General features: G+C 36.5%; 4 protein-coding genes across 4 annotated transcripts; 1 reads left to right on the top strand and 3 right to left on the bottom strand.

The window, feature by feature from the left end:
• Positions 1–1,661: 1,661 nt before the first annotated feature.
• On the bottom strand, positions 1,662–2,128 carry LOC141665992 (uncharacterized). The gene is made up of 2 exons (XM_074471977.1): positions 2,108–2,128; positions 1,662–2,021 (listed from the first exon to the last, which is right to left on the bottom strand). Exons 1-2 carry the CDS (start codon positions 2,126–2,128, stop codon positions 1,662–1,664), a joined length of 381 nt encoding a protein of 126 aa, XP_074328078.1.
• A 46,914-nt stretch (positions 2,129–49,042) lies between these two features.
• LOC141663749 (LRR receptor-like serine/threonine-protein kinase EFR) lies at positions 49,043–52,643 on the bottom strand. Its single transcript, XM_074469559.1, has 2 exons — positions 49,846–52,643; positions 49,043–49,633 (listed from the first exon to the last, which is right to left on the bottom strand). Exons 1-2 carry the CDS (start codon positions 52,511–52,513, stop codon positions 49,254–49,256), a joined length of 3,048 nt encoding a protein of 1,015 aa, XP_074325660.1. The 5' UTR covers positions 52,514–52,643; the 3' UTR covers positions 49,043–49,253.
• A 10,051-nt stretch (positions 52,644–62,694) lies between these two features.
• Positions 62,695–65,690, top strand: LOC141665990 (uncharacterized). The gene is made up of 4 exons (XM_074471976.1): positions 62,695–64,128; positions 64,297–64,401; positions 64,693–64,865; positions 64,955–65,690. The coding sequence occupies exons 1-4, from the start codon at positions 62,695–62,697 to the stop codon at positions 65,688–65,690; spliced, it is 2,448 nt and encodes an 815-aa protein (XP_074328077.1).
• A 5,838-nt stretch (positions 65,691–71,528) lies between these two features.
• On the bottom strand, positions 71,529–71,966 carry LOC141665989 (uncharacterized). Its single transcript, XM_074471975.1, has one exon. It carries the CDS (start codon positions 71,964–71,966, stop codon positions 71,529–71,531), a length of 438 nt encoding a protein of 145 aa, XP_074328076.1.
• Between the last annotated feature and the right edge of the window lie 123 nt (positions 71,967–72,089).

Here is a 72,089-nt window from a genome sequence, read left to right as displayed (position 1 = left end):
AGACTTTTTGTCAGGATTTGATCCATCAGGATTTGTCTTGACATTTTTAACTCTATAAGATGTATGCACATTAAGTTTAGCATTTCTTTTTAAAACAAAAATTTTATTGAATTTTGGTGAAGGATTATAATTGTTGTGATACAAACTATGATAATCTTTACCATTCCACAATGAGAACAAGGATTTTGTGGTTTGTATAATACTGATCTACCACTAATATTAGACTCAGGAATCTTAGACACTTTCTTTTTAGGCTTCCTGCAATCAATAGCAATATGATTAGTATTACCACAGTTAAAATAAGCTTTCCTAGGAGCATTAGAAATGTACTTATAGTTATTTTCCTTGTTTATTCCTTGTTTCCATTTTTACCTCTCTTAGACCTAGGTTTTGGAGTCTTAAGTTACCTCACAAATTTTCTTGTTTAACTGACTCTTAGAGAGAAGTCCTATATTTTTACTTTTATTTTCTTGCATTTTAGAATATTCTTTCTTTTTAACAGGGACTCTAGGTTCAGATTTCTCTTCAGCATTATTCTTAGAAGTAGAACCAAATTCATAGACAGACTCTACTCCTCTTTCATCAGTTCCAACAAACTTATCTAGAGTGGTGTTATTGATGGATTTAATGATATTCCTATCAGTAAATTTGTTATAATGTAGACATTCTTTACAGTTTTTATCACTGATGAAATCATGAACTTTCTTTCCTAAGGTCATCCATGTTTTATACACCTCTCATTACTTTTCTAGAACTTTCTCTAGTCTGGCATACCTGATGTTTATCTGAGTTTCATTATGTTGTGCCTTCTTACATGTTTTTTCATTCTCATGCATGCAAACTAACTCAGCTTCTAAAAAATCATTTCTTTCTCTAAGCCTCTTATTATCAGCAATCAAACTATCATATTCAATAGTCTTACTTTTAAAAGTAACATGCAAAGAGTATAAGAAAGTTTTCAGTTCGGATAAATTATCAATATCAACAGGAAATATAACTGAAGTTACCTTATCACTTCCTAAGGCATTATCTCCCTGAGTTGCCATGAGTGCATATCATTCATCATCATTGTCAGTTCTTGATGAATCCATCCAGTCTCTGTTGGAGTTTGTTGTGACCAAAGCCTTTCCGGTTGTCTTGGGGCACTCAATAGCCAGATTTCCCTTTTCATTACAATTCTAACGTCACCTTGGTCTTGTCAAACTTCCTTCCCTTGGTGTACTGACCATCACTCTTTCTGAACTTGCCTTTGCCTTCACCAGAGAACCTTCTGTTGAAACCACCTTTTCTCTGTGATTTTGGAAACCTCATCCTTATGAAACCTTTCACAAGCATTGTAGCCATTTTAACCACTTGAGGATCATCCATATCAATCTCAGAATCCTCGTCAGTATCTGTGTCAGGATCTGATACATCATTAGTATCTGACTCTTCCACAATGTTCCTTCTCCTTGACCTCTCATTCATCTTTTTCTTGCTCTTATGAGTCTCAGCATTGAGAGCCACAGTCTTCATCTTCTGACCCTTTCTATTATTCCTTTGCTGGATCTCCAAGTCATGAGTTTTCAGCATCCCATACACTTCATCCAGAGTCAGAGAATCAAGATCATATTGATGCCTGATTATTAAGGCATGTGTATCCCAATCTTATGGAAAAGCTCTCAGAAGGTGTTTGAGTCTTCTCTCTCGTATTCTTTTCCAACCAATGATAGATCATTTAACAGTGTCGGAAATCTATCATATATATCAGTAATTGTCCTATCAGCCTTGGCATCAAATTGCTCATATTCTTGCACAAGAACAACTCTTCCGTTTTTCTTTATTGTCATTGTACCTTGGCACTGTGTCTCCAAGGCATCCCATATCTCCTTTACAGTCTTGCAGGCAATCACTCTGTTTGACATCACATTGTCCAAACTATTGTGTAGAATATTCCTGAATTTAGTATCCTTAAGCTTTGCAGCTTCTTCAGGATCTGACCAATTTGATCTTTCCTTCCTCACATAGTGTTCAGGAGCAATCTGCAGTCATAGCCACAGTTTCCAGAGGGTATGGGGGTCCTATTTTGATGATATAAACATATGCATCTTTAATAGCTTCAAGGAACATCAACATCTTTACTCTCCATGTAGACTAATCAGCTTACTTCAGGATGGGAATTTTCATGCTTTCCTACTTACTTTTAGACATCTTGACCTTTGCAAATTAACAATTAATTTGACCGCTCTGATACCACTTGTTGCCAGGTAAAATAATTGTTTAAGAAGGGTTGGATAAAATTACTAAACAAATCGATGTATTATGAAAGTAAAGTAAGAACAGATGAATCAAATAACAGTTTCTATTGATCTTTAATAAACTGTTACAAAACTCTCTCAAGAACAATATTCTTAAGAGCTTCTTGGTTATACGAATGCTCAAATTTGTTCACACATTTTGTGATAACCTATTCTGTGTTTATATACTACACAGCTATAATCAATCCTCTATCAATTACAAGATATGTTACAATATAATTCTAACACTTTCTATACATATCTAAATCAACTACGAACCTATAAATCAGCACCTTCTGATTTATCTCGCAGTCTTGACCTATCATCCAAGTCATTCTCAATAGATAACCTGATCAATGGATATATGATGTAGCTTCAACGGATAATCATTTGTATATATCAACGGATGACTAAAGATTGTCAACGGATGATAATGAAGCTTCCAACGGATAATCATATCATTACGCCATAAGTGCACATATACAATACCTTTTAGCTAGCGTTGCACCAAAAGCGTTTCATTATCTATAATTTTTTTGATTTTTTGCAACAGAGTAGAATAAGCGTTGTATTATAGTTAAGTTACTGTTGCTAGTTATTGATAGTGTTGTGCAACAAGCAACACTAGAGTTACTGATGTTGTATTAGACATTTTAAAAAAATAAAAAAATGCTGACATGGACAGAAAATGCTGACGGGGCATAGTGGGGCCCACATATGAGACCCACAGTGCTGACAGGGCATTATGGGGCCCATATTGCTGACGGGACACTGTGGGTCCATATGTGGGACCCATAGTGCTGACATGACACCTGCTGACGTGGCAAAGTGGGGCCCACATATGGGAGCCACAGTACGGACATGTCGTAGTGGGGCACACCACTGTTGAATGGGGTTTTAAAAATTTTTAACAAATTTTTGCTGCCCATGGGAGTTTAACCCTTGACCTCTCACTTGTGAGATCAAGCTTCCGACCACTACACCAACCTTGTACTTTTGTTTTATTTTGCACAACTAATATATAAAGGATTACAAATATTTATATTTTCTTTAAATTAGAAAAATTCTTTAGCATTTTTTGATTTTATTTTTCGAAAATTCGTAATAGATAAAAATATTTGTTCCAAATAGTAGTTTTTTTAATTATAATTATAATTTTTTTATTTAAAATTATACATGATTTATTTCATGTAATTTTTAAATAGTCATAGTTTTTCTTACATAAATCACAGTTTTTCTCTCAATTGAAGTTTTTTATTTTTTAAAACCTGTTTTGGGACCCATGCACAGGTGGACCCCACTTTATGGGACCAGAGAATCGAACTCAAGACCTTCGACTTAAACAAAAAAAATAAATTAAAATATAAAATATTTTATTTAATAAATTTATATTTTTATATTCAATTAAAATAAAAATGTAAAATATTTTTTATATTCTAATAAAATATAAAATACAAAAAAAGGGGGCGTTGGGCGGACATGCCGGAAGCACTCTCTGACGGGTCAGAGGCACTCTCTGATCGGTCAGAGGGTGCTTTCGGATAATGTGAGTTTCACATGACCTCACTTAATATTAATAATAATATTAATAATAAAAATTGAAGGTTTTCTAGCCAAGGGAATTGAACCCAAGACCTCCCACTTAAACAAACATATTCACAACCACTGCACCAACTTAGTTGGTGTGTTTTTATTTGCATAATTTATACTTAAACTATACAGTAAATAAATAAATTCAATGAAAAAGCAGTCAGACACAGATACATGTTTATAGTATCGAGGCCAAAATTTTGGGCGGCCAAAATTTCCCCCTTCTCAAAATTTCCCCCCTTCTCAAACTCTCAAACTATCTCTATTTTGCTCTGCTTGCGATTTTTGCTTGCTCAGTTAAACTCTCAAACTCTCTAATTTCTGCTAAATTTTTCAGTTTCAAACTCTCTAATTTCTCTTTGTAACTCTCTAATTTCTTCTAATTTCTACTTTGGGGCTTTTGGTTTTATTTGCATTGGGGCTTTTGCAGGTAATTTCTACCTATTTTGATTTAGGGTTTATGTTGATTTAGGGGATTTCGATTTACACATCACTGCATGTAGTTTAGAGTTTCGTTTGATATGTTTATGTTTGATGTTTGTCTTAAGGATGTTTTACATGTTTTCATCACTGCATGTCTTTATTGGGTTCGATTTAGTCTGCATTCTATTTTTTTATATTAATTTGTTATGTTTATGTGCTCTGTTTATGACAGTGTTTTTTATACATGAAAATTTTACTATTATGTTTATGTTTATGTTTATTATGACAGTGTTTATGTTTATTATTACAGTGTTTATGTTTATGTTTATGAGTTATGGCTCTACCAGGTCACCATCCTTACTAGTATGCAGGGAATATTTATTTTACTTCTGATAATCGAGAAAGAGAAGCAGAATAACTGACCTATTAATTTTAGCATATATATACAGTCTTGTTCTTTCAAGATGGTGAGGAAGTGTAATTCTTGATGGTAGAATTAATGTACTTTTGATTTGGAATTACGAATGCAGATGGTAGAATTAGCAGACTGAACCTGTTTAGATAAAATGAATTGGTAACACTGTATAAATAGTATGATAGTACTTTCCTCTAATTATAGTATGATAGGGAACATTGTATAATTAGCGTACTTTCCTCTAATTATAGTACTTTGTATGATTTAAAATAGTATTAATGATTAGGTAACACTGTATAAATAGGACCTGTTTAGATAAAATTTGTACTAAGAATTATAAAAGTGTTGAATCTCTTATCGTCTCTATTAATAGGTCACAGGGTTCATAAAAATGGACGAGTATTACATTTGGATAGGCTTTCCAAGATCCAGTCCAGAGTATATAAGAGGGATAAAAGCATTTTTGAAAAATGCATTTCCCATCTACAAAAATGGCGATCAAATGAAGTATTCGTGCAAAAAATGTACTGAACGTAACTGGTACTGTCAAGATGTCATCTACGATCATCTTGTTTGTAATGGCCCTTCTCCGTTACATGCCGATTGGATCTATGAGGTTTCACAGACAAAATTAGGATGTAATGATGACTTTGAAAATTGTGAAATGGGAATTGAATTTGAAGATAATTTAGATGCAATGTTCAATTATACGCGTAAGAATTTTGAAAATCAAGGAGGCTGTGAAGACGAACCAAATACAGACGCTGAGAAATTTTTTCGGCATGTTGAAGAAGGAAAACAACCATTATATCCCGGTCGTACTACATTTTCTCGATTAAGTTTCCTGATCAGATTTTATCATTTATAATGTGTTTACGGAATTAGTGAGTCTGCATTTGGAGAATTATTAAAGCTGATCAAAGAAGCATTTCCTGATGCCCATCTCCCTTTGTCTTTTAATGCTACAAAGAGTGTCATTAGGGATTTAGGCCTTGACTACGAGAAAATACACACGTGCCCCAACAGCTGCATGTTGTATTGGAGTAAAAATAAAGAAAAAAATGAATGTGAAACTTTTAGTGTGTCGAGGTGGGTTGTACATGAAAAAGATGGCATCACTGCAAATAATGATCCACCGAAGTTGATTCATAAAGTAGCAGCAAACGTGATGAGGTACTTCCCACTACGACCAAGATTGTAGAGGATGTTCCTATGCAAAGACTTTTCCAGACTTATGAGATGGCACGCATTAGGACGAACAAAAGATGGAAAATTAAGACATCTGGCTGATGCTTTGGCTTGGAAGGCGATGGATGCTCGTTATCCTGATTTTGCAGCGGAAAATCGAAATGTTAGATTGGGTGTAGCAGCTGATGGTTTTAACCCATATCGTTCAATGAATTTAAGTCATAGTACATGGCCAATCGTGTTGGTAAATTATGTTATGGATCAAAAACTAGGGTATATTAATTGTTGTACTTATTACTAGGGTCCGTGAGCTTCGAGGCTCGATTTGACTGCTCTTGTGTCTCATGACTCGATCTGCCTTAACAAGATGCCTATTTACCTTGTTGATTGCTAAGGATCAAGTCAAAAACATAGTTCTGATCTGTGGGGTGAGGCCCCTTATATAGATATTAAAAGTCCTTGAATTGGACTAGGGTTAGGAGACTAGGTGGGCAAGTCTCTGAATTAGAATGGACTTTGGAGTCCTAAGAGGTAGGAAACTGATTCATTATCCCCTGAAGTTCCTTGGAGGCCAATCTTCAAGGAATTATATTCTTTACTGGACTTTATTTATCATCTAATTTATCCCATATTAATTAAATATTAATTAATTACGAAATTAATTAATATTTAGGGTTCTGGGCCCTTTTTAATGGGCATAGTTGTCAGCCCAATTCTGATATAATTAATGCGATATTAATTACGCAATCAGTGTTTATTTTATTCCCTATCATTTGCCCCCCAACTTCTGGGAAACCGAAAAAAGATTTCGCAGAAGTTAAGTTCATTCGTTCCCTTACAGGGTATCGGTTTTGCGTAAAGTGTGGAGCGACCTACACATTTACAAAGATTTGCTTTTATTCCTATTATTTAGGAGTTATCTTAATTTCCAGGAATTTTCCCTTAATTTCCAGGAATTTTCCCTTAATTCTGGGATTTTTCCTTAATTTTCTAGAATTTTCCCTTAATTTCTTGGAATTTTCCTTAATTTCCAGGAATTTTCCCTTACTTCTGGGATTTTTCCAAGTAATTTACAGGATTTTCCAGAAAATATTCATAATTTCTGGAATTTTCCAAGGTATTTCCATTTTCCAGAAAATATTTATAATTTCCCTAAAAATAAAATCCCTTTAAATTTTTAGAAAACTTTTTTTAAAAAAACAATACCTTTTTCGATTAGGAATCCCATTCGACCAGGATCCTGGTCGAATTAAGCCCCAATGTGCCCTGGTCGAAGCCCTTTTCGGGCAGGACTTTTCGAGTAGGATTCCTGGCCGAATTTCGGTCAGGATTTTATAATTTTTTTTGGCGACCAGGATCCTAACCCTTTCGATCAGGATTTTTGTTTTTGACTGAATTATCCCTTCATTTCACCCTGGTAGAAGTCCACTTCGAGTAGAAGTGTTCGATCAGGAGCCTGGATTGATTTCTCGTCGACAACTTCCTTGGGGTTAGGATTTTTCGATCAGAATCCTGACCTATTTCGGTCAGGGTCTTCTCTTAATGAACCAATTTCTGACCGAATAAACAACCAATATTTTCTGGTCGAAGTTTATTTCGACCTCAAGGTTTCGATTAGAAATCTAATGGGAATCCTGATCGAACTGGGTCAGGATGTTTTATTTTTTTGGCCCATCTCTTTTCTGGGCTTTTCCTTTGGGCCTTGGTTATGGGCTTCCTTGGGCCCATGATTTTTATGTACTTTTTCATTGGTCTTCTTCTTTTGGATTTACTGGGCTTGAGTTGAGCATTTGCTTTTAAATTAGGAATATTGAACTTGGGCCCAGGACTTGGGCTTGATCACAACTGGGCCTTAATTTTGGTTTTTCCAACCATTTTCTCCCTTTTTTATTTTCTTTAAAAGACCTTGGGTTTGGGCTCTTAGCTGGGCTTGCTGCATTCTTTAGGCCCAAAGATTTTTCTGGACTTTCTAGATCCTTCCAGAATTTTCTTAATCATATATTTAAATCAAAAAATCTTTTTATATTTTCCCAAAATCCTCTAGATTATTCTAGATTCTTCTAATTTTTGGGACCAAATGGGCTTTTTCAGGCCCATTTGATGGTTTTGGAGGCTATATAGGAGTAAGGTGGGGTGTAATTTCACTCACACTTCACATTTCACTCTTCTTCATTTCTCTAAATCTCCTATCCTCTCAACCACTCTCAACACTCCTCTCCCCTTAGGAATTTTCCGGCAACCTTTCTAGCCTTTTCCGGCCTCCCTCCCCTTCCAAGGTTTCAGGCTTCCTTTTATCTCCATCAATGGCAGACAAGAGTTCTGAGACAGCGGCTAAGATTGCCTCTGCTTCGAAACGAGGCAACGATATCGAAATCCGTTCTTCTTACTTGTTATTACAAGATATGATTAATACTAGAGGGGATGAGTACCCCTCTAATGCACATCTTGATTCATTCGACTATTGTAACACATGGCACAATACAGATTTTGATAAAATGAATACACTTTATAACGTTCGTCCTCCTCTTAGGCAAGTTCCTTTCAGTGGTGGTGATCGTACCTGCCACTGAAAACCAGACACACTTTATATTTACACAGATGCCCTTAATGCTGGGCTTAGGTTTCCTTTCCATGATTTCATCCCCCACTTGCTAGCAGACTTGTAAATCAACCCCAGTCACCTTCCTCCAAATGCTTGGAGGAACCTTTTATGCTTCATGGTCTCGTATCTTAGGCGAGGGATTCCTTTGTCAGTAGCAGTTTTTAGGAAAATCTTCCAGTTTTATAATAGTTCTCAGAGTATCTATGGTTGGGTCTACATTAAACAAAGGCCCAAGTGTAAACACATATTTAATAGTGCTTCTATTCCCGAAAATAACCAACATTGGAGAAGTAGTTTTGTCGGGTTAAGGTGGGAGAATGGGGATTGGGGCACCCTCTTCAGATCTTCCTTCGGGAAGGTTAGCGATGGTAGTCTCAAATCCATTCACCTAATCATTGTGACACCAAGCTTAATTATCATCCACTCACTTAATCAAGCCATTAACCACACAAATATCAACCACACTTCATTTCTCACCACACAATCAACCAAGACAAGTCAAAATACTCTCTTCCCCCTTTTTAGCAAGCTCTCCCCCCATCTTTTTTCAAGAAACCCGAGAGGAGAAAGAAATGAAAATGGAGGAAGATAAAATGCTTGTATCTTGAGTTTCCCTTGGCCGTTTTGCGCATTCTACCTATCAAATTGAAGCCCTCAAGAAGCTCTACACAATTAGGGTAACCACTATCCTCACCTTCTTGATTTCCATACCTGTTTTTAATGCTTTACAGTTCAGGGGAATAGTGTTTCAAGAATTAACTTTGTGTTCTTGATTTTGTTTTGAGGTTTTAATCATTATGAGGCTAGTTAAGGATCATCTAAGATTTTTTAAGCATTACCCACTCTCCAAGGAACGTATAACATCTTCCCCTCTTTGTGTTTAAGCCATACCATGAGTTTTAAACTTGTTCTTTAAGTGTTCTTGGATGCTTGTATGATTTTAAAGTAGTTATGAACTTTAAATGGAAGTTATGAGTTATTATGTAAATGGATGATTGTGAGGAACTTGTTTTGGTGTATGATGAAGTTGAGGGGCTGTTTGGAATGTTATAATATAGTATGTTGATTGTTGGGTTGGTTTGGTATGGTTGTGGTCTTGTAATAAAATTTGGTAATCGCGTAAACATAGCCGTCGTAATGCCCGATTTACCTTAGACTGTTTTGTGCTTAGCTTCAGGACCCTTGAACTCACTGTAAGATTCTGAACTTTTCCATTTTTAGCTAGATCATGTTGTAAGCTTCGTTTTGGTATGTGGTTCGCTTAGATCCGATGTACGGTTTAGGAGAAAAGACCATTTTAAGTAACGGCATAGCGCGAGCGAACCATTACCCCTTGCTTTACTTTAAAACCTTGATTAAGGTCCTTAAATGACTAATTGGAGTACGAAACAATTATGTAATATTAATTGGTCAATTGGTAGAGTATTCGCGAAAGAGTCGCCTTAAAATTCGTAATGGTTAATTTATTAAAATTAGTGGAGCCGAGGGTACGCGAGCGATTAACGCAAATCGTTAAGCGTAGAAGCGACCATTAGGGTATGAGTGAGTTTTGACTAGTTTTTTAAGCGATCGTGGTTTAATTCCGGATTATGTTATTTTTCATAGGTTACCGGACCCACTCTAAGATTATGTGAAAGTCGTCAAGATTCGTCTGAAGGACAAAAATCCAGAATGACGGGATGTTTGAAATCAACGCTTATGTTGTGTTGGTTCATGAAATGGTTGTAATAGAAACGAAATTAAAAGACTGAAAGGACAAGGAGTATAAAGGGATATAAAAGAAATAGAGTTGAGAAGCAATAAGGGCGTTAGGTATGTGAAATCCTAAAGAACCCTAGCAATAAATAAAGAGAAGTGTGTCATCATCAGCGCGATGGTGACGGATCATGAGATAAATTCAAGGTTTGAAGGCGTAAGCGATACGTATAATTAATCCCCTTTAAGATGAGAGTATTCGATGAAACTTTGAGATAGACCGATGGATTAATTAGGAAAAATGGATGGACTGAGGAGACAGGATAACATGAAATTAGGAAAATGGGGTGAAGGAAGTGACCTTCAACAACAGCAACAATAACAGATATTATTTTGGTGGGCTTGTTGCTCACCCTTGCTTTCTTCTTTCATCACACAACAACAGATAGACAAGATGAACAGGACCAAGCTCCCAATTTATGAGCGGATAGGAAACATTCTGCAGTTTCCAGTAGGAGTTGATGCCGCTGTAGCTGAGGTAGGAATTACCAGTAGGCTAGGCTTTCAACTTTTGATGTACCAGACTTATGAATATTTATGAATTGTAATAATGGCAAAGAATTTGTAAATCTATTACGAAACCCTTTTGAGGTGTAATGACTTATAATTGTGGAATAAAATGACTTTCGTTATTTTTGGTATTCATCTCTGAGACTATAACTTGTGGGTGTGTGTATATTGTGGGGTCACAGTACGCAGTAGTTGGTTGTTTATTAAGATTAAGTGTTATTAAGGGAAATGGAACTCGTGACAACCCGAATCCCCGACCCCGGATTTGGGGGTGTTACATGGCCTCTTTGGGGATTTCGCCGAGGGGATACTGTGGTTGGATCCACAAAGCATGCCTGGGATTGGTCCTACCACGGTGTGACCCCCAAGGACCACATCGACATCGTGGTTGGCTCGGACTTGGAGAGGGTGAAGCTCATGGGTGCTCAGTCCTTGGCTTCGGTATGATTCTTTCTTAAAATCCTTCTTTTTTGTATACTCGTAGCATCCACTTGCCTTATATCTTTATTTTTGTTGTTTCATTTCAGTCTAACGCTTACTTCCAAGCCACTATGAGGAAAGCTCAATCGTGGAAGAGGGCCTCGGACAAGGCTAACAATGCCCTTAGGAAGCAGCAGAGGAAGTACGCTTCTTTGGAAAGGAAGTTGAAGCGCAAGGAGGAGGAGCTTAGAGAATCTAATGCTGAGTTGGTCGTGCTGAGGGCTGACAAGGATAGGGTGATAGATATTTATTTCGACTCGGAGGAGTTCACTCAGCCTATGAGAGTGAGGGACGACTAGGTGTTCCCTAGGTTTTTTAGGATCGTCTGGGACACGGCCCTTGGAACCGTGAATGAGGCTTGTCCCGACATCAACCCAGCAGACTACATCTGCCCTGATGATGAGGCTTTACTACAGAGGTTTCGCACTCGAGTGGATGTCTCGGACCATGCTCCTCAGGCCCCACTTCTTCCTCCTCCTGAGTCATCTTCTCAGCCCTCAGCCGATCATAGCTCTTCTTCCTCCGGGACCACTGAGACATCCAGCGAGAGTAGCGGAGATGATGATATGGATGCTGAGGGGACCTCCGCTCCTTAGAGGTTTTCTAGCCCTCTGTGGCTTATTTATTTTACTTTTGTCTTTGAGACTTTATTTATCAGACTTTGTATTGCTTATTTGAACCAGTCGTATCTATCAAACTTTATGCTTTTATCTCATGCACTTGGTTTACTTGCCATGCCATAGGGATTTTTTAAACTTATTCCGGAAACTTTCTAAATTTCATAAACTGTTGGGATTCATCCCTTACACAAGTCTTAATAAACCTCAAACTTTAAAGAATAAAACTAAAATATGTTATCCTAAGCAAGCAAAGCTTCAAGGTGCTTTTCAACCTACTTGTCATCTTGACAAGTGAGAATCGTGCTCAACCATTCTACAAATAGTAAATCTTCAGGTTTTGTGCATGCCCAGTTCTCGGGACTTCAAAACCATCCATAGTCTCCAACTTGTAGGTTCTTCTTCCTTGAACACTTTTGACCTTGTATGGCCCTTCCCAATTTGGGGCAAGTTTTCCTTTCTGCCCAACACCGGAAGCTTCCACCTTCCTCCGAACCAAGTCACCTTGCCTGAAGAACCTTTCCTTAATGTTATGGATAAAATACTAAGGTTATTATTCGCTGTATTTATTACTAAGATTCGGGAGCTCAAGGCCTTTAATGGCTGCTCTCGTGTTTCGTAGCTTAATTCTGCCTTTACGAGATGCCTACGTATCTCTGTGAATTAGAGAATCAAGCCAAAAAACGTAGTTCTGATATGTGGGGTGAGGCCCCTTATATAGATGTTGGGAGTCCTTGAATTGGACTTGGTATAGGAGACTTGGTGGGTAAGTCTCATAATTAGAATGGACTTTGGAGTCCTAGATAGTAGGAAACTGATTCCTTATCCTTTTAGGTCCCCTTAAGGCTAATCTATAAGGATTTATATCCTTATCGGGACTATTCTCAATAGCTGATTTTTCCCTTATTAATTAATTATGAAATTAATTAATAATCAGGGCTTTTGGGCCTTCTTTATTCCATCAGGCCTGATCTGGTCCATCAGGCTTAACCTTTCTGGTCTGAGTATCATATATCTTTTTATTGGGCCTAGCAGCCCACACCTTGCAGTATTTAATTATACTATCATAATTTATTTATCCCTATCATTTGCCCCCCAACTTTTGGGAAACATTGATTAGGTTTCGCAGAAGTTAAGTCTGTTTATTCCCTTACAGGGTTTCGTTTTCGCGTAAAGTGTGGAGCGACCTACACATTTACAATTGAATTTTCCTTTTATTCAAGAATTATCTTAATATCCAGGAATTTTTCCCTTATTTCCGGGATTTTTCCCTAATTTTCTGGGTTTTTCCCTAATTTTCTGGGATTTTTCCCTAATTTCTGGATTTTTCCCTAATTTTTGGATTTTTCCCTAATTTTCTGGATTTTCCCTAATTTTCTGGGTTTTTCCCTAATTTTCTGGGATTTTTCCTTAATTTCTGAATTTTTCAGATTTCCAGCCCTTTTTCGACTAGGATCCTAGTCGAAATTTCGACCTGGATTCTAGTCGAAAATAGGGGTCAGCCTTGCCATCCTGGTCGAAGGATTTCGACTAGGATCCACGACCTGGAATTCGACCAGGATCCTAGTCGAAATTTCGACCTGGATCTAAGTCGTAAATACCCCATTTTTTAGCTCCTGGTCTTAAGCCTTTCGACTAGGATTTCGACTAGGATTCTAGTCGATATTTCGACCTGAATCATGTTTGAAGATTCTTTGGCTCTCTTGCTTCCTGGTCGAAGAATTTCGACTAGGATCCACGACCTGGAATTCGACCAGGATCCTAGTCGAACTTTGACCTGGGTTTTTAATCCCCATTTTTGAAAGATGCTTGGTTTATTCGGCCTCATTCCTGGTCGAAGTTTCGACCTCAATTCAGTCCCTTTATTCCAGCTATTTTCGGGTGTCTGCTCAAAAGATTTCGGGCAGGATTCACGACCTAGAATTCGACCTGGATTCTGGTCTTTTTTACCCGTTATTTTCGGGTGTCTGCTCGAAAGATTTCGGGCAGGATTCACGACATGGAATTCGACCTGGATTCTGGTCTTTTTTACCCGTTATTTTCGGGTGTCTGCTCGAAAGATTTCGGGCAGGATTCACGACCTGGATTTTGACCTGGTTTCTGGTCTTCCACTAGCCTTCTTCATTTAGCTTTAATTTAGGTTATTGTATTTTCCAAATCCTAATTGGATTTGGGCCTGGCCTTTTTTATTGGGCCTTATTAAATTTTACTGAGCCTCTATTATTGGGCTTTTCCAAATCTTACTGGGCCTTTTCAAATCTTATTGGGCCTCTTTTATTGGGCTTTTTCAAATCTTACTGGGCCTCTTTATTGATCTGGGCTTAATACACCCTGTTTAGATTCTCTAGAATTCCTAGGAATATTCTGGAATATTCCTTTTTTTGGGCTTTTTCCTATGGGCCATTGTCCTTAATGGGCTTTCGTCCCTTCAACTTCCTTTTCCTCTTATATAAAGGAATGAGGAAAGGCTACTACTCCTCACCTTCTCATTTCTAAGTTTTCTTCTTTCTCCTCCTGCTAAGATTCTCAGAGCAATAACAGCAAGTCGGAGCTCAAAGCCTTTTTCAGGAGTGCTTCTTCAGGTAAAATTCCTCCCTTTGCTTTTCGTGTCTATTTTTCCATTGTGTGCCATTTTAAGATTGCCTGTTTATGTGCCCCTTTCTTTTTTCAGATGGCTGACAAAAAAATGACCCGCTTGGCCAAGATGAATGTGGCTAGAAAGTCCAACGAATTTCCCATTCGATCGAGGTATACTTCCTTAATCGACATGATCAACACTCGAGGGGACGAGTACCCGTCTGATGCGCATCTGGACGCGCACAATCATATTAGTGCTTTACGGGATCCCAAGGAGCTGGAAAAGTTGAGCAGCTGCTTGAAAATCAAGGAGCCTTTTAAGCTGGTTCTTGCGGGTCCGGCCGACAGGGCCTGCCAGTGGAAAAAGGATGCACTATGTGTCTATAGGGATACTCTAAGGGCAGGTATCAGACTCCCTTTTCATCCGTGCATTCCCTTGTTACTGGCTGATGTGGGCATCAGCCCTTGCCAACTCCCCCCAACTCTTGGAGGCTTATTCTGTGCTACCTGTCACAATGTGCCAAGCACAAGGTCCCTACTTCTGTTGCTGTTTTCAGGAAAATTTTCCAGTTCAAAAACAGCCCTGATAAAAGTCCGGGTTGGGTTTCTCTAAACCAGCGCCCCACTATTCCCCACATTGTGAATGGGAAGTCCATCCCTGACAATAACTTGGGGTGGAAGAAAGATTTTTGTTCGTTGTTTGGGAGGGTGGAGATTGGGGCACCCTGTTTCGATCGTCCTTCGGGCTTGCCGTCGATGGGAGCCCAAATGATATAACTTTGTCTGAGGAGGAGGCTAGAGCTTTCAACCTCCTTACACAAGATAATGGGACTTCCCATTCTTGGGATCTTATCCGGGAGTCCGTTCTTGTAGAACGCGGCCTCTCTCCCGTCCCTAAGAAAAGTAAGTTTCCTCCCTTATATCTCGCTCTCTTTTTTTTTATTTCATTTTCTATTCTGCTGAGTTTTCAACTTTTCTTGTTGCAGTGGCTGAGAAGATTGAGGAGGCTACCAAGCCTAAAGACCTGGAGACAACCAGGATGAAGAGGGCTGGAAAGGTCTTTAAAGACCCTCGACTTGGTGACCGCTTCCCTGAGTTCCTCCTTCAGGCAACGGAGCCAAGCGAGGAAGGCCCCAGCCAAGTTTTGCGCACCAAGCAGAGGCCAGGGGCCTATTTTCAACCTGCTTGGGGGATCCGGGGCAAGGACTCAATTGTGGGCAACACGGCGCTGTCCAAGGAATGGTCTAAGCATTCCATCTCCCCGGTGGACTATCAAGATTTTGTCCTTCAACAGGACTTAGAAGGGAATGAGCTATTTGGAGCCCAGGCTCTGGCGACGGTACGTCCTTTACCTATGCCCTTCATACTTATCTTTCCATGTTTCTTTTCTAAACCTTTGCTGTTTCTCTTGCAGGCTAAGCCCATTTCCAAGGGGCAATTCACCAAGCTAAGGCTTGGAAGGTTGGCCTGGAAGATGCCAACAAGAAGTTGGAGGAGGCCAACCAAAAAATAGAGGCCCTTGAAGCTCAACTGGCCTCTTCCACTTCTGACCTGGAAACGGCCCGGGCCGAAAATGTCATTCTGAAGGCGCAGAAGGACAAAGCTTTTGATGGCTGGATGGACACCCAAGAATTCAAAGACTTGATGGTGGAGCATGATGCCCTTCTTCACCCAGTTAGCTACAAAGAGGGCTGGGATGCTGCTGTGGAGGCCATCCAGGATGATTTTCCAGAGGTCCTCGAGCAGTCCTCCTTTCCTTGCCCTGTGCGAGTTCCAGAGCTTGGAGGTGTTACTGAGAAGCTTGCTGATATGATCAAGGACGGAGAGGAGGAAGATTCTTCCGAAGAGGAGTTTGAGCCTGTCACTAAGAAGGCCAGGGTGGAAGAGCCTCCAAGAGCAGCGCCTCAACAGCCAGCATCTCCCGCAGAGGGAACCTCTACAGGGACTTCGGAGGGGACGACCGAGACATCCGAAGGAACGACTGAGACATCCGAGGAGACTTCGGACAGTGGTTCTGAGGAATCTCAGTCTTTCAAGGCTTAAGTTTTTTTTATATATCTTCTTTTTGAACTTCATTCATATCAGAACTTGTTACCCTTCGGGGTTATATTTCATATGTTGCTTTTCTTGCCTCTTTCTATTTTAACTTTACAATCTTAATATGCATTTGAACTTTAAACATCCTTAAATTGAAATAACTTCAAATTCTTTAATATGAAGTCTGGTTTTCCAAAACCTTACACAGCATGGGTTCGACCCTAATCAACAATAACTAGACAATACAAATTCTACTGAAATATAAAATCCTACGCAAGCAAAGCTTCAAGGTGCTTTTAAACCTACTTGTGACAATGACAAGTGAGAATCGTACTTCGCCTATCTTACACGTAGTAAACCATCAGGTTTTGTGCGTGCCAGGTTCTCGGGACTTCAAAACCATCCATAGTCTCCAGCTTGTAGGTTCCTCTACCCTGAACGCTCTTGACTCTGTACGGCCCTTCCCAATTCGGGGCAAGCTTTCCTTTCTGTCCGACACCAGAAGCCTCTATTTTTCTCAAGACCAGGTCACCTTGTTTGAAAAACCTCTCTTTAACCCTTAGGTTGTAGTAGAATGAAGCCTTTTTCTGATATTCTACTATCTTTGCATGTGCTTTATCTCACAATTCATCGATTAAATCCAGGGCTAACCTCTGCCCTTCCTCATTTTCTTCTGCATTGAAAGCCTGAATCATTGGAGAGGAATGTGATATCTCTACTGGAACTACTGCTTCTGCCCCATATGCCAACATGAAGGGAGTTGCTCCTGTCGTGACTCTACAGGTAGTCCTGTAGGCCCATAATATTGGAAGTATTTCATCCACCCAATTATTTTTTGACTTCTCGATCCTCTTCTTTAGTCCATCCAGGATTATCCGATTTGCTACCTCTGCTTGCCCATTGGCTTGCGGGTGAGCCACAGAGGTGAATCGTAACTCAATTTCATTTTCTTCACAATACTTCTTGAATTCCTCATTGTTGAATTGTGTTCCATTGTCAGTGACGAGGATACGGGGAATTCCATATCGACACATAATATTTTCCCACAGGAATTGTGCAACCTGCTTAGTTGTGATTTTGGCCAAGGGTTTGGCTTCGATCCACTTGGTGAAATAATCAATGGCTACAATCAGAAACTTCCTTTATGTCGTGGTCATAGGAAAAGGCCCTAGAATATCCATTCCCCACATAGCAAAGGGAATAGGCGAGTTGATAGAGGTCAGCATCTCGGGGGGTTGTCTAACAACTGGTGCATGCTTCTGACAGCGATCACACTTCTTCACATATTCTTTGGCATCAGCCATCATTTCTAGCCAATAGAAGCCTAAACGGGTTATCTTATGAGCCAAGGCCCTGCCCCCTAAGTGTTGCCCACAAATACCTTCATGCACTTCCTCAAGAGCCAAGCGTGCCTCGTCGGGCCTGAGACACCTCAAGTAAGGAACCATGAAATATCTCTTATACAGAATTCCATCTATCAAGGAGTACCTTAGTGCTCGAATAGTTAACTTCCGTGCCTCAGTTGCATCGCTTGGCAACCAACCGGTCTGAATGTGAGCCTTGATGGGATCAATCCATGACGTCCCCAAGCCTATGGGAGCCACAAGCTTAACATCTATGCTTCGTGTCTTCAAAACATGGAAGTACACACTTCCTGAACTTTCTTCAATCTCAGATGAAGCAAACTTTGATAGCGCATCTGCCTTAGCATTTTCTTCCCTTGGAATGTGTTCAACATGGCACTCATTAAATTGGGTCATCACAGCCCTTACTAGGTGAACATACTTAGCCATCGTATCATCCCTTGCCTCAAATACTCCCTTTACCTGGGATATGATCAGCTTTGAGTCTCTGCGGACCTTTAAGTTTTTGACTCTAAGTGTCCCAGCTAGACCAAGGCCAGCTATCAGGGCTTCATATTCTGCCTCATTATTTGTTGTTGGGAAGTCTAGCTTCATAGCATACTATATTAAGAACCCATCAGGGCTTTGCAAAACCAATCCTGCTCCACTAGAGTTTGTTTTTGATGCTCCATCAAAATAGAGAACCCAATATTCTTTCTCATCCTTCTCTTTGCCCCCATTATCGACTCCCTTGTCTTGAGGTATGGCATCTTCCTGCCCCCCCCCCCCCCCCCGACTTCTTGGTTGGGTATGGTACATTCCACCATGAAGTCAGCCAGTGCCTGGGCTTTTATTGCCGTACGTGGCTTATACTTGAGATCGAACTCTCCCAGCTCTATTGCCCACTTAATCAGTCTCCCACTTGCCTTGGGACTGTGAATGATATTTCTCAGGGGCTGATTTGTTAGCACTTCAATCTGGTGAGCTTGAAAATAAGGACGCAGCTTTCTTGAAGCCATTACCAAGGCTAAAGCGAATTTCTCAATAGTTGAATAATTCAACTCAGCACCATGCAAAATTTTGCTGACATAGTATACGGGTTTCTGGACTTTCAGTTCCTCTTTAACCAACATCGCGCTCAAGGCGCTCTCTGAAACAGCCAAGTACAAGAATAAAATTTCACTCAGAACAGGCTTGGCCAACAACGGGGCCTGGGCCATATACTTTTTTAACTCTTCAAATGCCTTCTGGTTTTCCTCACTCCATACAAAGTCTTTGATGTTTTTTAGTGACTTGAAGAATGACAAGCACTTGTCTCCTGACTTGGAGATGAATCGTCCTAGCGCAGCAACCCTTCCTGTAAGCTTCTGAACATCCTAAACAGTTTTTGGTGGTTCCATGTCCAGGATCGCCTTTATTTTATCCGGGTTAGCCTCAATTCCCCTCTTTGAGACCATCAGTCCCAAGAATTTTCCAGATCCTACTCCGAAAGCACACTTCGTAGGATTCAAAATCATCTTGTGGTACCTCAGGACCTCAAAAGCTTCCCTTAAATGGGCTATATGATCAGTCTTTACTAGACTCTTGACTAACATGTCATCAACATAGACTTCCATAGTCTTACCAATAAGATCCTTAAAAATTCTATTCACCAACCTTTGATAGGTGGCTCCTGCATTCTTGAGACCAAACGCCATAACAAGATAACAATAAACACCAAAGTTAGTGATAAATGATACCTTTGGAATGTCATCCTTATGCATTTTGATCTGGTTGTATCCGCTAAATCCATCCATGAAACTCAGCATCTCATGTCCAGCAGTGGCATCAATCAAAGTATCAATTTTAGGCAGCGGAAAACAGTCTTTGGGGCATGCATCATTCAGATCAGTGAAGTCTATACACATCCTCCACTTTCCATTAGCCTTCTTCACCATTACAGGGTTCGCTAACCACTCCGGAAATTGAATCTCCTCAATGAAACCAGCCTCTAAGAGCTTTTCTACTTCCTGTTTTATAGCCTCTTGTCTTTCCGGGGCAAAATTTCTTTTCTTTTATTTCACTGTCTTCTGGCTTGGATCCACGTTTAGCTTGTGAGTAATTAACTCCGGGTCTATGCCTGGCATATCAGCTGCTGACCATGCAAACACATCACTATTTTCTTGCAAAAATTTCACTAACTTCCCTCTAAGGGGCTCCTCTAATGTGGCTCCAATGAAAGTCATCCTTTCAGGATTCTCGGGGTCTAAAGGAACCGAAACCAATTCTTCGGCTGGCCTTCCTCTATTCTCATCATTTTCTCGAACATCCATATCTTCAATAGGAAGAACCTGCCCCCCGACTCCATCTGCCCTCAAAGAGGCCACATAACAGCTTCTAGCCATTTTTTGATCTCCTCTCTCTTCTTCAATCCCGTTTCGGGTGGGAAACTTCATGACTGAATGGTAGGAAGAGGGGACTGCTTTGAAGGCATGTATCCCTGTTCTCCCCATGATAGCATTATAAGTTGAACTAGCCTTTACCACCACGAAATCCAGCATCTTCGTTGCTTGCCTTGGTTCCGTACCTATGGTGGTCGGCAATTTGATTATCCCTTCCACAGGACATTCTACTCCAGCAAATCCATATATCGGCATGTCGGTTGGTGTCAACTGGGAGTCGTTATACCCCATCCTTAGAAAGGTGTCGTGGAGCAAGATATCCACAGAGGCACCATTATCCACAAGGACCCTCTTAACCGGGCTATTTCCTATTATCGGTGTTATGACCAGCAGGTCATCATGGGGAAACTTCACACCCTCTAGGTCGGAATCATCAAAAGCCAATGTTACTTCTGTCCTGGCCCTCTTCGGGGCTTCTCCAACAATATGCATAACCTCCCTAGTATATGCCTTTCTGGAATTTTTGGACAATCCAGCAGCAGTTGGACCTCCAAAGATCGTGTTTATCACAGGTCCTCGAGGGCGTCGTGGTCCTTCAAAAATTGCATTTATAACCGGCCCTCTGGGTTGGGGATTTCGCCCCTGATCGTCTTGGTCCCTCCTACGATCTTCAAAGTTCTTCCTTCCATTATTATTTCTGTCCCCTCCATCTCCAGTATACTTGTTCAATCTTCCTTTTCGAATCAAAAACTCAATTTCATCTTTCAATTGCCTACACTCATCGGTGTCATGGCCAACATCTTTGTGAAACCTGCAATACTTGCTCTTATCTAGCTTGGCGGGATCAGCCTTCAAGGGCTTAGGCCAGCGAATATCTCTGTCTTTCTCAATCTCCATCAAAATCTGACTTCTAGGAGCATTCAGCTTAGCGTATTCAGTGAACTTTTGCCCAGGTCCTCCCTTCTTGGGGGTCGAATCAGGGTTTTGTTCGGTTCTAGGATATTTGTCCTTTGCAATATATTTTAAATCAGTTTTCCGCTTCTTGCCTCCAGTGGGCTCATTACTTACTACGGCCTTCCTCATACTTTCTTCAACCTTGATATACTTCCCTGCCCTTTCTTGGAGCTGCAACATGCTTTCAGGGGGACGTTTGGCCAAGGACATCTTAAAAAACTCGTCCCTAGTTCCTTGTTGCAGTGCTATCATGGCTACCTTATCATCAAGGTCCGGGACTTTTAAAGCCTCCTTTGTGAAACGATTCAGGTAATCTCTCAAGGATTCCTTAGCTCCCTGCACAAGACTCATAAGAGATGCTGAACTTTTCTCATGGACTCTTCCACTGATGAATTGCTTAATAAAAGCCTGACTTAATTCTCTGAACGATCCAATAGAATTTGGGGGCAGGCGACTGTACCATCTTTGAGCCATACCCGACAGGGTTTGAGGGAAGGCCCGACACTTTATAGCATCATTCATGGGTTGCAGCAGCAGTGCATTAGAGAATGTCCTAACATGATTAACGGGGTCTCCCGTGCCATCATAGGCTTTGATAGTGGGCATCTTGAATTTCCTTGAGATATGGGCATTCATTATCTCTTCTATGAAGGGTGGAGTTGGATCATCAGGATCTCCAAGGGGAAGGAGATTGCTTGGATTAGTTCTTGGGACAGCAGCCCTTCTTCGTACCGGACCATCCAGGTCTATGACAGGAGGAGGATTTCTCCCCCTAGGAGGTATCTGGGGTCTGGTGGCCTGGTGAGCCTCCAAATCACGCCTCAGCCTTTGGATTTCAGCCTCATGAGCCCTGATCCTTTCCTGCACTTCTTGGGGATTCGCCCCTGGGGTGCTTTGGGGGCGTTGCCTTCCATCGGCCATTGGCTCTTTTCCAGGACGCCTCCTTCTCGGGGCCACTTCATCATCCGAAGATTCGGAGTCTCTCTCAGTGTAAGGACCAGAAAATTCCCGATCCTCAGGGATAGGACCCAAACCTCGTATATAGGGGGCGACTGCCCTCGTGCTTCGCTTCGCCCAGCATACCCGCTTCCTCCAACCTCAGGGTGAAGGGGCATCCCATAAGGGGGGTTAGTAGCAACAATAGTTGAATATTCATACCCGACGGGTCGAGAATTCACAGGTATAAGTACTTGTTGAACTTGAGGATTCGTACCTTGAATAGTCGAGGGAGTTGTCCCTTGTGGCTGAGGTTGAGTTGCCCCTATCTGGGCTTCCCCCTGAGTAGATGCATAAGTTGAATGGGGTGGAACCTCCATGGTTGACGAAATCACCTGGGTTGTCTCTGATGGTGTTCCTTCCTCTAGAGCTCTAATTGTTCTCCGTGTTCTTGCCATGGTTGTTGTTGTGCTTTCCCACAGACGGTGCCAAATGTTATGGATAAAATACTAAGGTTATTATTCGCTGTATTTATTACTAAGATTCGGGAGCTCAAGGCCTTTAATGGCTGCTCTCGTGTTTCGTAGCTTAATTCTGCCTTTACGAGATGCCTACGTATCTCTGTGAATTAGAGAATTAAGCCAAAAAATGTAGTTCTGATATGTGGGGTGAGGCCCCTTATATAGATGTTGGGAGTCCTTGAATTGGACTTGGTATAGGAGACTTGGTGGGCAAGTCTCATAATTAGAATGGACTTTGGAGTCCTAGATAGTAGGAAACTAATTCCTTATCCTTTTAGGTCCCCTTGAGGCTAATCTATAAGGATTTATATCCTTATCGGGACTATTCTCAATAGCTGATTTTTCCCTTATTAATTAATTACGAAATTAATTAATAATCAGGGCTTTTGGGCCTTCTTTATTCCATCAGGCCTGATCTGGTCCATCAGGCTTAACCTTTCTGGTCTGAGTATCATATATCTTTTTATTGGGCCTAGCAGCCCACACCTTGCAGTATTTAATTATACTATCATAATTTATTTATCCCTATCACTTAACCCTTAGGTTGTAGTAGAACGAAGCCTTTTCTAATATTCCACTATCTTCGCATGTGCCTCATCTCGTACTTCATCAATTAGATCCCGTGCTAATCTTTGCCCCTCCTCATTTTCCTCGGCATTAAAAGCTTGAATCCTGGGAGACGAATGTGATATCTCTACAGGAACAACCGCTTCTGCCCCATATGCTAACATGAAGGGAGTTGCTCCAGTCGTGACTCTACAGGTAGTCCTATAGGCCCATAGTATTGGGAGTATTTCATCCACCCAGTTATTCCTCGACTTCTCGATCCTCTTCTTTAGTCCATCCAGGATTATTCAATTTACCATTTCCGCTTGCCTATTGGCTTGCGGGTGAGCCACGGAGGTAAACCGCAACTCAATTTCATTCTCCTCACAATACTTCTTGAATTTCTCATTGTTGAACTATGTTCCATTATCGATAACTAGGATACGGGGAATTTCATATCGGCACATGATGTTTTACCACAGGAATTGTGCAACCTGCTTATTTGTGATCTTGGCCAAAGGCTTGGCTTCAATCTATTTAGTAAAATAATCAGTGGTTATAATCAGGAACTTCCTTTGTGCCGTGGCCATGGGGAAAGGCCCAATTAAATCCATTCCCCACATGGCAAAGGGGATGGGAGAGTTAATGGAAGTCAACATCTCGGGGGGTTGTCGAACAACAGGTGCATATTTCTGACAACGATCACACTTCTTCACATACTCTTTGGCATTGGCCATCATCTCTGGCCAATAGAAGCCTAAACGGGTTATCTTATGAGCCAGTGCTCTGCCCCCAAGTGTTTCCCACAGATACCTTCGTGTACTTCTTTAAGAGCCAGGCATGCCTCATCGGGCCTTAGACATCTTAGGTAAGGAATCACATAAGATATTTTGTACAAAATCCCATCGATCAAGGAGTATCTCAGTGCTCGAACAACCAACTTTCGATCTTCAGTCACGTTATTTGGCAGCCAACCAGTTTGAATATAAGCCTTAATGGGATCTATCCATAACGTCCCCAGCCCTATAGGATCTACAAGCTTAACATCAATGCTCCGTGTCTTCAAAATGCGGAAGTACACACTTTTTGAACTTTCTTCTATCATAAATGAAGCAAACTTTGACAATGCATCTGCTAAGCATTTCCTCTCTTGGGATGTGCTCAACATGACATTCATCGAAGTGAGTCATCACAGCCCTTACTAGGCGGACATACTTAGCCATTGTATCATCCCTTGCCTCAAATTCTCCCTTGACCTGGGATATGACCAACTTTGAGTCTCCACAGACTTTTAAGTTCTTGACTCTCAGTGTTCCTGCTAGGCCGAGGCCGGCTATTAGAGCTTCATATTCTGCTTCATTGTTCGTAGTTGGGAATTCTAACTTCATAGCATATTCAATCAAGAACCCATCAAGGCTTTGCAAAACTAGCCCTGCTCCGCTTGAATTTGTTTTTGATGCTCCATCAAAATAGAGAATCCAATATTCCTTCTCCTTTACAGTCTTTTCTTTCCCTCATTTATCACCTTCTGTGTCTTGAGGTATAGTATCTTCCTGCCCCCCGACTTCTTGGTTGGGTATGGTACATTCCACCACAAAGTCAGCCAATGTCTGGGCTTTTATTGCCGTTCGTGGCTTGTACTTGATGTCAAATTCTCCCAACTGTATTGCCCACTTAATCAGCCTCCCACTAGCCTTGGGACTATGAATAATATTTCTCAAGGCTGATTTGTTAGTACCTCAATTTTATGAGCCTGAAAGTAAGGACGCGGCTTTCTTGAAGCCATTACCAAGGCTATAGAAAACTTCTAGATAGTTGAATAATTCAACTCAGCCCCATGTAGAATTTTGCTAACATAGTATACGGCTTTCTAGACTTTAAATTCCTCCTTAACCAATATAGTGCTCAAAGCATTTTCTGAAACAGCCAAGTACAAGTATAAAGTTTCATTCAAAGCTGGCTTGGCCAACAACGGGGCATGAGCCATATATTTCTTTAATTCTTCGAATGCCTTCTGGCTTTCCTCAGTCCATACGAAATCCTTAACCTTCTTCAAGGATTTAAAGAATGACAAGCACTTGTCCCCAGATTTGGAGATGAACCGCCCTAATGCAGCAACCCTTCCAGTGAGCTTTTGAACATCTTTGATAGTCTTTGGTGGCTCCATGTCCAAGATTGCCTTTATTTAATCGGGATTGGCCTCGATTCCTCTCTTGGAGACCATAAGTCCCAAAAACTTTCCAGATCCCACTCCGAAAGTACACTTTGCAGGATTTAACATCATCTTGTGGTATCTCAGGATCTCAAAAGTTTCCCTCAAATGGGTTATATGGTCAGTCTTTACTAGACTCTTAACTAACATGTCATCGATATAAACTTCCATGGTCTTGCTAATAAGATACTTGAAAATCTTATTTACCAACCTTTGATAGGTGGCTCCTGCATTCTTGAGACCAAACGCCATAATAAGATAACAATAAACACCAAAGTTAGTGATGAATGATACCTTTGGGATGTCGTCCTTATGCATCTTGATCTGATTGTATCCACTGAATCCATCCATAAAGCTCAGCATCTCATGTCCAGCAGTAGCATCTATTAATGTATCTATCCTTGGCAATGGGAAACAGTCCTTGGGGCATGCATCATTCAAATCGGTGAAATCCACACACATCATCCATTTTCCATTAGCCTTCTTTACCATCACAGGGTTTGCTAACCATTCTGGAAATTGCATCTCCTCAATGAAACCAGCCTCTAAGAGCTTCTCTACTTCTTGTTTAATAGCTTCTTGCCTCTCTGGAGCAAAGCTTCTTTTCTTCTGCTTCACAGTCTTTCGATTTGGATCCATATTCAACTTGTGAGTGATCAGTTTCGGGTCTATGTCTGGCATATCAGCTGCCGACCATGCAAACATGTCACTATTTTCTTGCAAAAATTTTACCAACTTTCATCTAAGGGGTTCCTCTAGTGTTGCTCCAATGAAAGTCACTTTCTCAGGATCCTCGGGAGCCAAAGGGATTGGAACCAAGTCTTCTATTGGCTTTTCTCCTTTCTCATCATTCTCATGAATATCCAGATCTTTAATAGGCATTACCTGCCCCCAACTCCATCTTCCCTAAGAGAGGCCACATAACAACTCCTTGCCATCTTTTGAACTCCTCTCTCTTCTCCAATCCCATTCCGGGTGGGAAACTTCATCACTGAATGGTAGGAGGAAGGGACTGCCTTGAAGGCATGTATCCCTGTTCTTCCCATAATTACGTTGTAAGTTGAGCTAGCCTTCACCACCACAAAGTCCAACATTTGTGTTGCTCGCCTTGGCTCCCGACCTATAGTTGTTGGCAACTTAATTATCCCTTCCACGGGGCACTCCACTCCTGCAAATCCATATACTGGCATATCGGTTGGGGTTAATTGAGAATCATTGTAACCCATCCTTAAAAAGGTATCATGGAGCAAGATATCCACCGAGGCACCATTATCTACAAGGACCCTCTTCACCGGGCTGTTCCCTATTATTGGTGTTATGACCAACGGGTCGTCATGAGGAAATTTCACACCCTCCAAGTCAGAATCATCAAATGCCATTGTCACTCCTGTCCTGGCCCTCTTCAGGGCTTCCCCAAAAATATGCATAACCTCTCTAGTATACGCTTTCCTGGATTTCCTAGACAATCCAGCAGCAGTTGGTCCTCCAAAGATTGTATTTAACACAGGCCCTCGGGATTGCCGGTCCCCTAGGCTGGGGATTTTGCCCCTGATCGTCTTGGTCCCTCCTACGATCATCAAAGTTCTTTCTCCCATTGTTGTTCCTAACTCCTCCATCTCCAGTGTACTTGCTCAATCTTCCTTTTCGAATGAGGAATTCTATTTCATCTTTCAATTATCTACACTCATCGGTGTCATGACCAGCATCTTTATAGAACCTGCAATATTTATTCTTATCTAGCTTGGTAGGATCAGCCTTCAGGGGTTTAGGCAAACGAATGTCTCTATCTTTCTCAATTTTCATCAAGATCTGGCTTCTAGGAGCATTCAACTTAGCAAATTCAGTGAACTTTTGCCCAGGTCTTCCCTTCTTTGGGATCGAATCAGTGTTTTACTCAGTTCTAGGATACTTGTCCTTAGCAATATACTCCAGATCAGTCTTTCGCTTCTTGCCACCAGCGGGCTCGTTATTCACTACTGTCTTTCTCATGCTCTCCTCCACTTTGATGTATTTCCCTGCCCTATCTTGGAGCTGCAACATGCTTTCAGGGGGCGCTTGGCTAAGGACATCTTGAAGAACTCGTCCCTAGTTCCCTGTAGTAGTGTTATCATAGCTACCTTATCATCAAGGTCTGGGACTTTTAAAGCTTCCTTTGTGAAATGATTCAGATAGTCTCTCAAGGATTCCTTTGCTCCCTGCATGATACTCATGAGAGATGCTGAACTTTTCTCATGCACTCTCCCCCTGATGAATTGCTCAATAAAATCATGACTTAGTTCTCTGAAGGACCCAATATAATTCGAGGGCAAACGGCTATACCATCTTTGAGCCATCCCTGACAGGGTTTGAGGAAAGGCCCGACACTTAATAGCGTCGTTCACGGGCTGCAACAACAGTGCGTTAGAGAATGTCCTGACATGATTAGTGGGATCTCTGGTGCTATCATAAGCTTTGATGGTGGGCATCTTGAACTTCCTTGAGATATGGGCGCTCATTATTTCTTCAGTGAATGGTGGAGTAGGATCATCAGGATCTCCGAGGGGAAGAAGATTGCTTGGATCAGCCCTTGGGACAACAGTCCTTCTCTGTAATGGACCATCCAGATCTATGATTGGAGGAGGATTTCTCCCCCTTGGAGGTAGTGGGGGTCTGGGGGCCTGGTGCGCTTCCAAGTCGCGCTTCAAACTTTAAATCTCAGCCTCGTGAGCCCTGACTCTCTCCTGCACTTCTTGGGGATTCCTCCCTCGGGTGCTCTTAGGACGTTGGTTACCATCAGGTATCGGCTCTTTACCGGCACGCCTCCTTCTCGGGGCCACATCATCATCCGAGGATTCGGAGTCTCTCTCGGTGTAAGGATCAGAAAATTCTTGATCCTCCGGGATAGGAGCCAAACCACGTATATATTGGGGCGTCTGCCCTTGTGCTTCACTCTGATTAGCATGTCCACTTCCTCCAACCTCGGGGTAAAGGGGCATCCCATAAGGGGGGTTAGTGGCCACAACAGTTGAATACTCATACCCAACGGGTCAAGAATTCACAGGTGTATGTAGCTGCTGAAGTTGGGAATTTGTCCCTTGAGGAGTCAGGGGAATCGTCCTTTATGGCTGAGGTTCAGTTGCCCCTACCTGGGCTCCTCCTTGAGCGGTGGCATAGGTCGAATGTAGAGGTATCTCCACCATTGACGAAATTGTTTGGGTCATCCCCGCTGGTGTTCCTTCAGGGGCGCTACTTTCTCTCCGTGTTCTCGTCGTGGTTGTTATTATGCTTTCCCACAGACGGCGCCAAATATTATGGATCAAAAACTAGGGTATATTAATTATTGTACTTATTACTAGGGTTCGTGAGCTTCAAGGCTCGATTTGACTGCTCTTGTATCTCATGACTCGATCTGCCTTAACAAGATGCCTACGTACCTTGTTGATTGCCAAGGATCAAGTCAAAAACGTAGTTCTGATCTGTGGGGTGAGGCCCCTTATATAGATATTGAAAGTCCTTGAATTGGACTAGGGTTAGGAGACTTTGTGGGCAAGTCTCTGAACTAGAATGGACTTTGGAGTCCTAAGAGGTAGGAAACTGATTCCTTATCCCCTGAGGTTTCTTGGAGGCCAATCTTCAAGGAATTATATTCCTCACTGGACTTTATTTATCAGCTGAGTTATCCCATATTAATTAATTACGAAATTAATTAATATTCAGAGTTCTGGGCCCTCTTTAATGGCCCTAGTTGTCAGCCCAATTCTGATATAATTAATGCGATATTAATTATGCAATCAAGGTTTATTTTATTCCCTATCAAATTATAACCTTCCCCCTGGCTATGTATGAAATAAGAAAATCTCTGTCCACGTTAATATCCGGTCCAGATTCTCCCAAAAACAATATTGATGTTTATATGCAGCCCTTAATTTCGGAGTTGAAAGCATTGTGGAAAGATGGTGTCAAAACTTATGATTCCCTGACTAGTGAGAATTTTAATTTACGAGCAAGCGCGTTGTGGACAATTAGCGATTTTCCGGGGTACACTATGTTATCAGGCTGGAGTACAAAGGGGAAACTAGCATGTCCAGAGTGCCATTACGAGACTTCTTCTGTTTATTTGAAACATAGAAAAAAAACTGTCTACATGAATCATAGAAAGTTTCTTGATCCGACACACGAGTGGAGGCTAGATAAGAAGAGATTTAATGGTGAAATTGAAATGGGGAATAGTCCGGTGCCATTAACAGGAACAGAAATTGAAGAGTTATTATGGGGGGTATGAAAATTAGTTTGGAGATAAGACCCGGAGGAAGCGTAAAAGGGTTGGCCCTTTAAAAAATCAATATTTTTTGATCTGCCCTACTGGTATCATAATCCGTTTCGACATAACTTGGACGCCATGCATATAGAGAAGAACATATGCGATAAAATATTAGGTAGTTTGCTTAATGTAAGTGGCAAGTTAAAGGATCACATAAATGCTCGTTATGATTTACAGGATCGGGGCATAAGAAAGCCTCTTCATCCTATTAAAAGTGACGATGGAAAGCATATTAAAATTACGGCAGCGATATTTGACATGACAAATAAGGAAAAAGAAAATTTATGCAGCCTATTGAAAAATGCCAAACTTCCTTATGGTTGTGCCTCAAATGTAAGTCGGTATGTGCACATAAAAGAGAGAAAGGTGGTGGGTATAAGAGCTATGATGCTCATTTCATACTCCACTATTTATTACAATTTGCCGTAAAAAATATATTAAAACCCGAGGTCGCATTACCGATGATCAGGCTTGGTTCATTTCTTCGAGGTCTGTGGAGCAAGGTCGTAGAATTAGATGATATCAAGAAGTTGCAAAGAGAAATTTTGGTAATACTTTATGAATTTGAAATGATTTTCACATAGCCATTTTTTGATATTATGGTCCACTTGCCTGTACATCTATGCAGAGAAGTAGAATACAGTGGACCTGAGCACCTACGCTGCATGTTTTCAATTGAGTGATATCTAGGAAAGTTAAAAGGCTATGTTAGAAATAGAAGTAGGCCAGAAGGTTTTATTACAGAAGGGTACTTGGCTGAAGAGTGTGTCACATTTTGTTCAAGGTTTCTGGACATCGATGGAGTAGTAGAAAATAATTCAACTGATTTTGGAAAATATGGAACGAATGTGGAATATCACATCGGAACAAAAAAGAATAAGGATGGCAGGATATTCAAATTGAAAGATGCAGATTGGAAGGCAGCGCATCATGATATTCTTTTTAATTCCGATAATAAAGAAATAGAAAGTTTAATCGAGTAAGTTATAATGTCCCTTTTAGTTTACTCATCAGTTAAGTATTGATATCTATATAGATTATTTGACCTTATTAACTATTCAGGGAGCATCGAGCTTTCATGGATGGTCTTGCAAGTCAGTAAAAATATAAAAGGGAACGAGCACACATGGAAGACTTTTGGAAATGGTTAAAAGATGAGGTTTTAAAAAAAGAAAATATTTCAAGGGATTTAGAGGTGTTTGCTTTGGGGCCTAATCGACTAGCTAGGAAGTTTACGGGCTATGTAATAAATGGATACAGATTTTATACCAAATTTATAGATTCTCGATGTACCACACAAAATAGTGGGGTATTTTTAACTGCCGAGACCACTAGCTTTGCAAGCTCGAAAGACCAGAATCCAGTAGTTGGGGATGTCAATTACTACGAATCAATCGAAGAAATATTCGAACTTGACTATTGGGGAGCTTTTACAGTGGTCCTGTTTAAATGTTGCTGGTATCAAGAAGAAAAAGTTCCTTTTGGTCTTACTCGAGTAAATTTAATAAGTTATGCCAAAAATCTGATCATTTTGTCCTATCTTCACAAGTTCAACAAGTGTTTTATGTGGATGATCCAGTTGAGAAAAATTGTCAATATGTTATCAAAAAATTACCGAGGGACTGGTGCGACATTGAAAATTAGAATTCAATGGAAGAAGACTTGAGCAGTTATCATTCATATAATATTAGAATAAATTATGAAACTGAAGGGGTTTGTATTAGGGACGATGTTCCTTTAACACAAATTCCTGTTCCATCTCCTTATATTGTGTATTTTTATAACATTATAGTGGTTAACTATGTATTTTCATGTTGTTCTCTGTTTGTATGTTGGTCATAGAGTTTAAGGCCATTACATTTGTACGTTATGTAAGGTCTTTAATTATGTGTTTGAAGTGTAGTTTATATCTGCCGAACTATATAAGCTTCTTTTCTTTATTTAATTACCTTCATGTCCATTTGTTTTAGTCTACTTTTATTGCTTTTTTTTGTCTTTTTTGTACATTTGTTCTCTGTTCTCTGTTTGTATGTTGGTCATAGAGTTCTAATATATTTTTTTGTACATAATGGATAAAATGATAAATGTGAGGCTGCACTATGAAGGAAAGTTTCAGAAGGCAAGTTATGTTGGTGGAAAGTCGATGTTGGTAACATGCGTGGACGTGGAAAAAATTTCCTACACTGTCCTTATTGAGTTTGTGAAAGATTACCTCAAATTCTCAGAAATTGGAGGAATCTATATAGGTAAAGGAAAGAGGGGTGGTTGGAATCTTTTGTTGGATGACAATGATGTAAATCAACATATACTTGGCTGCGAGAATGACGAAGAAATTCATTTTTTATATTGACAACACTGTTGACCTGGACATTGAGCCCACTTGCCAGATGCAGCCACATGTTGAAATACGAGCAAGGAAAAACATAATTGAAGGTAATTAATTGCATTTCTTTGTAATCTTTGTGAAGTAGTCTCATTTTGTGTATACTGATACTAAGCCTCCTTAGTTTGTATTTATGTGTAGCTAATCCAGGTTCTGCTAAGAAACAACCGAAGCATAAGTACACTACAACTCATTTGCTTCAACAGCAAAGAAGGATGAAACAGAAGTCATTTCAGGTGGGTAAGAGGACGAAAATTTCCCCCGTGCCCTAGATGAGTTCAAGTAAACAAGAAGCAAGTATGAAAGAAAAAGGATCGACAAGGAGGAAATTACAGTTAGCAACTGAACCAGATGATGATGAAGACACTGCAGAGAATGACCTTGATGTTGAGGTACTTCTGATTTTTTGTTCTCTTCAGGTGATTTAATTTCTATGGTTTAATTACTTTACACCTTATAACTATGGTTGCAGTTGCCTCCCCCGCGACCACTACCAGTGACAAACTATGAACTGGGGAGAATATAACGTATGAAAGAAAAAGGATCGACAAGGAGGAAATTACAGTTAGCAACTGAACTAGATGATGATGAAGACACCGCAGAGAATGACCTTGATGTTGAGGTACTTCTGATTTTTTGTTCTCTTCAGGTGATTTAATTTCTATGGTTTAATTACTTTACACCTTATAACTAAGGTTGCAGTTGCCTCCCCCGCCACCACTACCAGTGATATAATATGAACTGGGGAGAATACAACATATGAAAGAAAATGATACAGTTTATAAATCACTTGGGTTGCCCACTTTAGTTGCTGATAAGGGAAAGCAAGCTGAAGAGATTAAAAAAACAAAAAATAAAGATCGATATCCAGAGGAAGGTGATGAATATTTTCCATAAAATGAGAGTGAAGATGCCAGCGATGATTTATTAAAGGTACTAGATCATTATCAAATCTTTTAGAAAGATTTTTTTAGTGCTTTTGTATTAAAAACATATGCATTAGTTCCAAATATAACTCTATTTAATCTTGTACTTCTATAAAGTATAGAGATCACAAATATAAAAGCTATTACATAGGAACACATAGACTGGATAATTTCATATTTTTTTACAGAAATAGAATTTATTTTGGATAACATATATTAGATAGTCAATCGGTACCATATATATCCAAATTAAAAAATTCCTTCTTAAATACTTAAATTGTATTAATATAATATGAACCAAGTACAAGTAATTTTTCCATTCTGGTACTAACTATCATTTTTTATTTTAGAGAAAAAAAATTGTCAAGTCAAAGAAAGCTAGAACTAACAGGGAAGCTAGACCAACAACTCGGTCGCGAGCCAATGCAGTAGTTCAAAATGATAAACAAGTTACAGATGATGTCATTGTCATTGCAACAGAGAAGCAGCCAAGAAATCTTGGAATAACAGGGAAGCAACTAGCTCATTTATTCCACCAGTTCTAAAGCAAACATGTAGCAAAATGTTTAAACAATCTGGCAATCATGAAGAAGCTGGTTCAGTTGCTGCTTATTTAGCAATGCGTGAACGTCAAAAGCAGAATCTTGCAGCTCCAATAATGGAAAATGTTCCAGAACTAGGCCAAGAAGGGATGGAAACTGAAGAAGTTGAAACAGGTACATGTTTTTGGATTATTTACATGTTTTGCACTGTTAGTTTTTATAAGGTTATACATTGACTTGTATTCATTTTCTATAAACCTGGTATTTATGCAAAGTACGAGCTCCAAGAAAGCCTAAAAGGCGGTAAAAAATGAGTAGAGTTCATGCCAGAGGTCCTAATGAAAAAGTAGTCATTAATGTGAATGAAGAGGGTCAGCCAATTTCCGATGAGCAGAAAACTGTGACGGAGTTGAGTAATTTTCTTGGAACACTATCCAAGGATAATGTATCTCTCACTTACATCAACTAGCATATTGTTCCTGTGCAATTAAAGAACCAAATGCTGGAATATACATTGGTAAATCTATATCACCCTACATCACATATAGTTCAGTTGCCATTTTAGTAGGCATATATTTTAGACTTACTTGTAAATTTTAGTTGGCATTTTAGTAAAAAAAAAAATTACTTGTGAATTTGTTGTTACTATGAAGGTCGAGCATGTATGTAATATAAATTTATGTTTTAGCTTATCTTATAATGGATTTATTGTTATCTGTTTACTTATTGCATCATCAGAACTTATTATCAAAACTTGGGTAGATATTAATTTCTACTTTTAAATTAACTGATTTATGTCTTCATATATGTATATGGTAGGCTAGGTATCTAATTCCGGAAGAAGGGCACAAGTGGGTCATGCACACACTTAATGAGTCTTGGAGGCGGTATAAGTTTATGATGAAAAAGGCACATTATAGGAAATATAGTAATGATGGGGAAAGGATTGAGAACAGGTCCGACATTATTCCACTTGAAGATTTTAAAATACTTTTGAAGTACTGGGGGGATGAATCAGTTCAGGTACTCTGCCTAATTTATATAATGTTAATATTGTTTAATGTGGAACATAAAAGTTGAAATGAGGAAAATTCATGATAATAATATAATTCAATGTAAATTAAATTAATGAGATTTAAATAATAATGGTTGGATACATTTGTTGATGTCTTTTTTATCACTTTTTAATTTTAAGCCTCTAGCTGAGGATAATGCTGCACGTCGTAATACAATAACTGAGACACATACCATGGGGCCCAGAACTCATGCACAAGCTAAAGAAAAGCTGGTATGATTTTATTGTTTTCACTATTAGTTTAAAGTATATTTTTGTACGGTCGAATATTAATTGGTTCATGGTTTATGTACTAAAATTTTCTTATATTGATACATGATAGAAAAAGAAGGACCTGAATATTGCCAAGCCATTTGATGTTGAAATCTACTTGGAAACCTATAAACGAGAACCGGGGAGAACTTACAAGATAGATACTGAATAACTGAGAACAAAATACTTAAGTATAATATTATATTATATTGCTATCATTTGAGTGCATGCTAGGCTTCAAATATTAATATAGTCATTTCTTCTAGATGCAAGTTCAGGAATTGGTGAATGTTGGTAACATTGTTGAGGCCAATGCACTTGTTCATGGTGGTAAACCTCATGGACGAAATTGGTTAGTGGGAAGAAAGGGTAAAAATCCTACAAATGACACAACTTCTGCTGCTCCTTCAGACCCGTATGTGCAGAAGTTGTCTGCAAAAATAAAGGAAGACCTTGAAGCTGATTTGGAGGCCAAGGTGAACGTGAAAGTGTAGGAGAATATGTTGTGGATGTTGAAAAAGCTAGGCGAAGCTAATCCAAGTCTTAAGTTCGACATTAGAGACTTGTGTGCCACTGCATCAAGTGATCAAGATGACAACGGTACTCCTATTACTCAAGGCGGCACCGGAATTTAGACTATCCTTATGTCACTGGACCTAATATCTAGAGATTGTCGTTTCTTTTAAATGTTAGACTTGATTTTGTGTGCTTCTTTTTGGCACATAGGACAACTTGTAATGAATTTAATAGTTAGTATGATGTTGGGGTTAGATGTATTTTGTGGATGGAACTTGTACTGGGGTTGGATGATGGTTGTTAAATGGCTAGTTGAATTGTTGAATGGTTGTTGGATGATTTTCATGGGCTTATGTAATTATCAAACATTATCTTGCAAAATTTTTAATTAAAGCGTTGTATTTGATATTTGGGTGTTACATTATAAATTACTAGTACTGTTTTTACCAGATATTGAGGTGTTGCATTAACTATTTAAGTGTTGCCTTAAATTATGTTCTACTATGCTAAAACAACAGAAAAAGTGTTGCATTACATACCACTGACGTGGCATAGGGACCACTGCTAACATGGCTTATGGGCCCCAACTACTTATGTGGCATCCACGTGTCACCCATGCTGATGTGTCATTTCTGTGGGGCCCAGTGTTGATGTGGCGTCCACGTGTCACATGCTGATGTGGCCTTAATATGGGCCCCACAACTGGCGTGGAGTTTTAAATCCCTCTTATGTCAGATGCAACGCTTTTTGGTGTTGCATTTGATGTATTTACTGTTACATTACATCTATTAGGCAATACTTATTGGTGTTGTTGTAGACACCCAAAAAGTGTTGTATTAGGCCTCTAATACAACGACCGCAGATGTAACGCCCCTTGGTATTGCATTATTGAAAATGCAACGCTTTTTGGTCATAAGGCAACACCAGAAGAGCATAGCATTTAAGCACTTATGGTGTAGTGTATCACAGCAGTTGATCATATCCTGATTGTAGACAGATCCTGATTCTTGACTTAGCCAATTCTCAATAATTATTATTATTATAATCATTATTATTATTAGGATAATTATGAATTTTTGGGACATTTTTTTGAATTTCTAACATATTTCTAAATTTTTACAAATAAAACAGCATAATTAACATATTTTAAAGAGGCATTTTTAAATAAATCAATCTAAACAATTTCGAACAATTCACTAATCTCAATTCTGAGCTGTGTTCAAGATTATTAGTTGTTTCTATCTGCATTAAGCTTTGGTATTACGCACAATAGAGTAAACCAGTGTAGGTTATAGGTAATTACAGAATAAATTGGGTTTCAAGTAAATAATTCCTAACAAAATCACATATCATTACTATATAATCTTATATGCGGCCCGTGCTCTCTTTGTTAACATCTCATAGAGTTAGTACATACGTAATAATACTTTTACAGAATTGAACTCGAAAAAAAAACAAACACCTAAACATGGATGTCGATAATGATGACTTTATGTGGGATGGACTAGCGTGTCCTCCTCTTGAAGATTACTGTGGCGGCGTTGGGGAAGCGCGGGGTAAGCCACCGCACAGAGCATCCAAAATTATAGGGCCCCGAATTTTTATATTAAAAATTAACTAAAAATGAAAATTTAATTCTTAAGGAAAAAAATTGGTCAAGTTTTTCTTAAAAAACTATAAGAAATATGGATATATTGGAAAATTAGATTCATTAAAGTTCTTAAAAGGATTTTCGTGTTTTATAATGTAAAAATTATAGATAAATTTTAATAAATATTCACGTTACTGTTGCACTTATAGAAAATAGTTTTTCCAAACTCAAGTTTTAGAAATTTTATTTACGAACAACTATGTCGTAAGAAATGATAAATATTGATGATAATTTTGTTACAAAATAATTTCTTTAAGTGAATATATCAAAACGTATTTGTACTTTACAATTTATTTTTAATAGTTAGTTTTTTTTAGAAACCGTTATTTGAATTTCTTATACTGAAGTAAAAAATTACATGTCCAAATTTAAAATTTCGCATAGGGCCCTCAATTTTTTTGCCCCAGCCCTGAAGATTACGCATTCAACTTGTACACATGTTTTACATCCGTCAAATTTCTTGATGATTAATTTCTCGTAGTCGAAGAAAAAAATGATGTAGAAAAGATTGTAGATAAATTTTTTAATAAAGATAAAGAACTTGACCGGATGGTGACTGCTTGTATGGCAAATCCTCCAACACCACCATCCCATCTTATGGGTTACGTTCATGCAAAGTTCAAGGCGACAAACAAGTCTGGTAAAGAACCTACTATTGGAAGTATTCTTCATCCTGGTAGAAGAGGGAAAGAAATACAGGTCTTGGGACAAGTACTCGAACTTGAGATGCACAGCAAAACCTTTTATGAATACCACCCAAAACAGTAGTCTCTTGAAGTCGTTACGGTAGATTATGACAAGATGAATGTGGGTCCTAATTTGAGATAGCAGGGTGGCGTGACTAAGAAGCCTGTTCAGGGTAGTAGGGTTAAAGTTAATGATCATCATCCTCGTCATTGTGGGAATCATGGGAAGGGAAAAGACATAAATATTGCAATTAAAAAACTAAACTAGAGTGAAACCGGGATAAAAGGCTTTTTTGGAGAATCAAAAGTTGTTGATGAGAAAAAAACATAAAGAGAAAACTTATGGATTGTTATTCCAGCTTTGATAACAAGATGACGATCGCTGATTTTGAATCGAGATTTAAAGCGTTAAGGCAGAAGTTACACGAGGGATATGAGCGATATGAAAAGGCTAAGCAACAAAAACGGATTCAAGAGATTGATATTCAAAAACAAGTAAAGGAGCAGCCAAGGTGCACTACTAAATCCAAAGGAAAAGGAAACCCAAGTCTGAGGCAAAATTTGATGGCTATGGGGACTCACGGAACCAAGAAGAATTTTCCATCATTTGTAACACTTAGTTCATGTGTTTATACTCTTTTCCCCATTGGGTTTTACTCTTAGGGGATTTAATGAGGCCCTCGTCCTTTGTAAAAAAAATATTTTGTACAATGATATTGTATTGGATATATTGATCTTCAATTGTATTATTGTCTATTAAAAAATAGAAATTTTTTGTTTGTATGTGGAATATGATTTGGTGAATATATTTAATAGTTTATTGCATTCGTATTTTCTGGCGGCACTGAGAGCATCTCCAATAGCCTCTTAACTTGGCTCTTAACTTGGAATTTGAGGAGAGAGATGAATTTTTTTGCTCCAAGAAACTCTTAGCGGCTTTTAAATTGGCTCTTAAATTCACTAAGAGTCTCTTCTCTCTCCTCACTTTTAAGAGCTTCTTTCCCACTCTTAAACAATATTATATTATATATTCATGGTAACAATCTCTTTCTCTCTCCACTATCTTTTGTCCTCTATGAATTCAACTTCCATTTAAAAATAAAAAATTAGTTAAGAGTTCATATAAAGAGTATTGTTGGAGAATAACAAATATTAATTTAATATGAGCTAATATTATATATTATATTGAGAGTAGATATGATGAGTCTCTTAGAGATGCTTTGAGGTTCCATTACTTTCTTAAAATGTTAATTCTTTAACTGTGATTATAATTTTTGATTTGGTTTGCCACTTAGTTTATTTACTGTCTAGGTCGAGGTACAACATGAAAAAGAGCAGTCCAGACTTTTTTTTCTTTCAAGTCCTTTGTTTTTTGTCTTTTAACTGTAAAATCACACATTTATCTCTCCATGTGTTTCTCTTAATGTTGCAGATTGTTCCCGAGATGATCATTTTTATGATTTGCAATCACCATTTTTTACAAAAGAATCCAGATGATTATGCTATTTCAGAATGGGGGATGTGGCTTCTTTTTAACTCCGGTGAGTGGTGAGTGCTTTTTATCCACAGAGCCACTTATATGCGAGTTAAGAACAATGTGAACCTGTAGATTTTCAGTGATGTGATAGATAACTGATAAATTAAATTTTTGAAAAAACTCATTGTTACTTTTTAAGCAAGCTTTTGTTCATTGTTCTGATCTAGCGTAGTATAATCTGGATAAGATCGTTTGTACAAATTGGTTGCCGAACAATGTATGAGCATTATTTGAATAACTATAATTTGGGAATGTGGATATAATTTAGGGAGACAGAACTTTTAACAGCTTTTGTTTGTTAGTTTTTGAATATTGTATTTTTCTCAACTCTTCTTATACTTCCAAACCTAAATATGCTTTGAAATTTTATATATACAAAAAGAACCTAGTGCATTTTAAATTTGGAAGAAGAATTAGAGGCTAATACTTTCAATATTACAAACCTAGTTGACGAGGACTTCAGAAAAGAGATGATTCAAAATTTGGTGCTAGTGGATCACTTTTCTCCAAAGCAAAAACTTGATCCTTTTCTCTCACTAAGCATGGCCAAAACATTCGTGAGATTCTAGCTCATGTGATGTGGGATTGGTGATGCTTGCATTACCTAAGGTGGCAGTGAATCGATTACAATCTTTCAGCAATAAAAACTCCAGAAAATAGAACTCCTTCAGTTCTGCCATCATCAGAGTAGCAAACAAAAGTTGAGCGTATGGTTCACGTTCCATCTAGGTTTGAGTTTAGTATATAATAGATGATCAAACGGTTGGGGCAAATTGCAGTTGCTTATATAATGCAAATGACCTCAAAAAATGCTAAGAAATGCTAGAGATTATTAGGTGCTATCTCATTGATAAGCTTGAATATTTGAGCTTACAAATTGCAATACTGAGAATAAAGAGACTGGAGAGTACAAGGAAGATAATTTGATTCCTTACTCAAGATCTGATAGTTGTGTTGTGCTCTTGTATATATAGTAGAGAGACTACACCCCTAAAAATGATAAGGATTACAAAAAATATCATAACAGAAATGTCAGCAAAATGACAAACCATGTGGTCCTAGAAATAGTGCATCAAAAGGTTGAGGCAAAGATTCTATAATAACAGGACATGGAAATTACATGTACATAAAACAAATCACAGTAAGTGTTCCCCTTAATACTCCTCGTCAAGCTGAGAGATGTGAGGAAAGAATAGCTCCAAGCTTGGACAAAATGCGTTGATGTTGCCTAACAGGCAGAATCTTTGTCAAAATATATGTTAGTTGATTTTTAGATAACATCTTGATTGGTTGAAAGCTCCGGCTTTGATCTGATCCCTCACATAATGGCAGTCAATTTCAACATTCTTGGTCTTCTCGTGTAGATTAGGATTTGCAGTGATTTCCAAGACTGCCTAACTATCACATTTCACGATGGTTGGTGGCAAGTTATCGATTCATAAATCCTTCAAGAGATATGTTAACCATGTAACTTCACAAGCCGTCAATGTCATTGCTCTGTACTCCACTTCAGCAGAAGACCTAGCTATGACCATTGGTTTCTTTATTTTTCAGGAGATGGGAGAAGATCCAAGAAATATACAGTAGCCTATAGTAGACCTCCTAGTGATAGGGCAGTTTGCCCAATCACTATCATAATAAGCTGTGAGTTGTGCTGCAGAGGTAGTTGCAAGGAGAATTCCTTGATGAGTTGAGCCTGCAAGATATCAAAGCACTCTCTTACCAGCTTGCATGTGGATTGTAGTTGGGTTGTGCATAAATTGGCTGAAAAATGGAATGTAGACGCCCCATCAGGTCTTGTAATTGTCAAGTAAATCAATTTTCCTACCAATCTATGATACTTGGAAGGATTTTTCCGTACCTCTCCTTTATCATGTGTCAACTTCAACTGGGACTCCATTAGTAGCTTTAATGATTTAACATTGAGCATACTGTATTCTTTCAGCAAGTCCATAGTATATTTTTCCTGAGAAAGAAATATGCCAGAGGGAATCCTGTCAATTTCAATACCCAAGAAGTACCTCAATTCGCCCAAGTCTTCCATCTTAAAATGAGATGACAACATGTTCTTTAAGTTCTGTATTCGTAGAAAGCTGTAACCACAGATCAGCAAGTCATCAACATAAATGAGACACACAGTAAGAGTATTCTACATAATTTTTGTGAAGAGGCTATAATCCGCCTTTGATTGGATGAAATTGTGTTGTATTAGGGTGGAATTGATATTTGAGAATCAGTTTCTAAGTGATTGTTTTAGTTCATAAATTGATTTCTTCTATTTACAGACTAAAGAAGAATTTCCATGTGCAAGAGCATCAGTTACAGATGTAATTATGCATCCAAAGTGGGTATATCCCCTAAGCAATTTTATGTAGACATCTTCGTTCAATTCACCATATAAGAACGCGTTGGGTACATCCATCTGACATGTTTTCCAATTTTGTATTGCTGCTATGGCTAAGAGAGTTCTGACGGTTGTGAGTTTTGCTACAGGTGCAAAGGTCTAGTCGTAATCTACACCAGCTCTCTGCCTACAACCAAGTATGACCAATCGAGCTTTGTGTCTTTCAAGGGTTCCGTCTAGATTATACTTCGATTTGTAGAGCATTTACATGCTATTGCAGTCTTTCCAGCTGGGAGAGTAATGACGTCCCATATTTCATTTTGTTCTAAGGCTTCAAGTTCCAAATTCATAGCTTGCCTCCAATGGTTATGTTGTACAGCCATTTTAAAATGTACAGGATCATGGTTCTCGGTGAGTTTAGTCAAGAAACATTGAAATTCAGGTGCTACTTGTGTATAGGCTAGGTTTGAGATGTGTGAAGTTTGGTTTTCCAGATAATCAGCATTGCCACTTAGGAGCTGTGTGTAACCTGGAGGTGTGATAAACTCAGGGTTAAAATTTGTTTATGGTTCCGTGTTTGTGTAGTTTTCAGTGAAGTGTGGCATCGACTCATCTGGATTGTCTTCAGTATATTAAAAGTCATCTATCACAGGTGTATTTTTGGTTCCTGGTATAGGGTGCATATATGGTTTTTTATACCGAAGTTGAATGGGAAGATGGATTCATGGAACTTGACATCCCTTGAAATAAATGGTTGTTTATTAATGAGGTTTAACAACTTATACCCCTTCTTACGTGCTGGATAACCTAAAAAACGCATGGTACTCCCCTCATAGAAAATTTATCAGTGTGTATTTCCGGGTTACAGGTAAATACCAGACATCCAAAGGTTTTCATGTTGTCATAGTCAGGTTTGGTTGTATATAGTTCTTCATAAGGTATTTTCTGATTTAACAATGTGGAAGGTGTTCTATTAATTATATAAATCGTCGTAAGGAGACAATCCCCCCAATAACTCAATGGCAAATGGGCTTGAAACCATAGAGACCTAGCCACTTATAGTATGTGTCGGTATTTACGCTCAACATGAGCGTTTTGTTGAGGTCTATAAACACACGAGGTCTGGTGTATCACACCATTCTAAGCAAAGAAATTTTTACAGTGAACATCATCAAATTCCAACGCGTTGTCTGACCTCAAAGTTTCTATTGTGGTGTTAAAGTGTGTTTTGACATATTGCATGAAGGTTTCAAAAGTTTTCAGGACCTTAATTTATGCTGCAACAAATAGACCCATGTGTGCCTAGACTTATCGTCAACTATAGTGAGGAAAAATCTTAATTTTTCTTTTGTACACACTTTATACGAACCCATATATCGATATGAACAAGATCAGAGGCATGTATAACATGTGATTCACTTAACGAATATGGCAATTTAGTGAATTTTGCAAGAGGGCAGGTTAGGCATATATTTGATGACTTATGTGGCAAGTGTGACAATTCAGAGATATGCTGTATATTTGTGTAAGACATATGACCTAGCCTATTATGCCAAAGCTCCGGTGCATCTTGGCCTTCGGTTTGAGAAACAATATTAGAACATATGTGTCTTTTATCAAGTGATGAGAACCAAGTAGAAGGTAAGTCTGTAGATAAGCGATCCACCAGATAGTATAGGTTTTGCTTAACTTCCCCCACACCCGTGAGAACACTAGTACTGTAATCCACAATTAAATAATATGTGGGGAAGAAGCGCACAACACAATTACTGTCCTTGGTTAGTTTTTACACTGATAGAAGGTTGTGTTTAAAGTTTGGCACACATAAAACCTTTTGAAGGTGTAGACCTGTTGGTAGGATCACAGTACCAACATGAGAGATTTTTTCTTAATTTCCATTTGGTAGGTTGATGTGCAGAGAACAAACCATCTTGAAATTACTGAGGATTGAGGTTTGAGCTGTCATGTGGTCCGAGGCACCACTATCAATGATCCAGTCTTGAATCATGCTTGAAGCTTAACAACAAGTGATCATACCAGAAAAATGGTCCAGGTCTTCATCGGGTTCAAGTTGAGAGTTAGCAGCGGCTTGCAACTAAGGCAACAACTTTGCTAGATGAGCTAATTGTTGAGGTGTGTAGGATGTATTCCCTTCTTCAGTATATGCAGATGCATCCATTTTAGATCCAGAGTTCCATTTTTTGAGTCTGAGGTGGTTTCTTGGGTTTGTTATGTTTGTATTGAGGTGTAGGTCTTGTGTTTTTGGGTGCCACCTGGGGGCTGGGGTATCCTAACACAGTCCAATATTTCTCACCAATGTGCCCCTTGATTCAACAAGAACTACAAGTTATTACTCGATTGGATTGGTTTTGCGATAAATTGCTCCTGCCATACATAGCTGATATTGAGTCATCAGTTTTCAAGAGCTCTCTTTATGCCTCTTCTTGCATCAAAGCAGAGCAAGCAACTTCCACATTTGGAAGAAGAATCATCGTTAACAACTGACTCCTTTGTGGATTGTAGATATCATCAACCCCGTTTAGGAATTTAAATAATTTAAACTCTTCTTTGTATTAGTCTATAGCTTCAAGCAGTTTTTTAACTTCTGCATTTAAGTTTGTTATGATAGATAGAGTATTCATACAATCCACCTCTTCCCACGACGATTTCATCAATGTGTAGTAATCATTTATAGGCATATTATTTTATCTATTTTCATACAACTCTTTGTTGAGTTTGTATTTCCTAGATCCATTTGTAACTAAATATCTCTGTTCTAAGATACTCCAAATCTTTCTAGAAGTGGTCATATACAGTACAGATTGTCTAATGATCGAAGAAACATTACCAGTCAGCCAAGCTATGACCATGTTATTGTATGTCTCCCACATCTCAGCTTTCTGATCATCGTTTGTTGGTATTGTCACCGTTCCAAAAGCAAATCCCAACTTTCTTTTTGAAGATAGATTAATCTCCATTTTCCCTCTTCCAAGCTCGATAATCTCCTGAGCCTTGAATCTTATTTATTTGTATGGATGTGGCATTATCAGAGTGATGGAGTAATAAAGGGTTCACCATATTTGTATATGTCACTCTTCCAGCTGCCATGTTCTTGATTGGAAATAAATAGATCTAGTGTTTATAAATGAAGTAGGAATGTTTCAGTCTTGTTTTGAGAATGCCCCAGAATCAGTATTGCTCTGATATCATGATAAGCTTGAATATTTGAGCTTACAAATTACAATACTGAGAATAAAGAGACTGTAGAGCACAAGGAAGATAATTTGATTCCTTACTTAAAATCTGATAGTTGTGTTGTTTGCATATATAGCAGAGAGACCACAACCCTAAATATGATAAGGATTACATCAAATATCATAACACAAATGTCAGCAAAATGACAAACCATGTTTATAGTTATTTTTGGTAATTGAATTTTTAGTATTCATCTTGGTTGCATTAAGAATAACAATGATCAAGGGGATTTAGACTTGGTAAAAGGTATAATGAAACCTCAACAGTTGAATTTTCTGCTTTGTTTTTCGTCGTCATGTTTATGTTTTTGAAACTATCCTTACAGTTTAAAAAATGCAGATAATTCAATATATCTAGACCGTGTATTTAGCCTTTGAATTTAAAATCCAAAACTAGCGAATTGGAGGATTATGTAAGGCTTTGTTTGGATTGGGGGTTGAGGAGGGAGGGGTTAGGCTGGGCTAGGTTGGGTTAGGTTGGGTTAGGTTGGGTTGAACTCTTACCTTATTTGGATGTATGTGCGGAGTTAGTAGGGGTGAACCTTGACATGTTTGGTTTGGAGTTGGAGTAAGATTGGTTTTTATCATGTATAAATTATATATTGAAAAACTAGTGAATGTTTTTAAATTTAATCTAAAAATTTTAACTAAATTTTAAAATATTTTTAAAAAATTAAAAAAAATTCATAAAGAAAAAAATGAAAAAACTTTAATAGAGAGAGAGGATGAAAGAGAGAGGATGAATAAAAAAAATAAGCTGCCAACACCCCAAATTGGGGTGTTGAAAAAATTCAATTTTTGTATTGCAAATTAACCCCTTTCAACCCTTGATGAACCCTCACAAAACTCAACCCCTACTTTGACAAACTTTCCCAAACATGGTTCTCATGAGCTCATCCCAACCCAGCTCAGCCCACCCAAGTATCCTCAAAAGCTCGCAAGCTAGAAAGGTCCCAACTTAGAGAGGAAAATAGATGAAAGAGGGATTTCATTGGCCGTTGGAGACAAGTTAGGTAAATTTGAAATAAGTTTGGTTTAATTTAGAGCTATGCACCGGAAACATGGTGTTTCTTTATGGTGTTCCTTTAGCACCAAAAATCACTTTTTGATACTAAAATATATAAAAAGCTCCATCTATTTTAGCACAACAATTGGCTTTGCTCTAAGGCAACAGTGAAAATTTAAATCAAATCCACTCGCACCAGGAAAATCCAGCAAACAGGGCTCGTTTATTCATCCTAGTAGTATTGAAAACTTGAGTTTGTGATTTCGTTTGAACTATAAGTGAGTATAGTGATAGTTAAACAGTTGTAAATGTTAATGTTTAACAATATGCAAAGTGTTAATAGCATATACTATCTTAAGTTCTTGGCGATGCCACTGCGCCATCCATTCCTCAAGCAGTTGATATCAGTATATCATTTAACCATTGATGGTGTGAATAAGGATCTGCTTCCAGGTTCTCCAAGCAATTGAATCAGATTTTGCACAATTATGTTGGATTAATACCTTGGTGAGCTTTTCTCTTGGTTAAAACTCCAAGATGCGTATCTACACAATAACTTAAATTGGCAGGCGATACACCCTGAAATTAATTAAAGTTCAAATAAAGATAGTGTAGGCGAATCAGTCAACCGATTTCATTTGGAATGCTCCCCCTTAGATTGTTACAGTCTAGAAAATGATAATGAAGCGATGATTTGTTTCCTATTGAAGGTGGAATTGATCCACTAAAATGATTGTTTGAAAGAGAAAACGTATAAAGTATAGACCAAGAAGCAATGTATATATTAGCTAACTCTCCTTCAAGATGGTTGTTGTAGAAACTGATATATCTGATGTCTAAACAGTGATGCAAATTGGCAGGAAATCTGCCTTCAAACGAGTTGTTTCACAGAGAGACATACTGTAGGCGAAACAGTCAGCCATTTTCATTGGGGTTTGAGCCATGAAAATTCATGTCAATCCTCCTGAGAAAGGAGAGATTTCAAATATGAGGTGACAACATACCACGTTAAAAAATGTGGGTACGAGGTATGGGGTTAGAATGGATAAAACTCATACCATGTGTTTGGTTAAAAAAAATTGTTTTAAAACTCATTCCTGAAACCCATGATGTATGGGGTTTAGAAACCCATGTGAAGAGGTGGGTATGAGCTAAATCAAATTCTTGGGTATCATTTTCATTATTTTCTTCAGTCTTTCTTTTTAACTAAAATATAATTCTTTTTTTAGCTCTAATTTTAATATTGATGAATAAAAAATGTGAATGTATATTTTATTTTCTTAGATACTACGTAAAAATATTTATAAACTCATATTTTCATAAGAAAAATTATAAAAAATACTAGCTTTTTTTTTACTTTTTTTGCGATTTTACTATCTTTTAAATTTTTTTGCAAAAATATAGAATCAACCAAAATCAAGCAGACATACAACTAGTTGAATCGAGTTTTTTTTGTTGTATTTGAGGTTACATGGAATGGCATAAATTCGTCGAAAGTTGCATCTAATTGAATCAAGTTGCATTAAATGGTATTTTCGTAAAAAAAAATTGGAAAATAGCATTTTTGAAAATAAAAAGGTATTTTTGCAAAAAAAATTAAAAAATTATAGTATATTTGTAAAAATATCTTTAGCCTTAGGTATTTTTCAAAAAAAAAATATTTTTAGCCTTACTAATTCTGATTAAATCAAGTGATCGTGTATAATTTAGATTTTAATATTAAAATAATAAATTAACAAAAAAAATAATTAAATGTGTTTTGATTCTTGATTCCAATTAGTTTATCAATGAGATACATTATCATCTTATTTTTGAACCAAACAAGTGATATCAAGTATCAAGTTCCAAACTCATACCAACTTAACCCGATTGCTTGATTTCAACCCGATACCATCCAATGAACCAAACGACCCCTAAGAATGTTTAGCGGAAGAATTCTCTTACATAACTGTAAACATGGCTTTACTTAAAACTAGATAAATTCCGAGTTCTGACAAACCACCTTACACAGACAAGTCTCGAATCTATTGCTAAGATGCTTTTAGCTCAAACACCAGGACTACATAAGAACAATTTTTGGAATCCATGACAGCGAATCTATGCTGATGTTACCTCATGGTTTAAAAAAAAAACAAAAACTCTAGGTATTAGGAGGAGTACTTATCATTATCCTGACCCTATTTTATTGGATCGAAGATTGGATCACAAGCACTCATCTTGGGGGCAATCATAACCATATGGTACATTATAGTATGCAGTTGATAACCGTGAAACGGGGATAGAGGCATAGAGACTAAGGAAAAAAACCATGTTGTATACGCATCAACAGAATGTTGTACATTCTAATATACTACTCTTAACGGGGATAGAGCATAGATGGTGAGGGAAAAAAGGCAGATGCTTAAAAAAGAACTTCCAGCGAAAATCGGATGTAACTTTAGCTTCTATAAATTGCAGAACTGACATAAAAAACCACTACCCGCTTCTCATATGTACAAAATCAAGTACTTTATTTTGTGGTTTTGATCTCTGTTTGAAAGGAAAGGTAACAGCCCCAACCTAATGAAGTAATGCAGCAACTACTGCAGTTGGAAACTTCAGGTTTGCAGGTATCTACATTTTATCATCAAATCTTGCATATGCTCCTGCTAGAGAACATGGCACCACATGTTCTACAAAGGAGTTTCCTCATACAATAACTGTAATGTTTAATGCCTTGATAAATTTGAAAATTTTAGAGAAAAAATGAAATTTAACATTGACACAACAAAAGTTTCAAGTTCATATCAGTTAAGAGACCTAATTTAAGCAACATTGATGCACTTATTTGTATTTTGATGATGTCAATCATAAATTGCATGCTTACATTTAACTACAAAAGTGATTCTTCTTTAGGCATATATTATTTTTTCTTAATTTGTTAATTTCGTTTTAACAGTTTATACTCCTAATTCACCAGTAAGTTGAAATGTTAGAATAAATTCGAAAAGGACCTATTTAATTTACTCCCAAGTAGGCATCCTGGACATCTTCTTCAACTTCAGGCCTGACATAAGGTCTTAAAAGAATTTCACTTGAATAGTTGAGTATTTAACACAATAGTAATTTACCAACTAAACTCAGCCAGATAGTGAAAGTATTTGGGAGAAATAGTTTTCCCTTGTGTAAATATTAAAATGCAACATTTGTTCCACTAAGACAAGAGAAGAGAGAAAATCAACCTAGGCCATAACAGCATAAACAATGTACACAATCTATAAGGTTGACAGTCAAATAGGTTGAACTGGTTACACAGTAAATCAAAGTTGCGATCATCGTTAAGCTGATAACATGGAGGTACAAATTAGGCAATTTAGATCCAACTTACTCAGTACAAAATAACAAGGAAACATGATAGAGATTTCCACTCTCACCCAGGTTATTGCTTGCGCTGCAGTAGTTTGTCTCTTGCCAAATGTAACTGTTTAGTAGCACGACTAATATCAATGCGTTTTCTTGGTGTCTCTTCTGAACATAATACCCCAACTTCAAATACTGATGCCAGGCATACTTCCATAGCAGCCCTGCTGTAGAATTGATTGGCAATCAATCCATGTTCTTGTTGTTCTAGTACGATTCGTGGATCAGTAATGGCCATCACTCTTTGCGGGAGTGCTTTCCTCACATGGTCATGTAGATTACTTTCAGTGTCCACTAATATGCTTTCTGTAGGCCGCTTTCCTGAGAACATTTCTAGTAGAAAAATTCCAAAGCTATACACATCCCCCTCTGCCGATCTCTCTGCACACATTCCATATTCTGCAAAACTAAAGGGTTAAAAAATTGGCAAAATAAAATATTTCATACGGTTAAAGAATTGGCAAAAGATCAATTATTTACAAAAATATCATAGTTCTTTAAGTTTAAAAATATCCAGAGTTACAATCTTTCACTAAAATATAGTTGTCTTGTAACTTAATACGAAATAGCAATACTTAACATTAATGAATTCATTTAATATAGAAAGTCACCTGGAGGAACATATCCAATTGTTCCACGTACACCAGTTGAACTCATATGTGTTTGATTGCCATCATTTGTAGCGAAAGAAAACCTCGCCAAACCAAAATCACCAATATGAGCAACAAAATCCTCGTCAAGAAGAATGTTACTTGGCTTTATGTCGGAATGAATGATACTTTCATGACTATGATGATGTAGGTAATCCACTCCTAGTGCAACATCAATGGAAATATCTAGTCTTTGAAGTAGAGTCAAGTTTCTTTCATTTCCTTTATAGGATGGACTTGGATGCAACCAGTTATCCACACTCCCATAACTCATGAACTCAAAAACTAATGCCTTGAAGTCGTTGCCCTTATGATCAATGCTAGAGCATGCTGTGATGATCTTGATAAGATTCCGATGACGCGTGTTCCTTAATGTTTCACACTCTGCCAAAAATGTCTTGTTGGCTCCACGTATTTCAATGTTTAGTACCTTTACAGCAACTACATGTTCCACATGTTCCACTGATTTGAGAACTCCTTTGTAAACAGAACCGTATCTTCCTTCTCCAAGCAAATTGTTTGGAGAAAACTCATTTGTAGCGACTAAAAGGTCTTGGTACGAAAGTTGGGGATATTGGCTATCCTTTAATACCGGAATGGGGTCATTCAACTTCTTGGAGTTTCGACGTTGATAGAAAATGAAGGCAATGCATGCTAACAAGAGACCAGGGGGTACAAGAACTAGGATTAGTAATATTTTCAGCGAAAATGTTGTTTTCTTACTCCTTGAGACTTTTATAGGGCAGGGAGGCAAATTTAGTGCTTGAATACCTCCACACAGCTCCAAATTTCCAACAACTGAAAAGGCGCTACTATTTAAAAAAACATTTTCTCTAGGCACTTCACCTCCAAGTTTGTTGTGAGAAAGATTTAGGTATTCAATTTGATGATACCGGTCAAAAAAACTTGGAATAATCCCAGAGATATTATTAACTGAGAGGTCTAGAAATCGAAGATTCTTCAACGCCTTAAAAGAAGATGGAATATTGCCTTGAAAATGATTTTTTCCCATCAAGAGCTCCTGCAACATCAAACATCCACTTAGAGTATCCGGTATACCTCCTGTTAGTCTGTTGTCAGAAACAGTTAGTTCAACCAACTGCTTCAAACTTCCGATGTTTGATGGTAATGATCCTGTGAATAAATTTTGGGACAGATAAAGGTAAAGACATTGGGAAGAAAACACAACTTGTTCAGGTATTTCACCGCCAAGTCTGTTGTCAAGAAGAAATATTTTCTGCAAAGTTGGGATGAACAATTGAGTAGGTATGATTCCTTGGAGCGTATTATGTCCTAAACTGAGTACAACTAACTGAGTAAGGTTGCTAATGGAAGTTGGAATTGCTCCTGAAATGCTGTTTCTATTCAATGATAGTTTGCCTAGTTTCGATAACTCTCCAATTGATTCTGGAATGGACCCTGTCAACAAGTTTATAGACAACGAAAGCACTCTCATGTTCACAAGTTTTCCAATATCCCGACCTATGCTTCCGGATATGTGATTATCAGTCATATAGAGTTGCTCTATTGTGGTGGAGAGATTTACAATGGAACTCGGGAACTCCCCTCTTAAACCACTCTGGCTTAAGTCTAAATAATTTAAATAGGTACAATTAGCCAAAGAATTGACGAAGCTCCAATCATTAGGAGGCATATATGCTCCAAGTGGATTCTGAGCCAAACCTAAATGTTGAAGAAGAGGAAGGCTTCCCAAATTGTTTGGTATAGGCCCAGTAATATTGTTATATGATATTTCAAAGGTAACAAGATTGGAGGCATTAGCTATCGACGGTGGAATAGGGCCCGAAAATCTGTTCCCTGAAATGTAGAATTCTTGCAATTTTGGAAGGGTGAAGCCTAAATCTGGAAGCACTCCTTCTAACTTATTCAGGGTTAGATCAAGAGTATTGAGGGATGAAATGTTGTATAGTAAACGGGGAACAATACCCGACAAATTGTTTACTCCTAAAACCAGAATCTCTAACTTTGCAAGATGTGCAACTTCTGGAGGTATGTAGCCTGACAGATTATTAAAGCGCAGATCAAGAAAACGAAGAGATGAGAGATTCCCGATTGAAGGTGGAATTGATCCACTAAAATGATTGTTTCCAAGGTTCAATGCGTAAAGTCTAGACCAAGAAGCAAACTCATTGGGCAGTTCTCCTTTAAGATTGTTACGAGATAAAGCAATGAATCTGACATCTATACAATGACTCAAATCAGGAAATACACCATTAAATAAATTGTTTCGCAGAGAAAGATGTTGCAGGCGAACCAGACGACCAATTTCATTTGGGATTGAGCCGCCAAAGTTGTTTTCATAGAGGTAAAATAGCCTGAGAAAGGATAGGTTTCCAATATGGGGAGATAATGTGCCTACCAAGTGTTGCGAGCTGAGGTTAAGTGCTGTTACCCTCTGTCGTCTGCGACTGCATGTAACGCCATGCCACTCACAGAAGTGGATGGAATTGTTCCATGAGTCTAGCGCACCCAACGGATCATCTTTTACCGAATCCTTGAAAGAAAGAAGAGCTTGGTGATCAGTGTCATTGCTTGAAAATGCAGTCACATAAACTTTAGACGTTGCGAATAACAGAAGAATCAAGAAAATGATGAATGGGAAAGTCATAGTTGCACCAATCAAGAAGAGAAATTGGTAAAAGTATGGGTACTGGTTCTGCACATTTATACTTGAAATAGTGTTAGTGCAACAGTCATGAACATTGTGTCTTTTTGCTCAACTCCAAAAACAAAGACACAAGTGAAACAACATTTGTACAAAGCAGACACAAGTGGCTCTATAATTATATGTACCTTTATTGAATACTAGCTTTATGCTGATTTATTAATTTTTTTGTAAAATATTAGTTTTGAAATTGTAATGTATTTCCCATAAATGTTATATTTGTTATTTTAGTATTATGATTTGATTTATTTTTAATTATTACATTGTACAAAATATATTTAAGAGATGTTAAGTAATACTGGTTCTATTCCGTTCAATTTTATATAGTTACTTCAAAAATAGTACTCCCTCTGTTTCATTGAATTCTATACATTATTTTTTGACATACTTTTCAATACTCGTTTAAAGCATAACTCCATAATATTTTTTTGAAATTATTTTTTCTGAATAAAAGTTTTTTATTTAAACTTTTATTCAAAAAAAATTTTAAAAAAACATTATAAAACTATACATTATGAAAGTCTCAAAATGCGTGCGAATAATAAACGTATAGAACCTGTTGAGACTGAGGGAGTAAAATTTTATACTCCCTCCTGCTTATAGTGGCCACAATTCTAAATTCACTTATAGCATTCAAGCCAAAGTTGCCTAACTTAATCTCAAATGTTAACATATTTGAAAAATATTAATATTTATAGCACTTAATTTGTTTTGAGATAAAAATGTGGCCAATATTTTTGGACAAATTAATAAGTAATTGTGGCCAATATAAACCGGACGGAGGAATATTAAAATTAATTACTATCTACTATCACCCACCCAATTTTAAGGCTACACTCATTTTATACATTAAATATTAATTGTTCCCACCACTTTATCCACTTTTCTTAAATTTCACAACTAAATTTTATTTTTCTTAATGTATGTGCCACACCCTCTATATATACGAATGCGTATACAAATACGTGGAGAAATCATATATGACTTTATTTGACTTTATTTGTTCATATTTCATATTTTTTGTTTATAGGTTTGTTTCATAAATTCGTTCTATTCGGTCCGGATTAAATAGACCGAAATAAAATCAGGTTCGATCCGGTTTTTTAAAAAAATATTTTGGTCCGGACCGAATAGACCAAATCATAAATAATATAATTTTATATTATATACATTATATATATATTAAAAATTATAATCATAATTTTTAATTTGTAATTATATTTATACACTCTTAGAACTCTACATATCATCTTACTTTAATTATATTTTAGATTTCATATTTTTTGGTTTGAACTTTTTAAATACAATTTTATTTTTTAAAAAAAATTCGGTTCGTTCAGTCCAAAACTAGACCGAATCGAATTATTTCGGTTCGATTCAGTTCGGTCCATAATACAATTTCGTTCCGGTTCGGTCCAAGAAAAAATGATAATTCGGTTTTTCGGTCTATTCGGTTAGGTCCGGTTTTGGATCGAACCGACCGAATGCTCAGCCCCATTTGTTAATAACAAGCAAAAGCAATCTGTAATATCAAATTTCATGAAAAATGCCCGACCGAACCGACCGAATACTCAGCCCCATTTGCAAATAACAAGCAAAAGTTATCTGTAATATCAAATTACATGAAAAATGCTCGAAAATCAAACTCCCAAATTGAAATAAGAATCCTAGAATCGAGTTTATTTTTTTATTTTAGCGAATATGGATCGGCCTATTAAATATTCACTCCATTTATAATTGGATTTTTTTATCGGATTGAATCCTGAATCGAATATTTAATATTCCGATCCATATTCGCTAAAATAAAAATTTAACTCGATTCTAGGATTCTTATTTCGAATTGGCGGTTTGATTTCCGGGAATTTTTTATAAAATTTGATATTACAAATAGCTTCTGCTTGTTATTTGTAATCGATTCATGTATTTATTTATAGGTTTGGACTGGAAAATCAAAAGACCCGGCGATTTGTTCTTTTTAGACCAGAAATTCTGATTTTACCCCTCATATAAAAGTTAGAAACGGTCCTAGGGGTGCAAAACAAAGCGAAATTCAAAGTTAAAGGTACAATTTGCAAAGAAACATAATATAGACCCGAATTGAAAAAGCGCCTAAAGAAATGGGTTACAAAGTGTCAATTACTCTTATTTTCTTCTGTTTTAATTAGTAATTTATTGAAATGACCCGCCTCCGTTAAAGTTAACGGTCATCTTGGAAGGAAAGTCGTCATGGGGTGCAAATAAAAGCGAAATTAATTTTATGAGGTGTAAGTTGATAGAGAAAATAATGTAGACCCAAATCGCAAATATGAAAATAAATGTGGGTTACAAACGGCCAATTACACTATTTTTTTTTAAAAAAAAAAATTTTGAACAAAAAATTTATATTTAAACTTTTTATTCAAAAGAAAAATTTTTTAAAAAAATATTATGAAACTATTATTTATAGAAACCTCGAAATGCATGTAAATAGTGAACGTATAGAAACTGTTGAAACAGAGAGTAAGTAACTACATCAGCTTATAACGGAGAGAATTGCAAGTGTAATGCACCTTATAAGTTGAAGAGTAGAAATATTATACATTAGCCCGTTTAAGTAATAATTAACTTATTTTTTCAAAAAAATCATATTTTACATAATTTTAAATAAGTGTATTTATTTTAAAATTTTAAGATAAAATCTTAATTTCAAAACTAAAATAAAAATAATTATTTTCAGAAATAAGAAATGAGACTTAGAGCGCCGGATGGTGTTCTGCCATTTGCTAATAAACTTTTTTAAAAATGTCGTTTTATAAAATTATAAAATTAATCAATGTAATACCGGTCGGTCAAAATGGGCTGCCTCCACTTTTCATCGATTGTTTTTGTGTTAGCCACTTGCTTTGACAAGTAGGGCAAAATATAGGTTTGGAAATGTTCTTCAAAGATTTGAACCGGGACTTGCCAAACATCACACGTAAAGCAAGTAGCTAATCTAAAAAATTGACAATTGGGTCCCACTTATTACAATCTTTTGTTGGATAAGAAGGAAAGGAGAGGACATAGTAAAGTGAGAGTTCAAAGGGCGTTGCCGTAAAATATCCATTTTTCCTTCACAAAACCGAAAATGTATAATGTTGCATATGTCCGTTTAAAAATATTAGCTTAATAACTCATGCGAGATATGGGTCATCGTCTAGAATTTTTTTATACATCATGCAATTATAATGTTTGTAGAGCAACTCCAACAATATCCGTATATAGGCTCTTGAGTCAAATTTTAAAAAAATAGTGATAAAATTTCTCTCCAAGAATCTCCATGTCCCCCTCTATAACATTAAGTTTCGAATGCTTCCTCACTTTTAGGAGTAAATATTCCCTCAACTATTATTATATTATATTTTTATTACCCGTTATTTTATATTTAATGAATGAATATAAATAGGGTAGTAAGTGTACGTTTAAAACGAAATAATTAAACTTAATATGTAGAATGTCGTTAGTATGTTTAGAAATAAAAAACTACAAATTAACATATATGTTAAATACAAAGTTGACCAAAATCTTGAATTTTATTTAAATAAACTATATGTACTGCTCAATATTATTACTGAGTTAACTACTAACTTACAATTAATTTACTCAATTTAAAAAGATAAAAAATACATAACTGAAGTCAGAATGACTTGCAATCATAATATACAATAATGTAAAATTTACATTATTGTTAATATTACAGTTGATTTTAATGAAAAATATTAGTTTTTGAAATTCAATGTATGTATGTATGGGAAAATGTTAGTTTTTTTATTTACACTACTGTTAACAAAGTAAGATTAAGTTATATGTATGTGTGTGTTAGCATGTAAATTATTATACATTACATCTCTTAGTAAATTACGATGGTTTCAATTATTTATATACTAAATATCTAATTTATGTACATGTATAATCATTATTAACATCTAATGAGATAATTGATTATTTAAATAACATGCATTTATAATTATTCAAAAATTAAAATTATGTAAGAAATAAATTGCTATAATTTATATATGATATTCACATTAAAACTGACAAACAATCCATATCTATTTTTTACGCAACCGGATATCAATCATGGTTGTAACATAAAAATGAATTATATATTTTTAAGACTTATTATTGATATTCATGATTTTTTTCAAGAATTCGAAAGAAAAATTGTATTTATATCGTTATTTAAACCGTTTTTAAGTTTCTTTCATTACGACTCTAATATTTCTTTATATAATAATTTGATAACATTTTATACTATTCTTCTAAAATTAAAAATTTTCAGTTCGATAAAGTTTTATAAATATTAGTTGAATTGGTTAATTCCTTCAAATTATTGAACAATATATATTTTTTTCCTGAAATAATATAAAATGCATTGAATCAGATGCTACAATATAGTATAGATATAACTTTTATTTGAATAATTCAAAATATTAAAATAATTCAAAATATTTGTACAATATTATCTTGATCAATGAATATTGTTGATCTAAAAGAATTCTTTTTAAAAAGTTAGTTTTTTTTAATTGAAAAATGAAAAATAAATCAAAATATTTGTACAATATTATCTTGATCAATTAATATTATTGATCTAAAAGAATTCTTTTTAAAAAGTTAGTTTTTTTAAGTGAAAAATGAAAAATAAATCGATTTAATATATAATCGTAGTTTTAACAAATCTAGTGAGATCTCATTTCAAATTTCAAATATTCTTAAATTTGGGACAAATCCCAAAAATAATAATGCGTTGTTAGTGAAGTTAGTAATTTTAATATAAATAATCAATTGACTTGATCCTATAAAGACCTCAAACACATTAATTTATATTAACATAAGATAATAAAAAATTTCACATTATTAGTAAGATATTCTAGCCAAACTTGTAATTTAAATTTACTAAACGTAGAATGTGACGATGTTTTTCGGCCGGGTCATGTAGTTAAATTTCGAGTATTTTTTGAATAATGGGCCAAGTTCTAAAATGCATTGACTCATTATAATTCTAACTTATTTAAATATGTAATACCAATATAGATTATTTATATATAAGCGATTCTATATTCAATATTTTTTAAAAAATTATATATGTACATTTTAATTACTTTTTATAATAAAAATAATGTTAAAAATATATGAGATATATTTTTAAATTAAAAAATGATTAATAAATAAGATAATAATCCATTTATGTACTATGCCTAATTTTATATCTAGAATTCAAATTTTTAAAATTAACTGTACAAATATTCAACTAACTACCCTTTTTTTCGGAATTCAATTAAGTATCTTTAAAGTTAAATAAAATATTCATTTAGCACACTTACATATTATGTGTATAATAAAAAACACATGTGACAATATAGTGTAGTGGTAAGAGGTTGTATAGTTGAATGAAATAACTTGAGTTCGATCCACAAACCACATTTTTGTATAAAAATTAAAAATAGGAAGAGATTTGCTAATTACGCATTACACACATATATTGTTTTCATTAACACCTTTTTGGTATAACAAAACTTATTAAATAAGGGCATACATATGTAAAACATGCTTGACTTTTAAAAATAAATAAATTATATACACATATATCACATGCATATTTGACAGGTAAATAATATTTTGAAAAATTGAATCACGAAAACAATATATTTTGATCATTCTTTCGAGTCCAAATATCTAGTTAAATTAGATAAAATAATTGTAATATTTAGAAATAAAAAATTAAATAATTTTTACAAAATATAGAAAAACTTTCTAAAATACTAAAATTCACAATTTTTCATTTAGTTATATATAAGAACATTGAAGAAATATGTGTATAAGTCAATAAAAATTAAAAGATATAGTTACTTTTTTGACACATATTTAAAAATATTTATTTAGTATTTATATAATTTTAATGATAAAAATAATATGGGAAAGATCAGTGAACGATTGACATATAACCTTCACAATTTGATATTTGATCCCTTTATCAAATACATATATGCCAAGTGACTTTGTGACGGGGAAAATTTTGAAGGCGGCTACATAATAGGATAGGGAATATCGAGTTTTGCCAAACTAATTTTTTTGCCATATCTATCTATATATACTATATTAAAATAGATGAAATATTAAAAATTTGGTAATCGGTCGGTCGGTACTTGCTCAAATTATTTAATTATCCTTACTTAATTATTTAAATTCTAATTATTGAGTCGAAAAATTCTAATTCTAATTGATATTGTAGACAACTTCATCTATTACTTTACCAATTTCAATTCTATTTTATATCAAACTCTATATCATTATAATTTATATTAAATTCAACTTCTTCTATCAATTCATATTTAATTCATATCGGCTTCTATATTATTCTAATTTGTTACTTCATGCTAAATTAAATTTAAGCAAACTAAATATAATTATTAAGATTTAGTTGATATATCATGTGAATCAGGTTAAGATAAAATAATAATATTATCAATCCTCCTAAAAAAATTATATAATGAACTTGGATAAACAAAATAATATATTTTATTTATCTAGGATAAAAAAATACATTGTATAATTGATGCAGACTAACACAAAACTAAAATAAAAATACAATTCGACTAACAAAAATAAAATTATATATACTAATTATTCAGTCTAAAACAAAATTATCTTATTGATCTAGACTCTAAAAAATTAAAATTAAACTAAAAATAATTAGTTTGATTTGGTCGGTGTATTGGGCATCGGGTTAAAATAAAATAATATAAACCATTGATCCGAGATAAATCAAATTAATATTAGAATAAGTATAATTTGTATCCTATTGATGTGAACTAAAAATTTAAATTTTAATTTAAACATAAATATTATTTTTTTAAAAATACATATAGAATTATCAATAAAATTATATCGTTCAATCAGTAATATTGTCTTTTTCAAATATCTTTTATAGAATTATAGTTAATCAATTAAGTAATCATCATGCTAAAAATAATGTTTTTTAAGGTCCAGACATAATGGAGACATTATATTTTTACCCTCAATAAAATAATAATTTCGTTATAATAATATTTCCCCCCTTACCAATGCTATCACTTTAAATAAGTTTAAATGTTCTAAAAATTTATGAACATACAGGTCTACTAATATAATTATTATGAATTCATATCATATAAAGTTTTAAATGAACAAAATTAGGAATTGAATTCAATTTTTTTTTAAAAATTATATAATATTAAAAAAAAATATGTGCGATCCGTGCATCGCACGGGTTTTAAGCTTGTGATTTTAAAAAGAGAAATACCGAAAGAAATTTAATATATAGGGGCAAGCTACGTTGGTAGATGTCCGGATTTAATACTTCTAACTAGTATAAGGTAAGTGCATGTATTTATATCGAAATATTATCTCAAACGAACTTGTATCAATAAAAAATAATTTTTAAATATTATAAATAATTATTTTAATCTTATTTAATATTATAAATAATTATTTTAACCTTATTTTATATTCACATAGTAATTACGTAATAATGAATAATAAATTTTTATAAATTTGATTACATCTCGTAATTTTTTTTAACAAAATACAGAATTTTATTGATCAACCGACTCTAGAAGAATAAAATATTTAACTATGACCGGGATAGAGTTCCCGTCAAAACTACGATCAGGATACATATGTGACATATGAGTAAGCTCATGTGTCGACCTATTCGCGGACCGTTTGATAAAATACAACTTCATGTTGTTCAAGCCTTTCAACATCCTTGTACATTCCTCAATCACTAGCCCAAATCTTGATCTCATACGAACCGAACTGCAGATGCTTTGAATCACCACAAGACAGTTCAACTATGACATCTTCCCAATTCAGTTCCTTCAACCAGCTAAGAGCTTCTTTAACAGCTACTGCTTCTTGCATGTTGGGATGCATAATTTTCACTACACCATATATGACCTCTCCCAACACTTTTTTTGGTGTTACAAGCAAAAATGTTACCTTATATCCCCCAAAATTGATCTAAGCTAACATTTTGATTTTGCGTTGCAGTAGAGATGAGAAAGTGTTACCATAGATAGGAGCAAATCGCTATTGTAACATGAAAAAAATTGTAACCATTGATATCAAAAAATATGTTACCATAGAACTGAAATTTTAGGCGGTTCTTTTTTTAGTCTTTAGAGAGCATTTAGGCGGTAGTTTTTTGGACCAAAATTTTGGGCGGCCCAAAACTAAATAACACCCCGCTCATTTATTTTGTCCAAAAACACATCTGACTCAAATACATCTCACTCAAAAACTCTCACAAACACATCTCACAAACACTCTCGTCAATAACTGGAGCTGAAGATGAATTAGGGTTTGAGGTAATCAGTTGGGTTTGAGCTTTTCAGAGCTAATCAGTTGGGTTCAGAGCTAATCAGTCGGGTTTAGGGTTTCTTTTCTTTTCTCAGTCGAAAATTGGGTTTATTCAATCGGGTTTAGGATTCAAAGCTTTCTTTTCTTTTCAATCGAGCTTTTCATTCGGGTTTATTCAGGTATGCCCTTATTTTCTTCTCTTATTTGCTTGTAATTAGGTATTTAGGGTTTGATTTTCTCTTGTATGCCCTTATTTTCAGAGCTAATTTCTTCCCTTATTTGCTTATTTTTTCTTTTTGTAAGCATGCATCTTTGCCTGGTCGATCTGTGATTTTGCCTGGTCTGTTTGTGATTTTGCCTGGTCGACATGATGCAAAATCCATCTTGTCTTTTTTTTTTTGAGAATACAAGGGGTGTTGTAGATAATATATATTAGTGAAGTGATGATGTGTTGTGTTTTTCTTATTTCTTCTCTTGTATGTTTGTGTTTTGTTATAAAACAAATAACCTGTTACTTGTCTTGTTCTTCACTGTAATTATTATTTTTCCTCGGTTTGTATTTGGGTTTGTTATTTTTGTTCTTCACTGTAATATTCAGATGCATTATCTGAATATTAGTTCTTCGAATCATTAGTTCAAAATAATTTAGAGTTTGCTTATAAGTGCTTGAATTTGTGCTTGTTTGTTTTATTTGATTTAGAGTTTGCTTATAAGTGTAGAATCTTTGAGTTTTTTGCATAGTTGCGAATTGATTTAGAGTTTGCTTATAGGTAGTTTACAACATGTTGGTTCGTAAATTAAATTAATGTTTCCATATGCTGCGAGTGGAAATTAGGTATGTAATTAAAATGTTTAACAAACTTTAATATGGTAATCCAAATAAACACAGTGTTTATATAGATTCGGCTGATCAGATTGTTATAAGACAGGGTGAATAATGGTAAAGCGAATGTGTTTTTAATTTATTAAATAAGATTGAAGTTATAATTTTGGTCCATATATGAACCTGGTAAGAACTTTAATAGATGAAACAAAAAGTAATGACTTATATGTACTAGCTAATTAGAAAATAAGGAGTCATTATTGGTGAATATCGACTAAAGTGGATTGAAGAATAACTACCCTGACCCTGATGAGAAAATAATAAGGCAGGGGCCGACTAATAATTTTGTAACATGAATAATACTCTGAAGTGTATGGTTGTTTATAAATGTTAGTGGTCAGTTTCAAATAATTACGAATTCACTGTCTAAAATAATTGGTATCATGTAATAGAAATATATGCTAGTTTTAGTATATAAATTAATTAGCTTTTAAGGGGCTGGTTATGTTAATTAAGTTTTTAAGGGACACGTTTAGTGTAACTATAAAAGATGTGTGATAATAAATGGATAAAATATAAAACAATAAATGTGGTGCTAATATTATAGAAATTTAGCGGTATTATAAATTTGATAATTATTTTCTTTTTATGTAGACATGACTGATCAGGATAGTAATTGGTTAAATCATCCTAAGTATAGTGAAGTATATAGGAATGGAGTACAAGATTTTGTGAGAAACTCGATGTCTAAATTTGGTGTTGGAAATGAAATGAAGTGTCCTTGTCGTCCATGTGATAATCGTCTATGGTGGTCTCAAAAGGATGTTTATGATCACCTTGTCTGCAATGGACCTCATGAGAGATTAGTACACTTTATATACGAGGTTTCAATATCGACGATGGAGCGCGAAGAAAATAACGGTTTCAGGATAATATTGATGAGATGCTGAACGCTGCCTATGGTAATGTGGTACCGAATGCAGATGCAAAAAAATTTCTACATCTTGTCGAGGAAGGAAGACAGCCATTATATCCAGGTTGTAAGAAATTTTCGCATTTAAGTTTCTTAATTAGGCTTTATAACTGGAAGTGTCTTAATGGCATAACCGAGACGGCTTTTGGTGAAATAATAGAGTTATTAAAAGAGGCTGTTCCCGAGATTAGGTTGCCTAAATCTTTTAATTCTGCTAAAACTACCATCAAGGATTTAGGTCTTAACTACGTGAAAATACATGCATGTCCGAACGACTGCATGTTATATTGGGGTGTAAATGAAAAAGAAGTTAAGTGCAGAAATTATGGTGTTTCAAGGTGGAAGGCTGTGGCACAAGGGTCAGAAAATAATAAAATTGCAGCCAAAGTTATGAGATACTTTCCACTAAAACCAAGGCTGCAACGAATGTTTTTGTGCAAAGACTTCTCTAAACTAATGAGCTGGCATGCAGTAGACCGAAAGAAGGACGGAAAGTTACGACATCCGGCTGATGGGGAAGCCTGGAAGATGATGGATGCCACATATCCCCATTTTTCTTCAGATAATCGGAATGTCAGATTAGGTGTAGCTTCTGACGGCTTTAATCCATATGGCAAGATGAGTTCCACTCGCAGTATATGGCCAATTGTTATCGTTAACTACAACCTCCCTCCCTGGTTGAACATGAAACCCGAAAATTTAATCCTCTCAACAATAACACCTGGTCCCAACGATCCCGGAAACAATATCGATGTCTACATGCAGCCGTTGATCGCGGAATTGAAAGAGTTATGGAATGTAGGGGTGGAAACTTATGATTCTTTGACGGATCAGAACTTTATGTTACATGCAAGCGTCTTGTGGACCATTAGTGACTTTCCCGGATACGCAATATTGTCGGGTTGGAGCACAAAAGGCAAATTAGCATGTCCTATATGTAATTATGAGACGTCGTCGAAGTATTTGAAACATAGCAAGAAGGTCTGCTATATGAATCATCGAAAATTCCTAGGCCCCAACCACAAGTGGAGGTCTGATAAGAGACGATTTAATGGCGATGTTGAGACTGGAGAAACTCCTACAATGCTATCTGGGAGGGAAATTGAAGTTCTGTTGGATGGTTATGTGAACACATTTGGAAAGGGAAGTAAACGGAAAGTTAGTTGCGAAACTAACCCTTGGAATAAGAGGTCAATATTTTTCGACTTACCTTATTGGAGAGACAACTTAATTCGACATAACTTGGATGTAATGCACATCGAGAAGAACATATGTGATAGTATCCTAGGCACATTGTTAAATATGGGAGGCAAGACAAAGGATCATATGAATGCTCGATTAGATTTGCAAGAATCTGGTATAAGGAAGGTCCTTCATCCTATCACCACTGCTGATGGAAAATCTGTAATTTAGGCAACAAACTTTGACCTGGCCAACAAAGAAAAGGATATATTATGTTCAGTATTCTAAAATGCAAAGCTGCCACACGGGTTTGGTTCTAATATCAGCAGATGCGTACAAGATAGGAAAATTGTGGGATACAAGAGTCATGACGCACATATTTTTATGCAGTATTTATTACAAATTGCATTCAAAAAAACATTAAAGCCTGAGGTCGCAATACCTTTAATCAGACTTGGAAATTTTTTGAGAGATATATGTGCGAAAGTGATTGAGGTAGGTGATTTAAAAAGGTTGCAGCAGGAGATTGTCGAAATACTTTGTTAGCTTGAGATGATTTTTCCGGATCCGTTCTTTGACATAATGGTTCACCTACCTGTACATTTGTGCAAGGAAATCGAATATGGTGGACCAGTCCATCAAAGATGGATGTATTCGATTGAGAGATACCTAGGAGTATTAAAATGATACATTCGCAATAAGAGTAAACCAGAGGGATTGATTGCAGAGCGGTACTTGGTAGATGAGTGTTTGACGTTCTGCTCAAGATTTCTAAATGATGGTCAGACTACGTCATCGAATCAATTTGAAATTCCTAGTGCAGAGACTGAAGGGTACTCTATCGGCTCAAGGAAGAACAAAGAAGGGAAAGATATTCACTTGTCACATGATACGTGGATCACAGCTCACCGATATGTATTATTTAACTATAATGACAAGGAGGTTGAGGACCTAATTGAGTAAGTCCTAGTTTAATATTCTACAATCAAGTAAATAAAAATTAATGCCTTTATGTATATTAACTTAGCATACTTGTCTATAATTGTAGGAAGCACCATGAATTAATGGCCAACAACGAAAATTCTAAACGGTATAAAAGGGAAAGAATACACGCTGATGAAATTTGTGAATGGTTCAAGGATGAAGTTGATAAAAAAGTCGAAGTTTCCAGGGAAGTGGCATCATTAGCAAAGGGTCCAAGACGATCAGCTAAGCAGTTTAGTGGTTATGTCGTAAATGGATTTAGGTTCCATACAAGAGAAAGAGATCATAAATGTACAACGCAAAATAGTGGAGTGTATTTGACAGCCTTGACAACTAGCTTCGCAAGTTCGAATGATCAAAATCCAATAGTTGGGGATGTAGGTTACTATGGATCGATTGAAGAGATATTTGAAGTTGACTACTGGGGTGCCTTTAATGTTGTCCTGTTTAGGTGCACCTGGTACCAAGATGATAAAGATTCATTTGGTTTTACTCGAGTTAACTTTAACCGAGTTTGTCAAAAACATGATTCTTTCGTTATGTCAACTCAAGTGCAACAGGTTTTTTATATTGAAGATCCTGTTGAAAAGAATTTTTATTATCCTGTTAAGAGGATATCATCAGAGTTTTCGAAAATAGGCGTTGGAAATACAATTGAAGACGACATGCTTGGGAAGTTTTCACATGACACTAGCTTTCGTACCATAATAGAAAATCATGAAAATGAAGTTACATGGTTCAGAAATGATGTCCCTGCGAAGGAAATTGCAAAGGAAGTTCCAGATGGAGCGAATGATTAAGTCAGGTGTTCTTTGTTATTGCTTAAGGCCTAAGTATATGGTACGAAATAAAAAACTATAATTAAACTTTAACAACAATTTAATTTGGCTTGAATTACAGACGGTGAGTATATGATAAATATTCATTTTATGCCTTAAATTCTAGAGTCTGTTTAATTTGGTTTAGTTTATTAAATGTAAGTGTTAAAGATAATATTTAGATTAAAATTAGAAATGTAAGATGAAGTAGCTGCTATACTTGGTTTGAGTTGAAATTATTGCATTTGTAATCGGCTTTGAATAATCTGTATATTGTGTGGCTTTGTTTTCTATGCATGTAGTTGGTTAACCTGTTTTATATATTTAACATGGTAGTTTTAGATCATTTTTTAAATTTACATTATTGTAGTTTTTATTTCTCTCCACCTTGTTACCTGGTAGTTTCAGATTATTGTAGTTTTTTTATATCTCTAACATGTCTTTATATTTTTATAGCATGACTGATTCAAGATATACCATCCACTTGCACCATACCGGAGATTTCAAAAGGACTAAATACACCGGTGGCTCACATGTCACATATGACACGGATGCTGACAGATTTTCATATTCTGTACTCATGGATTGGATTAAAGAAGATCTCAAGTATGATGAAATTGGGGGAGTATATGTCAAAAAAGGGAAGGGAGGTGGCTGGACATTGATAAGAGATGATAGCAACATGTTTCAGTATATTCATGAAAGTAATAGTTCAGAAGTGAATTTTTTAGTTGACTGCATTGTTGACAAAAGAATAGCCCCAATGGCGCAGATGCAGTCGTTTGTGATTGTAAGGCCAAGAGCATGTATTGTAGAGAATAATGCAGAACAGCGTAAATTTGTGACCTTGAAAGACATCACTGATGAGAAGGAACGAAGGTTAACTTCAAGAAAGAAACTACAATTTAGTTCTACTATTCCGAGTGTTGTTCCAAGTGCTACAAAAAGGGGAACAAGGTCAAAAGCTCTGCTGGAGGATGTAGAAACAGGGAAGGTGGTAGAAACAGAGATGTTGATAGAAACAGAGAAGGCGGTGGAAACAGAGAAGGCGGTGGAGACAGAGGACAATAGTGAGCTGATAGGGTTGGGAGAATATTTGAGGAGATGGGAAATACCTGCAGAAGATACAGTAGACAATGTTGGGAAGCAAGCACTGGCAAAGATTACAGTTGAAGATGAAGGATGTACCGAATATGAAATTAATCGAAACAAGAATGTTGCGGAACTTCAGAAAAAGGTTGATGAACTCAGACTAAAGCAGATGGTAGCTGACATGTTTAAAAAGAACCCTCAGCAGAAAAATAAAAAGCTAATGAGTGCTCGAAGTGGAAGTGAATCATGTTTTCCAAATCCAGAGGTCGGACCGGAAAATGATGAAGCTGACATTATCACATCAAAGGTAGAAATTATTGTTTTATTTCTAATTCTTCTAGCATCGTATAATTTATTATAGTCACCCGCTCATTAGCTGACTTCTACATTTTTAGAGATAAAAAAAGGTGCATATACCTGAGGTCGGAGCTGGCCCAAGAACTCGTTCCCGCGCTAATAAAATTGCAAATGTTCCTGAGAAGAACGTAGTTGGTGGTTCAGTTGCTGCTGAGGTATTATTATTTTTTTGTCTTTAGTTTTTTAAAAACATTGTATTAAATCTTGATTCCAAGACTGCAATATTGTAGGTTAATTATTTTAGGAAAATAATTGGGAAAAATAAAAAAAATAGAAAAATATTGCTAAGTAGTTGAAATATTTATATACACGTGGTAATTTCTCTTTAGGAAAATGAAGAATCACCAGTTCCTCTTGGAGAAAAGCTGAGGCAGCTGAAAACTGCAACTCCTGGTTCAATGGAAGCATACAACATTCTCAGAAAACGTCAAAAAGCTCAAGTGGAAATTGAGACTAGCCAGTCACAATCCCAGCCAGAGAATTTGCAAACACAAACTACTGGTTTTCTTCTTACATATCAATTTCTGTTTTAATTTTACACCAAGGACATTAGATTTATGTATCGTTTGGTTGGACAGATGCGCCTCAAGAGTTGACTGAGAAAAAAAGGAAGAGGGTAAAGACAAGAATGGATCATGTCCATACAAGAAAGGAGAAAAAAGTGATTACAGTGAACAACAAGTTCCAACCTATATCAACTGATGACAAGTTATTATCTGAGTTCAGCCACTTTCTAGGGACAATGGTAAGGGATTATGTCTCACTAACTTGTGTTAGTTGGACTAAAGTTCCTAACAAAGAACTCATGTGGGAGTATATCAAGGTAATTTTGTATAATCATTTGTTGTATTTTTGAAGTAGTTCATAAATGTTAATTTGTAAGAATTTAATTTAAGAATCGTATATTTTCCTTAGGATAAATACGTTGTTCCTGAACATTGTAAGAAGTGGGTATTTAGAGGAATGGCTGACCAGTTTAGGACGTACAAAAGTCGCGTCAAGGCTACCCATTACACTGCTTATGCATCAGATGAAAAGAGATTGAAAAATAGGCCTAGGGAAATTCCTCTTGCTGACTTCAAGATACTTTTAAATTATTGGGCTGATGAGAAAGTGCAGGTAATAATATTGTTGTTAATAATGTCGGTTAAATTATTTGACTGATCAACCAACAGTCATTGTTAATGCAGTATGCTTTTAATCATTTTTTGTAGGAAAAGGCTGAAAAAAATAGAAAAGCGCGAAGCAAGGTTGAAGACACACATACTACCGGTCCTAGGAGTTTCGCCCAAATTCGAAACAAAATGATAATAAAATGCTATAACATGTATTTTATTTTGTAATTCCGGTATGCTTTTACATTATCTATGTCATTATTTATGCAAGGTACTTGAAAAGGAGGCGGTGGAACCTCCGAATCCGGTTGATTCTGAGAATACTGATGAGGAACCTCCAGCGCCGATATCTGATGCTCACCTTTTTATAGAAACCCGCAAACGGAACCCCAAGCGTGAGTACAAGGTCCCCGCTGAGGCGGTTTTGAAAAAAATTGTAAGTAAAAATTTTAATTTTGGTTAAGCCCTTTGAAATGTGGATATATATTGGTCTGGTGACTAATTAACGTTATTGCAACATAATTGGGGTGGGATTATACTACATGTATTTAAATATAAATAAATAAAAAGGTTATGTAAGTAAAGTGCATGTTTGTGAATTGTTGTGGTAAAAAAATTTATTTAAGCGATTAAGGCACTGAATTGTTGGTTAATATTCGACTGCTTGGCCGTAATATTTTGAACTGACTTGTTGGTTAAGGCACTGAATTGTTGGTTAAGGCACTGAGTTTCACATTTGCTTGGTTGTAATATTTGCATAAACGTGACTGGGGCAATGATACTTAGATTTAAAAGTTTATGTGCACAGGATGACATTGGCAAGATTCTCAAAATCGGAGGAGATGTTGAAGCTGCGAATAAGCTTGTTTATGGTAGTAAGGAACACGGCCCGTCCTTTCTTGTTGGCAGGGTTTGTAAGAAAAAAGATGTTAAGGGAAAGTCTTCTGCTTCAGCTGTTCAGGATGACCAGTACGAGGCGCAGCTTACAGCAAAGATCCGTGCTCAGTTAGAAAGAGAGATGGAAGAGAAATTTGACAGAAAAATTCAAGAGACAATGAGAAAGTTAGCGGAGAAGAATCCAGAACTGAAAGTCTTTGACGAGGGCAACTCCAGTGGAAACGGTACTAACACAGGAGATGGCGACTCTGGTGGAAATGATGAATCTGGTGGAAATGAGGGCGACTCCAGTGGTAATCATGATTATGGCGACTCTAGTGGAGAAGATGACAATACTGATGTTTGATCAACATGTTTCTTAAGCAAACTCTGTTTAATTTAAGTAAACACGTAATCTTCTGGGAACTTTATGCATATTAGTAACTAGTTGGTGCTCGTGGCGGTTAGACTTTTTATCTGGATTAGTTAAACTAGTACTTGGAATTTGGTTATTTTTGTTTGTTGGGAGCTGGAACTTTAAATTTGTTGGATTGTCGGACTTGTGCTTTTGCCAACAGTTATCAAGTTCAGTTAGTATGCATTTAGGTTTTAATCTTGCAAGTTGTTTTATATTTTGTTTACATCTTGAAAATTAACAAAACCAATTGATATTTTAATGTTGGCTAAAACAGGAAAAAATGTTACAATAAATATAAAAGTGTAACAACAGAGACCAGGATGTTTATAAAGAAAGTGTTACAATAAGCTCTAAAAATGTTACCAAAAGAATATAATTGTTTTACCATATAGTGTTACAATAGAAAAAATGGTGTTACAAAAGAGTTTAATGCAACATTTTTATTGGTGTTACTAAAGGTTCAGGGGTGTTGCAACAGAACTGTGGTTACACATGAATAGTGTTACCATAGAAACGTAATGTGTAACCATATGGGGTCTATAGTTACATCTTTATGTGTGTTACCACAGGTTCCAAAAGTGTTATCTTAGACCCCTATTGTAGCACGAGCAAATCCAACACCACTAAAATTTCAAAAAGTGTAACCATTGCCCTATTTTTTGCTTTAAGTAACACTTTTTGGCCATTTTTACACTTTTTTTGGGGTGTTGCTAGAGGTCATATATGGTGTAGTGTTTGTGAAACAGTCCTGTCTTTGCTCGAACTAACCCACATGTATGATCTCTGGATAAAATTTTAATGCATGTAGCATTGTTGTCATAAAAAAGAGTTGCGTCTACTATGATCTTCAATGTGTGTTGTTGAGGCTTCACCCATATTTCTGCTTCGTCTCCATGTACTGCAGGATGGAGAGGGACCTTGTAGAATCTATTTTGGGTCGTCTTCCATTGTGAAAGATATTTTGTAGTAGCTGCAACCACTTTACCTGGCGTCGAATATTTTTGATTCCAAAACACGTTATTTCTGGAATACCAAATTATCCAATAAAGCATAATCATTTTTTTCATGTTCTCCAGTGTCTCTTGCAACAAGCAACGTTCAAACCAATCTGTGAACTCTCAACTCTGATCAAAACTCACAATATGTTGGAGAATTTTCCAATATTTAACTGCAAAAGGGCATTGAATAAATATATGAGTTGTAGTTTCAACTTCAGTCTTATAAACCTCACACAAAGCATTAATTTGAACTCGTTTCTGTTATAACTGTGTTTATGTGGGTAACCAATATGCCAAAGCCCTCCACATTAAACTAAGAGCCTTTTGAGGCGCCTTAATTTGCCAAATTGACTTCCAGATGTTGTTAGTGTCTTGACTCTCCCCCTTCTCCTTTTTGAAATTGCAACAATATATCTGTAGACACTTTTAACAGTATATTTTCCAGTAATCTCCCACTCCCATTGTAGCATATCCTGTCCAAATTCTCCTCAATATGAGTTGCTCTGATGCACTCTTGATCTCTGTTGTTGAAGATAGCTGATATGACTTCCCAGTCCCAAGCTCGTGTACTTGTGCTCATTAAGGAAACAACTTTTTGGTTATCAATAAAGAGAGGTATGGTCGTAATGCAAACATAATTTTCATTCTCCAACCATGGTTGCCCAATAATTGTAATATCATTTTCCGTTCATATCCTCCACCTTGATTCATCTAAGGTTACACTTTTTGCTTTCATCACACTTTGCCAAATAAAGCTCGGGTTGCTTCCCAGTTTAGCATCCAAAAAGCACGTGTCTTTGAAGTACCCGGCCTTATAAATTCGTGCAGTCAAGCTAGTGGATTTGCGATTAATCTCCAACATTTTTTCCCTAACATTGCCATGTTGAAATCTCGAAAGTTCCGGAAACCTAAGCCTCTAGAATGCTTATATTTAGTCATACGATCACAGGCCATCCAGTTAATTTTAGAGATGTTCTACTGTGTTGTATTCCACCAAAAAAATGCTAACACCTTCTGAATTTCTTTTGTAATATCCATAGGCAATAGGGAACACATCCATAGCAAATACTTGTAATGACTGAGCTGATGTTTTAATCAGAACCTCCTTGGCCAGTCTAGATAACTTCATTGGCTTCCAACTCTGAATTCTAGCTTTTACACGGTCCTTCAGATAGCCCAAAATCACTGATTTCTTCCTACCTAGGATATTAGGGAGTCCCAAATATGTACTAGATTCATCTGCTTCCTGCATGCCAAGTTGTTGACATATTGCACGTCTATTATACTGAATGTCGTTGCCACTAAAAAAGAATGAAGATTTGTCTTTATTAATTTTTTGGCCTGATGCAGTTTCATAAACCTCCAGTAATTCTAAAACTTTCCCTGTTTCATTCATGCCCATTTTACAGTACAGATAGTTGTCATCCGCGAACATCATATGAGAGATAACCAGAGCTTTCTTGTAGATTCTAATTCCCTGTAGCCACTTTATTTTTTCGTATTTGTGAATCAATGCAGATAATGT

This window comes from Apium graveolens, chromosome 6 (genome assembly GCF_009905375.1).
Source record: "Apium graveolens cultivar Ventura chromosome 6, ASM990537v1, whole genome shotgun sequence".
In the NCBI taxonomy this organism is placed as follows: domain Eukaryota; kingdom Viridiplantae; phylum Streptophyta; class Magnoliopsida; order Apiales; family Apiaceae; genus Apium; species Apium graveolens.
Note: the sequence above shows the minus strand (reverse complement) of the source record. Positions and strands in the feature narration are given on the sequence as shown.

Excerpts from the sequence above, each read along its gene's own strand:
- LOC141663749 (XM_074469559.1), bottom strand. The coding sequence starts at position 52,513 with ATGACTTTCCCATTCATCATTTTCTTGATTCTTCTGTTATTCGCAACG. Across the intron at positions 49,634-49,845 it reads AATTGGATATGTTCCTCCAG|AATATGGAATGTGTGCAGAG; the intron begins GTGACTTTCTAT and ends TTAGTTTTGCAG.
- LOC141665989 (XM_074471975.1), bottom strand. The coding sequence starts at position 71,966 with ATGGGCATGAATGAAACAGGGAAAGTTTTAGAATTACTGGAGGTTTAT.
- LOC141665992 (XM_074471977.1), bottom strand. The coding sequence starts at position 2,128 with ATGGAGAGTAAAGATGTTGAT. Across the intron at positions 2,022-2,107 it reads TGGAGAGTAAAGATGTTGAT|ATTGCTCCTGAACACTATGT; the intron begins GTTCCTTGAAGC and ends CTATGACTGCAG.
- LOC141665990 (XM_074471976.1), top strand. The coding sequence starts at position 62,695 with ATGCTGAACGCTGCCTATGGTAATGTGGTACCGAATGCAGATGCAAAA. Across the intron at positions 64,129-64,296 it reads CCACTGCTGATGGAAAATCT|TATTTATTACAAATTGCATT; the intron begins GTAATTTAGGCA and ends ATTTTTATGCAG. Across the intron at positions 64,402-64,692 it reads TATGTGCGAAAGTGATTGAG|ACTACGTCATCGAATCAATT; the intron begins GTAGGTGATTTA and ends AATGATGGTCAG.